Source organism: Rhinopithecus roxellana, chromosome 1, assembly GCF_007565055.1.
Source record: "Rhinopithecus roxellana isolate Shanxi Qingling chromosome 1, ASM756505v1, whole genome shotgun sequence".
Classification (NCBI taxonomy): Eukaryota; Metazoa; Chordata; class Mammalia; order Primates; family Cercopithecidae; genus Rhinopithecus; species Rhinopithecus roxellana.
In genome coordinates, this window is record NC_044549.1 from 151604422 (window position 1) to 151676510 (window position 72089).

Here is a 72089-nt window from a genome sequence, read left to right on the forward strand (position 1 = left end):
AGGGGTAAATGCTAGAGGAAAATATATAAACCCAAATAGTCAATCTAATTAGATCCATGTCGAAGAATTATCTATTAATTATCTAGTAATTTTGATAAATTATCTATTAATGCATTTATACAAATAATGAACCATTTCTCTTTGATAAATTATCTATTAATGTATTATACAAATACTAAACCATTTCTGCTTATGCAAGGAAAGATACTTTTTCTATTGCTACAGTTATAAAAGCAAAAAGAAATTATAAAATGGTTGGAGGGAGTTAACAGTAGCTGTTGAGTTCCTGAGTTTGTCACCACAAATGGGAGGCTTTCACAGACCTTAAAATTAACTTCCTTCATTGCCAGTTGACCGGCTGCACAAGACAGCCTACAGATCTTCATTAAGTGGATTAAACAAGCTTGCTATGTTTTTCTTTCTAGCAACACAAGCTATATGAAAATCTCCAAAGAGAATGCCCTTCTTGACAAGATTTATTCCTGACAAGCTGTCAAAGCAGCATAAAGCCAAGGCTCCAGTAAATTAATATAAATGAAGATCACCACCCTATGTACAATATCCAAGAAGGAGATGTCTCCAGGTCATAGATCCTGGAACTGTATGTTTAAGAAAGTTTTTAATCTGTTAGAATTCTAGGTATGAGAGGCATTGTGTGGCCACTCAAATCTTATTTTACAATTACAGAGGGAGCACCACACTTTAATTATGATGGTTCTAGAATATCATTTTCATGACCACTGCTTCAAATTTTAACATGTTATCATCAGAGAAATCAGCACAGAGCACAAAGCTTTCAGTTTAAAAATGTATGTTATTGTTTATTGTTTAAATTTTTATTAATTGCTACTATTTTCAGTGTTCTGTGTTAAATTTCACAGAAGACACAGAGAAAATTATTGATTTTCTGCCCTATCATGGTTATTGTCTAGAGGATGGATGAGATGTTTATGCAGATGACCAGGGGATGAAGAAGAAAGTAATCATTTCTATTAAAAAATACTAAGTTTGAGAGTTTGGGAAAATGCTTATTCTTATCATAGAGTCTGGGTTTCAGAGCTGGGTAGTTAGAGATTATTTAGTCTATTCTTCTCATTTTAGATATGAAGAAATCTAAGCCCTGGTTGGAAAACTTAGTTTTTTAGTTCATGTAGCTACTTAGTAACAGATTCAGGAGCAAAATAAGCTATCTGAGTTCCCAGTCTTCTAATATTTATAGGAATGGATGCACACAATGGTTAAGAATAATAGTTAGCCTTGGAACTCAGGAGAATTGAACACCTGGATGTATTTTATACCAGGCAGCCAACTGGTGGCCACATTCACCATTTAGAATCCTGGCTAGCTTCTCACGCCATATCCAACTATGACTTTTCCAGTGAGAGCTCTTCAGGAAAATGGGCCAGGGCTTTAAGAAAAGAAACAAACAACAACAACAACAACAAACAATTCTAGCCTTCAACAATCTGTACAACATCTAACTCTTAAATTGCTCAAGATTCTGCCTCATCACAACTCTCTCTACAACCTTTAACACCAGTGCCTTCAACTACTGTCATTGACACAATATCCTGACCGGTCTTCATCCAGAACCCAGGTTCATACTGCCTATTGGACAGTTACACCTTAACATCTAAATAACATATCTAAATGGAAATATAATTGTAATAAAATGGGAAATCTCTAAAGCTGAGGTCCTTACCTCTGTTGCTGTGGTATATTTCTCCTGTTCCATGCTCCCTCTCTCCGTGCAATTAAACCTGCAAAATTTTAAAATCATTTGTCAATTGTGTTTCCACATTCATAAGTCATTTTCTTTCATACCTCCTGCTCTCTAAAAGCTTCCCTGGCTTTTCTTTTCTCTGTGCTCTACCACTTACTAGAGTTGACAAATTTCTTAAAATCCCTGGGTGTCAGAATTTGTAATTGTAAAAGAAGGATGGTCATTTCAGTTACCTTAAAAAAGATGATTACGCTGGGATCATGGGGGTTATTGGATGACTTTTTCTGCTTATTTTTCTTTTGTGTTACTTTCTACATTTTCTGGAAAGAGCATTATTTACTTTAACAATAGCCAAATAAATGCACAAAATTAAAGCAAAAAAAAAGAATTGTTTGTGCCACTTTTGTATTTTTATTTGAAAGTGATATTTTCCTCTTTTAAATTCAAGCAGTAATAACTAATTATACAATGAAAAATCCCTTCATCTGTGGCAAAAACTGGTAACTATCGAGCAAACTTTTTTGCCTCTTACCCTGGCACGCAACCAAATTGACGCATTGTCAGACTCACTGGCACTTAGGTGTGACCATGTGATAGTTTCCTAGCCAACAAGTAAAAGTAGTAATGTGCAACCTCCAAGCCTTCCCATAAAAATCTCCATCTGCAATTCTCCATGCTCCTTCTCCTTCCTCCAAATGAATTTTGCTCTCTATGAGAACTTTAGAAGTCAGTGGGAAAAAATGTTACGAAGTCGGTCATCCTGGGTTGCTGAACAACTGTGCGACATAAGACACCCCCACCCTCATCATTACAATTAATGTAGAATCTCAATGAAGCGATATGTGGGCAAAAAAAGACTTCTATTGCATTTGAGCCATTATGTAATTTGGACTGTACATGTTACAGCAGTAAGCCAATTTTAAATATATCTGACTTCCCAAATTAACCACTTATAACAATCAGAATAGACTAGGTTTATTTGGTGGCAAACAAAACCCAAAATTCACAACAATTTAAAACACTAAAAGTTTATTTCTTGTTTCTGCAAACTTCTTGATAGTCCTGGTGACTGTCAGGCAGTTGTCCTTGTATATGAGTCAGCCATTCAAGCTGCTTTTACCCTGTGGCTCTACATTTTCAACACAAGACCCTGTGCATGCATACTGGCAGAATTTAAAAAGCGCTTTTCATTTTTGTCAGCTCAAAAGTCAGTCGCACTCATTGTATTTGCCAGATCTAGTTTCCTGGCTTCAGTTAACTGCCAGAAAACTATAATCTTCTGTATGTCCAAGGAGAGAACAACTAGCTGTTAGCGAACACAGTCATGTCTACTACACAACTGTCACCTATTTCTAGAGAAATGAGGGTCTACCATATAGACAGTGTTTAAACTTTTGCTTTTTCATTTAACATATTTTGCAGATTTATATATAAATTATTCCTTTCTAATGGCAGAATTTATTCAATATGTCACTCATTGTCGGAAATTTGACTTATTTCCAGACATTTTCTATTGCAAAGAGTATTGCTGTGAACATTATTTGAGTATATACTAGAATATCTATGAGATAAATTCCTAAAAATAAAATTTCTAGGTCATATTTGCATTTTTAATTTTGATATATAGTTTTATGATACAGATATGTAATTTTATCCAATGAGTTTGCATGAATTTACATCATTGGCAACAATTTAAAAAGGAAGTTGTTTCCTTTCAAGTTTGCAATGACAGTATATTATCAAAATCATGTGAGAGTATTAGGTGTAATCTGCATAGTAGCCTATCACATTGAGTCATGCATTATTTAACAATAGGGGTGCCTTCTGCAAAATGTGTCATTAGGTGATTTCCTCATTATGTGAACATCACAGAGTATACTTACACAAATGTAGATGGTATAGTCTACTATGCAATTAGGCTAGATGGCATAGCCTAGAGGCTACAAAACTCTATAGCACATTACTGTGCTGAATAGTGTAGGCAACTGTTGCACAATGTAAGCATCTGTGTATCTGGTCGTAGAAAATGAACAGTAAAAATACAGTATTATACTCTTATTGGCCTGTATATGGCACCTGTCTTGACTGAAACATCCTTATGTGGTACATGATTATATTTATATTTAACAGAGTAAACGTTACTGAATATTGATTTTGTTTCTAATATTCAAATTACATAAAACATTACACATAAATATGTACCCACATTTTAATTATTTTATTAGATTTTCCTTTTAGAAGTGGAATTACCATATCTACAAGTGTGAACTATTTTAATTTTCTTGATATTTTATCCAATTGCTTTACAAAAAGGTTTTACCAATTTACACTTCCTCCAGAGTTATGTGAAGGCCTCTCTCACTTCACTTCCACCAATATTAGGTTTTATCATTTTTTAATCTTTGTAAACTAGTAAGCTGCATAAGGGCAATACCGGAAATTGACAATGCCACCTCTGTAACAACTAACTTATGAGACATTAGCATGACAAATTCCATTATCACGAATATTCTAAGGGGTTTTCTTAGCGTTGCATCTTTTTACAATGTAGCATCTTTTGGGAGGTAGAATCACTATTCCCCAGTGGCATGTGGTTTTTGTGAACATTTCAGTCATGTTATCTTGTTACAGGAATTCCCTATTTCCCTGTTCCAACAAATACCCTAAGCTGTGCCAATTCAAGACCTTCCTTAATATTAAGCTGCAGAACCTGCAATAAATAAGCTGTTGCCCTTTAAGGGAAAGGGCAGTGTTGCTAAACTGAGAGGAAATACTACTGGAATGGCCAGGGGCTGTATCTTATTTAAAATATGAAGAATGAAGCTAAGCACAGATAACAAAAGAGAGATAATATTTTAGCAATTCTGAGTGCATAATTCCTGCCCTAGGTGCTTTGTTTTTCTGTATCTCTTGCTTTCAACTTTAAGCTATTCTTTTCTTCCCAGCCAGTGAGTTTCTTTTGTATAAACTAATTTGAGCTGAATTCTTACCTTTTGCAACTGAAATAATTCCTACTAATACACACACTAAAGCAGTACCTTTACATACTTCTCTGCTACTTTGCATTCTGATAACCAGAATGTTAGTCATCATAGACAATGTAAATCTTATTAAATTTCATAAAGAAAGCAGTATTAGATCCACAAGTGCCTCCCAAATATTCAAAGATATTTTTCAGAACTTGCTATAATTTTAATATTACTGTATTGATTTGATTACAATATATTATTATAAACTGGAGATCCTTTTCTTGATATGTAATAGATGAGTCCAAAACCTATTAGCGTCCAACCCTGCTGAGTACCTGTTACAGAATTTTACTCTTTGGTGTCCCTTGAAGTAGGAGTCAAAGGCTATATTTTGGAGTAAGAGGCAGGTGCTTACATCTGGACAGCTAACCAAACTTTAAAGCTGAACTAATCTAGGGTAGCTAGTTTTACAAAATTGAATAGATTGTTTTAGTTCAGTTTCCTCACCTATAATAACCTCATTTGAATGACTAGTAGAATCCCTCCTTGTTCTCACATTCTAATGAATTTTATAGTAAAGATGAATCAATGTTATAGTAAATTTAACTTCAAAGTAGCAAGTCTGACCTTAATCCAGTCCAGTTTATGTTGAATAAATAAAATATTGCTTTCATTTATTCTCCTGTTGACATAAAAATGAACTGACACTTTAAAAATCTTCTGCTTTTATTTCATTTATACAGTCACAATGACTTAGGTGTTTCTGAATAGCCTAGATCAATTAAAGCATTATATATCAATTGACATTTCAAAATCATTAGTTAAAAAAAGTTACATTTCTGGTGGATAGATTATTCTGTGATTATAAAAGGTCTATAAAATTTGTCCCTAGTTATATTAATAAATAATTATATTTGTAGGTTTATCATAAGAACTGTAGTTCTAAACACCTTTTATTTAAATAAACTCATGATTTTTCTGAATGGCAGTTCAATAGATATGGACATCTTTTTAGAAAACAATTAAATCAAGGTTTCCTTTGGGCATGCAATTGCTTGGCCTTGATATGGATTTTTAAGTTAGCATGCTAAAACTGTGGGATTCTCTTTCTTTTCTTTATTTTTTATCAAATCAAGAACCCACGAAATGAAATGATGCTACAGTAGAAACTACATTTGGCAAATAGAATGAGAGTAACAGCTCCAATTTTCTACTGTTTTTTTTTTCTTCCACATTAACATAATTCCATTAAGAATATCTACAGAGAGTTTCTGGTGTGCAAGACCATACATCAGATATTGCAGAAGATAAAAGAAATGAAACAGAAGTAACTCTATTCTAAGGTGAATGCCTTCTCCAGCAAAATGAGTAAAATGCACACATACAAAAAATTATCATTGTTACATATTTATTGGGCATCTTTTGTCTCCAGGAAACTTACATTTTAATGAGAGAGACATACATAAAATAACTTTAAATACTGCTATGAAGAAAGTAAAACATCACAATAAAATAGACAGTAACTGGGAAGTTACTTTACATTAGATGCTTTCTGCAGCAGTAGAATATAAACTAAGACCTGGATAACAAGAAAAAGCCAGTCAGAAAGATCTGAAGAAAGTATTTCAGGATGAGTGAATAGTTCAAGGCCTTAAGGCATTAATATAACATATTACTAACAAAGGAGGCTTACGCTGAGGACAAGAGGCCAAGAGAATTCAGAGGTGTAAGAACATAAGTAAAAGCAGATATAGGAGATTTGTGAGAAACAAATTAAACCTACCTCAAATTTGAGCGGGTTTCATTAAATGGACATGTCAAGGTCAAGGAAGAGAACCCAAGATACAAGGAAAAGCATAAACTAGGAATTTCTAACACACAGTTACAGTCTTAGATTATGTAGTGAGGTGTAATATTTACCAAAATGAAAGAGTAGCATCAGGAGGTCTTTAGCGGACTTTTCCAAAAATGTCATGAAAAAACAGATATTGACTTCTTCTAGAATCTCAGAGCAAATACTTCCCCATAATCCAAGGTATTAATACTTTAGGAAATAAATCTGCTTTTAATTATTAAAACTTGAAATTACATATCTTATTCTCCTGTCCTGTGTGATTTTTTAAATATTCATTTACAAAAATCCTTCTCTCAGAATTTTCCAGGGAATAATTATAATTATTTGAGAAATGATTTGTATAATTAAGAGCTAAAAGAAACTTTAAAGCTCACCTAACCCAAAACTCTAAATTTACAGATGAAGAGATCCAGAGAAGTAAATCTTGCCCATTGTCACAAAAATAATTGAAGAGATAATCAAGATTTGAACCTAATTCTGCATTGATTCCCAATCCAATACCTTTCATTGTTTCCTTTTTTTTAATTATGACCATAATTACTTGTATACACCTATAACAGTAAAATTGTATATATAATGTAAACCATAAGATGTGTGTACAGTGTGTGGGGGGGATAATTAAATCAAGCTATTTAACATATATTTTTATGGTGTGAAGGTTGTTGGTCAAAGGACATAAAATTAGTCAAAGGGTACAAAGTTTCAGTGATGCAAGGTAAATAAGTTCTGGAGATTTACTATACCGTATAGTGCCTGTAGTTTATTTTACATTGTATACTTTCCAGTTTGCTAAAGGGTGTATCCTCTGTTATCCCTTCTTATGACAGAAAAGTAACAATAAATAAAGAGGGCAGGAGGAAATTTTTGGAGGTAATGGATGTGTTTATGGCATATATTGTGATGATTTCCTGGGTGTACACTTATCTCCAAAATCTTCAAGTCATATAGATTAAATAGGTATAGCTTTTTTGTATGGCCAATCATATCTCAATAAAGTAACTTTTAAAATATCTGAGAAAACTCAGGCAACTAAAACAGAGTAAGATATGAAGTATATCAGATATAATTTGCTTAAATGAAAATTTTAAATATCATATCTTTGGATGCCTTTAATATTTTACAACTAGAGATGATCCAAGTTTTTTTCTTTAATGTCACAATCCTTCACTTGCATTCAGGTATGATTTCTTTTTCTTTTTTTTTTTGAGACGGAGTCTCACTCTGTCGCCCAGGCTGGAGTGCAGTGGCCGGATCTCAGTTCACTGCAAGCTCCGCCTCCCGGGTTTACGCCATTCTCCTGCCTCAGCCTCCCGAGTAGCTGGGAATACCGGGCATCCGCCACCACGCCCGGCTACTTTTTCGTATTTTTAGTAGAGACGGAGTTTCACCGTGTTAGCCAGGATGGTCTCGATCTCCTGACCTCATGATCCACCCGCGTTGGCCTCCCAAAGTGCTGGGATTACAGGTGTGAGCCACCGTGCCCGGCCAAATTTGTAAGATTTATTGACAGAAAGATTTCAATCTATCTGAAATATCACACTCTTCTATCACTCACTCAGCATTTTTGAAATTTAGCCTCCTTTTTATCTAAAACCACAATGTAAAAATTTGTTGATGCAGCTTCTGAATATTTTATACCAAATCCCTAAGTATTGTTCAAGAATTAGAGAAGAAACTTTAAGACCCTTGTATTTATCTTTACTAGATTAAGGATGATTACAGGCCAGGAGCAGTGGCTCATACCTGTAATCCCAGCACTTTGGGAGGCTGAGGCGGGCGAATCACCTGAGGTCAGAAGTTCGAGACCAGCCTGCCCAACATGACGAAACCCCATCTCTACTAAAAATACAAAAAATTAGCCAGGCATGGTGGTGCATGCCTGTAGTTCCAACTACTCAGTAGTCTGAAGCAGGAGAATTTCTTGAACTCGGGAGGCGAAAGTTTTAGTCAGCCTAGATCGTGCCACTGCACTCCAGCCTGGACAATAGGAGTGAAACTCCATCTCAAAACAAAAAAACAAAAAACAAAAAAACCAATGGTTTTTAATTAACTTTTAAATATAAAAATGTTTACATGAAAGCACAGCGGGTGTATTCTCAAAAAAGGTTAAACTCTGTCTTTTTAAAAAAATCTCTCTCTTAATGCTATTTGCATATGAAACTTGTATTCAGCTGCCTAATTTTTATCTTATTAAATGCAAAATAGATCTCTAAAATCCTACTAAAATAAAACTCAAAATGGACACACTGCATATACATACTTTTTTAAAACTCAATGTATTAGTTACCTTACAAACTGCAGTTTGTGTGTGAATCATCACATTCATCACTTAACAATCAGTTATTTTTGGATAGAATGCCTAAGCCCAATAGTGACAACAACATCACAATTCAGTTTAATGAGAATGGCTATTTCTGAGTGAAACAGAGAAAAGTGAGAACAAGAACAACATGACTAGTTCCTAAGAATGCATATAACTTCCAATTATGCCAGCTAATGGGTTTTTAAAGATTGTCCTAGATCTTTCCTTTAATTCCATTGATTTGATTTTCCATTTCTTTCTCTGTTCTCTGTCAGATTCATTTTTGTTGTGAGCACAGTCATAGCAGCACTCAAAGCCAAAAATGTTTTCTAGCAAGTTGGGCTAGGGTTCGGTTGGCACTGGTTGCTCAAATATAAAAAACAAATGAGAAGATGAGAGGTATATTAGTGAAGTGCAATAGCCCCAAATGGGAGAAGGATAGACTTGTTGAATATGAAAGAGACACCTTAATTCTCTAACGTTCATTTGGCACAACTGTAAAAGTAGAATATTAGATTTACCCTTTATCCTCTAATATGGTTTTGATCTTATTACTACTGTATAAACTTTTAGAATTAGATGATCTCTAAGTTAACTTTAGCAATCACCCAAAGTAGTCCATACATCATTTGAGTTAGATGAAAAACTTCGTGCATTTATTTCTATGGAGTGGCTCCTTAGAAGTTTCTGGCAAATCAAAGAATTGTCCTGAATCACTCCTTATCTTTCAATGGTTGGGAAATTCAGGATCTCATAAGAAACCTGACTTCTCTACTTCACATGCTCAGCATCAGTAATTGAGGGAAACCTCACAACCTCAATCATAGGCTAGTATTTTTTATTTGACATCAGATGATATTTAGTCTTTGAACTAAAATTGTTTGTTGATAATACTCAGACTCTTCAATTCAATGTGGTTCAATGTCCTGGCACAGGATTTCTGGAAGATTTTGGGACAAAAAAATAAAAAACAAACAAACAAAAAACCTTCTTATGATTAACTCAGCCTGTTTTCTCTCAGCACAGGGAATTGACTGGAGCTCAGAATAACAGTATTCTGAAATAGCGCTTATAGATGATATATGACTGCTTGAGCTTCTATCAGTAGCATTCCTTCCATACTTTCCCTGTACCCAGATATCTGCCTAATTATTTAACCAACAATAAACCCCAATATGTACAGTGAAGGTGAATTTTGAATGGTCTTGTGATTCTGAATTCAGTTTAAGTGAGGTTCTCGCCAGCATGGAAGCTTGTCCTTAACATAATTTCCACGAAAATGTACAATATTAAACACCTTTCTCTGTCTCTCCTTTACCTACTCACTAAGCTCTCTTGTGGATCAGACACAGTCACAAATTACCCCTTCTGATTCATAAACATCTAACAGTTTTGCTTTATCAATCTTAATTAACTTGCTTTAGAAGTACTAACCAGAAAGGAGAAGCAAAGGGAAAGAGATTAGGAAAGAAGCTTATGTTGAATTTTAAAGAATGCATTGCTGGGAGGTCAAACTGAATACTGTATTCCTTTCAAATATGCTATTCCTCATGGGCATGAAAACACATTAGTAGTTAACACACACTCTCCTCAAGATAAAATAAAAGTTTCAAAAATCAAAATATTGATGACATTGTCCCAATAGTTTGTTTTTAAAGACAGGAAAGAGTTTTCTAGTGACTTGGGCTAAGCTTGGGTTAGCACTGGTTGCTCAAATACAAAGAACAAATGAGAAGATGAGAGGTATATTAGTGAAGTGCAATAGCCCCAAATGGGAAAAGGATAGGCTTGTTGAATATGAAGGAGACACCTTAATTCTCTAACGTTCAGTTGGCACAACTGAAAAATTAGAATATTAGATTTACCCTTTATCCTCTAACATTGTTTTGATCTTATTACTGCTGTATAAACTTTTAGAATTAGATGATCTCTAACTTAACTTAGGACAACTAAGTTATCATCTGGGATCCATGGACCCGAAGTAGTCCATACATCATGTGAGTTGGATGAAAACCTTTGTGCATTTATTTATTTGGAGTAGCTCCTTAGATGTTTCTACCAAATACAAAGAAATTTCCAGAATCACTCCTAATCTTTCTATGGTTGGGAAATTCAGGACCACACAAGAAACATGACTTCTCTACTTCACATATTCAGCATCAGCCGTTGGAAACCTCATACCCTTAATCACAGGCTAATATTCTTTATTTGATATCAGATGTTATTTAGTCTGTCAACTAAAACTGTTTCTTGATAATACTCAGACTCTTCAACTTCAATTCCGTGTGGTTCAATGTCCCAGCACAAGATTTCTGGCAGATTTTGGATAAAACAAAAACAAAAACAAAACACCCTTCTTATTATTAACCCAGCCCAGATGGTGATATCTCACACATTGTCCTTGCTGGGTTCAATAAATCTGACACTTGTCCTGCTGAGCTGATGTAATCCACATCTCGTCTCTCTTCAATTCGTTTGTATTCCTTTGATCACAATTGCCATGTATTCTGATGCTTTTATTTATAACTAAGAAAAACATTTTGGATACTGCCTTTGGCTTTCTTCCAAAAAGCCAACAAGATGACACCTTTTAATTCAACAGCCAACCCCTCTGTAGCTTAACCATTTCGAGTACATTCTAATATTGATTTTTATATATTTTTCCATTGATAATGATTTTCTATCTTTAAAAATAGGTACTTTCTTATTTCTTGCAATCAACTTGCCTGTCTTTTACTGTGGTAGAAGTTGTTATTCATCTTGTAATAAAGCAAGGTGGTCTAAAGCCAAAGTAGCACTTCAGTCACACCACATTGACCTACGAGATGCATTACCCTAAAATATGACTTTGAAAGATCCGGATAGCTCAGTTGAGGTCTTGGGGGAATCTCCTACAACTCTTCTGTTCAGGCCACAAGTTTTCTCTTAACTTTGTTCTTAATCTTTTAGATAGATCTGTAAGATTTTATAGATATTATAGATTCTGTAAGTTTCCCAGCTCTTGTTATTGAGAGAAAGATGTCTTCATAAATCTCTCACAGATAAATATGGAAGATTAAGCTGTCAGAACTAGAAATTGTGTGCTGCAAGTGATTTCTTGTATGACATTAGGTAAACTTCTTCACTTTTCTTGTTCTCATCTTTTTTTGTTTGTTTGTTTTGTTTATGTAGTGAATGTCAATTACACTTATGTTTTCTGTTCTTTCATAGAACATATGACTGGGACAACATGAGAGAAACAGCTTTGTGGGTTTTTGCATACTGCAATACTGTGATTATTAAAAACAAAAATGCAATAGGAACATTAGAAATAACAAGTAGAACCTAAATGGTCTTCAACAGAGGTGCTAAACGATTTGACTGCAGTAATCGTACAGGCTTTAGCTAAGCGTAATGTGACTGATTATCAGCTTTAACACAAAACATTTTCAGGCTTTTTCTTAGTTGATGTGACTACATCAAAGTGAGCACCTCCAATGTTAGCTCACAAAAGTTTTCACTGGCCGGGTGCAGTCACTTACACCTGTAATCTCAGCACTTTGGGAGGCCGAGGCGGGCAGATCACCTGAGGTCAGGAGTTCGAAACAAGCCTATGGCGAAAACCCGTCTCTACTAAAAAAAATATAAAAATTAGTTGGGGGAGGTGACAGGCACCTGTAATCCCAGCTACTAAAGAGGCTAAGGCAGGAGAATTGCTTGAACCCGGGATGCAGAGGTTGCAGTGAGCTGAGATCGCACCATTGCACTCTAGCCTAGGTAACCAGAGTGAGATTCTGCATCAAAACAAACAAACAAAAAATATAGTTTTCATTTAGCATACATAGTTATTGTTTCTGCCTCAGGAATCATCATGTTCCAGGAAAATAAATAAGCCAGGTCTAAATATATCCTAAGAAATTTTGATAAGAAATAAGTAGCATCCTTAGTTCTGCTATGAAGATATTATTAATCTTATACTATATTTAATGAATAAATAAAGTTATATATGAAGTTTTTGTGCCCTAGCATTTGTGGCATTGGTTGTGTTAATAATCAGAATAATTATTAGTGATAATTATCAAGATAATATGCCAGGAACATTTCTGAATTTTTTTAGTTTACTTTGAAAATAAAGTTGAATAAAGGACAAAATGGCCATTGTCATTGTGAAGAAACTTAGTAATGGTTTTCTCCATCTGTAAAATGCACTAACCTGCATTTTATTGTACTAATTTCTTTAATAATTATATAAAAATTATATAATTTACATTTATATGATAGCACATAATATCTGACTTTGGTTGGTTAAAACCACCTATCCAAAGTCAGATGTTACGTGCCATTGTATAAATGTTTTTATCTAACTGTTACTGTTTGTGTTGGTTATCCTTAAATACCACATATAGAGTATGTTCAACAATTTAAAAACTAAACATAGAAAAATACAAAGACTTCCATTATTTTGCAATATGGCAAACTAAACATTAATGGAATCACTTCCCATAACCATACAACTAATTTTGATGAATAAAATGTGAAAACAACAAAAATCCTATGTGCAGAATAGGAGAAAATTCTGTGAGTGCTGGAGCTTACATTAACCTGGAGTCAAGTGTCCATCACTGATAGCCTAAAGCCTCTATTATAATCAGTCAACTGCACTGGAGAGAGGAGGACAGTGACTAGGGTGCTGGCAGAATGGCAGCTCAGTTAAGAGAAATTCGGAGAAAAACAAGGCTTCTGAACAATCATAAGTGAAAGTCAGTTAAAACCTGACTGGAGAGAGTTAGCAGAGATATGTTTACCAGTCTCTGATTCCAAGTGAAGCTGAACAAAAAAGAAAATGTTTACTACGAAAATTCTTTAAGTATTATTTTGTTTATAATTGACACACGATAATTGCACATATTTATGTGGTGCAATTGATGTTTCATTGCATGTATACATTGTATAATAAACAAATAAAAGATAATTAGCATATGTGTCATTTTAATTTATCATTTCTTTATGGTGATAGTATTGAAAATCCTCTCTTCTAGTTACCTTGAAATATACAATACACTATTAGCTATAGTCACTCTACTGTGTAATAGAACACCATAACTTATTCTTCCTGTCTAACTGCAACTCTACACACCGAGCAACTGCTCCCCCTTCCTGCCAACCCGCCATCTCTGATAGTGTCTATTCTACTGCCTATACTTTGTTTTGTTTTGTTTTGTTTTTTGAGACAGAGTCTTGCTCAGTCACCCAGGCTGGAGTGCAATGGTGTGATCTCAGCTCACTTCAACCTCCCTGTCCCGGATTCAAGCGATTCTCCTGCCTCAGCCTCCCAAGTAGCTGGGATTTCAGGCATGCGCCACCAGGCCCACCTAATTTTTGTATTCTTATTAGAGACGGGGTGTCACCATGTTAGCCAGGCTGCTCTCAAACTGCAGACCTCAGGTGATCCACCTGCCTCGGCCTCCCAAAGTGCTGGAATTGCAGGAATGAGCCACCGCGCCCGGCCTCTACTGTCTGCACTTCTATGACAGTAACATTTTTAGGTTCCATATGTGAGTAATTTCATGCAGTGTTTTTGTCTATCCGGGCCTGGGTTATTTCGTTTAACATAATGTTCTCCAGTTTCATTCATGTTGCTGCAAATTTATTTGAGAATTCTTAACAGCAAGTTTGCATTTATATGAGTCTGGGGACAGATTTACCACCACCTTTGGGACAAAAGTCTCCAAGCTGAAAATTTCTTTTAGAGTGGTTCCAGGTTGGTATTACCCTCAGACTCCTAGAAAAGGTTAAAAAAAAATCCAGAAGAATGTGTATTTTCAAAACAAGTCTCAAAGAATTCACATAAAATTCTAAGTTATATGATAAGCCTAAAATTAATATATATATATAAAAGAGGAAATATTTAAACATTTCTCTCCATATGAATTAGCAGAAAATAATGAAATGTTAAACCCACAAAGTCTGCAAGTATTAGAATTATCAGACAAGAATATAATGTCGATAATGTTGAATATGATTTTTTTAAATGCTTTGAAAAGTAAGGCCAAGTAAATCTGAAAAATAATAAAATGTAAAATGCAGACATTAATGTAATAACAGGATTTAGAAACTCAATGCACAAAACATACAGTACAGTAGAAACATCAGATGTATCCTCTATGAATAAAATGGTGAATAGTAGTAAAGTAATTAAACCAACTGCAGAACAGAAACTACATGAAAAATAGGAGAGATTGGAAGATATATTGACTAAGGTAAGAAGATTTAACATAATCTATTTTTAGAGTACCTTATGCTTTAGGAGGCTTAGGAGGGAGAATCCCTTGAGGCCAGGAGTGTGGAACCAGCCTGAGAAATATAGCGAGACCCTGGGTCTGCAAAAAGAAAAATAAAACATTTAGCAAGACATGGCACACACCTACATTTCCAGCTACTCAGGAAGCCGAGGCTGGAGGATCACTTGAGCCCAGAAATTTGAGGTTGTGTTGAGCTATGATTGCACCACTGCACCATTCCAGCCTGGGTGACAGAGCAAGGCCCTGTCTTTGGAAAAGAAAAAAAAGGTTGCGGGGAGTGGAGAGAAGCAGCAATAATTTAAAAACATAGCAGAGAGTTTGAATACTGATGGAAAAAAATTATTCCTCAAATTGGTAACATAAATAATTCAAAAAGTAAATATTTTTTAAAACTCCAAATGAGAACATAGTAAAATACCAAAAACAAAATTAAAAGCAGTCAGTGACAAAATATAGACTAACTGTAAAAGGTCTATGATTAGATATTGGCAACAATAAAATTTAGAATATAATGTAATTACATCATTACAGTGATTAGCTAAAAATATTTAAAAAGTAATCTTGGAAAATCTATGCCCAGTGAAATTATCTTTCAGTAATGAGGATAAAATAAAAGTATTTTTAGGCACACTCAAAGTAAAAACATATTCTACCAGTAAACTGTAAAAGAACTTCTAGAGAAATTGTTTATTTAAAAAAATCAATTCCAAAGGAAGGTCTGAGGTTCAAGAAAAAATACTGAACGAAGAAAGTGATATTATATCAGTAAAACTAAAGGCAGAAATTAATTATATTAAACAATAGTAATAGTATGCAGTTTAAAAATTAATCAATTAACATATATATAAATCATGACCAAAAAGTAAAATAGTGGCAAGTGAGAGGAATTCTTATAGGGATAGATTCAATATAATTCTTCGTGTTAGCTTTAGAATTTATTAAAATGTATATATTAATTTTAAAAATTATAGAAAAACTACTAAAATATAGATTTGATATAAATTCTAAACCAGTAGGTGGAAAAATTACAATGACTGAAAAAAAGGAGAAAGAAAAAATACCCTCAAATGGACCGACAGAATTTATAAACGAATCATAATCAACGTAGGGCTAAAGTAAATATTGTATTAAAATAAAAATAAAAATTGTCACACTGTATTTTAAGAATATATATATATATATATATATATATTTTTTTTTTTTTTTTTGAGACGGAGTCTCGCTCTGTCGCCCGGGCTGGAGTGCAGTGGCCGGATCTCAGCTCACTGCAAGCTCCGCCTCCCGGGTTCCCGCCATTCTCCTGCCTCAGCCTCCCGAGTAGCTGGGACTACAGGCGCCGCCACCTCGCCCAGCTAGATTTTTGTATTTTTTAGTAGAGACGGGGTTTCACCGTGTTAGCCAGGATGGTCTCGATCTCCTGACCTCGTGATCCGCCCGTCTCGGCCTCCCAAAGTGCTGGGATTACAGGCTTGAGCCACCGCGCCCGGCCTTTAAGAATGTATTTTTAAAAACATTTCTATAAAGAAGAGAAAAAACACATGAGGCAAATTCAAGCAAAATAAATATATTGGATGTGTCTATATTAATATCAGATAAAAGGTACTTTAAATCAAAATACAAATAAACAGAGTAATCAGATATTGAGAAAAGATTCAATTCACCAGAAAGATTATAAAGTTGAATGCAATTAACAGCAAAGTTTCAAAACTTATAAAAAAGAAAAATTATGGAATCCCAAGAAAATGAAAAATTTATCATCATGAGAGGTTTTAACATATCTCTATCAGATATTAATGAAAAAATAAGAGATTAAATTAATAAGTGGAGGATTTGAAAAATTCAGTAGACTTTTCTGTGTCTTTTTCCCCCCACTCCCTCTAGAAATCCAGTTACAATGATTCTAACGGAATAAATGGAATTAACCTATCACCTGAAAATAATGGGAGACATTACCTATAGTGGATGAGTTAATTTAACAAATTTATGGAAGACAGAATGTGAAAGTGATAGGAGAGAGAGAATCACAGAAGTAACAGACTAGACTATACATAAGGGAAAATGTAATGGGAGAAAGGAGATCATTTTCCAGACAGAAACCCAAAGATGCCCTAGCATAAAAGTTCACAGGTACAGAGAAAGTCCAACAGAAAACAGGAAGTTAAAGACTCTCTAAAAACCTGCCTCTGACTTAAAAATATATTAAAAGTCTTTCATTATACTTTTGTAACTATAAATTTTCTCCATTTTTAGAAACAATTAACCTAAAAAAGATACGCAGGAAAAGCATGCTGTGAACAACATAATGATAATTTTTTAAAAACATTTCATGAAAATAGAAAAAAAGATACTGCTCACAAAACTGTAGCTCATACAACTGTCCTTTACCCTTTTGCTAGCTAGATATGCTGAGGCATAACATTACAAATCCACATTTCCTTGCAATTAGTTATGTGAATATAAAGTGGAATCTGTAAATTCTTTTTTCTGTGTGTCTTTAAAGTAACACTGCAGCCAGTGGCATCTTCTTGATCAGTTGTGGTTTTAGAAATAGTACTCCTATGTACCATCTTTTCAAAACTCAGAACAGTTTTGCCTTGTTCTGAGTGGCAGCCCTGAAGGCCTAATCTACAACCTAGACTGGCAGTACTTTTAGTGATTTTCTGACTTGCCATATCCTTTCATCAAATTCCTTCCTTCTTAAAGTACTTGTAGAATTTTCTGTTCACTGTAGTTATTCCTGACTGATAAAGGTATCCACTATCATTGCTTCTCACTTTTTTTATTTGAATATCTTAGCCAATATAATAAGATCAGAAAAAAGAAAAAATATGAGTAACAGAAAGGAAGTAAACTATTATTAGGTGCAAATAATATGATTGTGTATATCTACGTCCATTAAATCAAGCTTGTTCATTGGGTGGTGTAAAATCCTCATTCTCACTCAATTTTGTCAGTAAGATCAATTACTATAAAAGGAGGGCATATTAATGACCCCATTTTAGTTGTATACTTGCCTACCTGTCCTTGTAGTAGGATCACTGCAACTCAGCAGAAATATGATTTAGAGTGGTCAGAGTATTTTCATAAAAATACTTTGTTGCCAACATGGTGAAACCCCATCTCTACTGAAAAATACAAAAATTAGCTGGGCACAGTGGCAGGCGCCTGTAATCCCAGCTCCCTCGGGAGGCTGAGGCAGGAGAATCACTTGAACCCAGAAGGCGGAGGTTGTAGTGAGACGAGATGGCACCGCTGCACTGCAGCCTGGGCAACAGAGTGAGACTCCATCTCAAAAACAAAACTGAATAGGCAACAACAAAACAACACTTTGTTTTTAATTGTCTGAACGTTTTTTTTTTTTTTTTTTTTTTTTTTTTTTTTTTTTTTTTTTTTTTTGAGATGGGGTCTTGCTCAGTCTTGAAGGCTGGAGTGCATTGGTGCCATCTCTGCACACTGCAACCTCTGCCTCCTGGGTGCAAGCGATTCTCCTGCCCCAGCCTCCCGAGTAGCTGGGATTACAGGAACCCGCCACAACATCTGGCTAATTTTTGTATTTTTGGTAGAGACGGAGTTTCACCATGTTGGCCAGGCTGGTCAGGAACTCCTAATCTCAAGTGATCCACCCGCCTCAGCCTCCCAAAGTACTGGAATTATGGATCTGAGACACTGCTACTGGACTATCTGAATATTTTTTTAAAAATTGGTCTTGGCACACCATTTTGGATTATTTTTTTCTCACAACATTTTGAAAATGTTATTCTATGTTTGGGTTTCCATTGTTTCTATTAAGAAGTCAGCTAGCAATCTATTCTTTGTTAATAGCAATCTTTTTTTTCTCTCATAAGTCTTTTATGAACATTGCCTTTTTAATTATTTAGTTTTATTACTGTGTGACAATAGGAATTATATTTTATGTATCTTACTATGATTCATTTGGTTTCCTGAGTCTAATGATTGGTGTTTTATAAAAATTTATGGCAAATTTTTTAGGCATCATTTGTTCCAATATAGCTCTCTCTATTTCTTCAATTTTTAAAATTCAGGTGATTCAATTACGTTAGATTTTCTGATTCTCTTCTTTATGTTTCCTAATGTTTCATGCTTTCTATTTCTTTGTTTTTCTGTTATATAGTCTGATTAAGTTCCTGAACATATTTTCCAGTGCATTCTTTCCTCAGTTGAATTAAAACTACTGATAATGCCACTTATTTATTTAAATGTTTTTAATGATTATTTAAATGATTTTATTTTTCACTTTCAGAAATCTTATTTAGTATTTTTTCAAAGACATTTTGTCATTTTCATTGTCACATATTACTTTATGTTTTTAAACTGCATTAACAAATTTGATTTTATGTCTATCAATGATTGAAAATGTTTTCTCTTTCTATCCAATGTCAAGTTGAGACAGAAATTCCTCATACTTATTCTGGATATGAGATTTGTCCATTGTCCTCTGTACTTCTTGAGGTCATTAAAATCTAAGCTCAGATGTCTTTGGTTTGGCAAATACCCTCAAGTAACCACCTGTTTCAGTTCTCTGCTTATAACTCTGAGTTTCTACTTTCAAATATTTTTTGGCATCTAAAAATTTCCATCTTTCTTGAAAGATTGTCTGTGTTTTGAGAGGAATGGGTTTGTAAGAATATTTTATCTAGCAATTGCAATTGATTTCAACAAGAGTTTGTTCAGTTATCGAACTGTTTGTTCATATCAGTTTGTTCACACCATCTGAAACAAGAATTGATTTTTTCTTGTTTATTACTTCTTTCCTCAAATGGAATGAGGTAAAAGGAAAGTCTGGTACTTGGCCTGTCTTAATCAGCACTATATCTTGTCCATATGAAACAGTTTCTGATATGTATTAATATTTATTGAGTAAATACAAATTATGAGTCCCTCTAGTTCATTTATTTTAATATTTATTTGCATTTTATGATTTCAATACAGAAAATTATTAACAATTACTATAACCTCTAAGTGTATTTACAACACTTTTATGTATTTCCTCATTTTTCAACTGTGAGTATGCATTAGTTTTTAGTAAGAACATATTGTTTAAGAATTAAAGATGTCATATGATAAATACATTTTAAAATTGCTAACTACCCAAAGAAAAAAGTTACAGGTAATAAAACTACAAGTTAACAGTAGCTATCTATGGGTGGTAAAGTATAGGTTGTTTGTTTTTTAAAATTTATTCCATCTTTAAAATGTTCTATAATTATATTGTTTTCAATAAACAAAATGTTTATTTTAATTCAATAGACACTCTAGATGGTCTAGAGGCAATTATTTTCTTTAAAATCCTATGTAAAATGTAAACATCTATTTTTAAACTGAAATATATTAATTGATTAATATATGTCTGACTAATGCTAAGTACCTTATGTATATTGTATCCATTTTTACAAGCCAATAAAATCTTTTATGCATAATGAAATTAAATACAGTTAAGGAACTTTCCATGACCATACATGTATGTAAAAGATTGTAATACCAGATAAATGACAACTGCCAGGGAAGACATAGAGCTGAAACCCTTAGTCTGTGACTTTTATGGAATGTCAAAGCCATGTCTTTAAATATTGGCCTAAACTTCCTCACCCCCTGCGAAGAAGCAGTGTTCCCATCTATGAAACATCAATGGAATTTCATTAGAGAAGCAGTTCTCTGGCTGTATTAGTTTGCTAGGGCTGCTATAACACACACAGATGGGGTAACATAAGCAACAGAAATTTATGTCCTCACAGTTCTGGAGATTAGAAGTCTGAGCCCAAGGTGTACGCAGGATTGGTTTCTTCTGAGGCCTGTCTCCTTGGCTTGTAGATGGCCACCTTCTTGCTGTATCCTCACATGGTATTTCTTTTGCGATTATCATGCACCACGGCTGTCTCCCCATTTATCACTCTCCTCTAATAAGGACATCAGTCATAGTGAATTAGGACCTACCGGAATCACCTCATTTTAACTTAGTTACATGTGTAAAGCTCGTGTCTCCAAATATAGTCATATTTTGAGATACTGGGGGCTAGGACTTCAACATATAAATATTTAGAGTAAGATAATTCAGCCTATAACACAGCCATACTGAAAGAAGTGGGCAAAAATGTAGTTCTATGTTAATAATAGTGCTCTATAATAACTTGAAGCTAAAAAAGACAAAATCCTTGCAACTCTGTAGAATACAGTCTTTGATTAATACATACGGATATTTCTGGCTTGATTATGTTGGCATTTTCCCAATAAATGGTTATAATTTGTTGTAATGAACATTTGTTATAATTTAGTAGTTAAATTCAACAAGGAGCTATTGTGTTCCAAGTACCATGGGACATTTCTAGTAAGAATCCTTGATGCAACACCAAAGAGGCTTACGATATTACTAGTGTGGGAAGAGGAATCAAAAAAGATGTATATTAACTCTTGTAATAGCAGAGAAAGCACTCAATAAATGACAGCTGTTAAGTAAATTATATAGGAGAGATACACAGTACACTGGATTTTAAAAGAATAGATTTCATTTTAGGGGCCCTATAATATCAGTGTGCTTATTATTTTAATTGTGCGGTGGTTTGTGTGGACCCTTTTCCTCTTTGATTTAAGCATATGAGGTAAACATCAGCACAGCTTTTGGGAAGACCATGGTTTTGTTCAGACATTATTAAAATCTATTTGAAAACATTTAATGTTTTTGTGGTATCTGATCATATGACAAAGAAGGAGATGCTTTATAAATTAATCTTATAGAATAGAGTAAGATTTCTTTTAGTATCTCTTGAAAAAAACAAATAAGAAGGAAAATTATTTCAGTCACATAAATAATATATCAATGCAAAAAATTCAATGGTAAGATGTTATGGTTTTTAGAGATATAAAAAAGCAACAAAAGCTAGATAACTAAAGTAAGTGCAAGACACGATATAAAAATAGAAGGGAAGGATTACAAATTAGTATTTTAAACAAGGGTAATATTGTCTCTGAAAATTTGTCTCAAATGGTGTGCTTGACACTGTCTTAATCGCATAAATATCACACTAGTGCAACGCTAAAGCAATCGAAGATGCCAATAAATTCTAAATCTCAGGGAAATTTCTGAGACGCTGCCAGTGGAACTCTCATAATATGCATAATCTATTTGAGATTTAGTCGGTTGACAGAAATCAACTGATGTAGAGAGGTCTATTTTATTATACCTATATGTCTGCTTTCCTACCTTATGTCCTCCTTTGATTAATGCTATTGTGGTTCTTATGATTTAGAACAAAACAGAAGAAATCTATGTGTTTTTTGTACTTTAAAAGCAGTGGCTCTTAAATCGAGTAAAAGTCCCCTTTAAGAATTTAACAAAAGCTTAGACTTTTAGAAATATTTATTCATTGACTTAGTCCTTCAATACACATGTTGAATTCCTATTACATGTTAGGCATTATTTGAAGTATTATGAATACAGCAATGAATTGAAAAGATAAGATATCTCATATTATAGTAATAGGAACAAGGCCAGTCAAAAATAAAATAAAAAGATTATTGCAGGTTATAATAATGTAATGAAAGAAATAAGCAAATTAATCAGAGATGAGACTAACTGTAGGATAACTGTTGTAGCTAGTGCTTCAAGGAAGCTGGTGCATCTCTGAGAATTTTATCTTTGAGCTGAAACCTGAAAGGTGAGGAGAACTCCAGGCAGAGGGAAGAACAACTTCAAGCACCTGGGGGTGAGAAGGACTGGATATATTCAAGAAACAGAAAAGACAGCTGCAGTCATACCATAACGGGTAGAAGAAAAAGTACAAGTATGGAGCTTAAGTAGGGATCATAGTGTTTCAAGTCTTAAAGACAGCAGTAAGTAACCTGGGTTTCAACTAAAGCTTAATGAGGTGCTTCTGACAGTGTACAGGCATAATCCTATTAACATTTCAAAAAGATAGCTCTCTTTGTTGTGTTGAGGGTCAATAGAAGCAGCAAGAAGATCATAAGTAAATGATTTTAACCCATCAGACACGGGAGGATTGTAGCTGGGGGGTAAGGTGATGGCTGTAAAAAATGAATATAACTATAAATAGAACTGGAAAGATTTAGAATGGCAGAGATAACCAGGTGATTTTCTGGATTTATTTGGAAGGTGAGACAAAGGAGTGATCAAGATAATGTCCAGTTCTTAGTCTGTAGCAAATATGTGATAGTGATGGTAGTTCCATATGTAAAGATAAAACAATCTGGTAGAAAAGAGAATCAGGGATTTCTGTTTTGCATTTATTGAGACATATAGATACATAATAATATGTATGTACAAAAAAACCTCAATAGGTCTACAAAACAACTGCTAGAACTAATGAGTGAGTCTAACAAGGTTACAGGATAAAGGGTTAATATTAAAAATGTTTTGTACTTGTATATGTTGGCAGTAAATAACTAGAAAATAATAATTGTTCAAAATCCATTCACAATAGCACTAAAATTCATAAAATACTTAGCTAAATACAATAGAAAAAACAAAAATCTCACACTAAATATTATAAATATTCTTGTGAGAAATTGAAGGTCTAAATAAATGGGATGATAAATTACATTCAAGAATTGAAAGTCTCAATATTGTTAAATGTCAATTACTCAAAAATTATGCTTTCAATGTAGTTCCAATCAAAATCCCACAGGTTTATTTTGGCAAACTCTATAAGCTGATTCTACAATTTATATGGAAGTTCAAAGAACTTAGCATTACCTTGCTAAGCACTTTCTTTAACAGAAAAACAAATTTAGAATAATTACCATACTTGATTTCAACACAAAATAAAGCTTACAGAAATCAAGACACGTTAGGAGTGGCAAAAGTTTAAAGATACAGAGGGATGAGACAAAGTCACAAGTTCAGAAATAGACCCACACATATTTAATTGATTTTTTCACAAAGGCGCTAAGACAATTCAATAATCAAAGAAAATACTTTTCAATAAATATGACTGGAACAATTAAATTTCTAAATGGAAGTAAGATAAGAGATTCGTATCTCATGCCATAAAATGGAAATTGATTACAGACTTAGATGTAAATCCTAAAATTATAAAATTTCTAGAGAGGTTAAGAAACGTTTCCTTAGAACACAAATATTATTAACCATTACAAAAACATTAATCAATTGTTTAATCCAAATTTTTGCTCCTTGGAAGCACAGGTAACAGAATCAAAAGGCAACCCACAGACTAGGAGATAATATTCACAACACATATACCAGATGATCTAGAGAACCCTTAAAATTCAAAAATGAAAAATGGAAACACTGTATAAGAGGTTCTGTCAATTGAAATATGGAAAGTAAAAGCAATAAAACATACAAAGTTAGGAAATAGGAAGTAAAACTCTCCCTTAGGGAGATAAAACTTTGCATATGCAAAACATACGCCCAATAAGTTTACATATTCACCAACGCTTGATTTTTTTCAGTCTTTAATCCTAGCCATTCTGAAAATGCATAGCGCCATTCATTATGGCTTTAATTTGCATTTCACTGATGACTAATGATGTTCAGAATCCTTTCAAGTGCTTAGTGGCCATTTGTATATCTTCTTGTCTGAAGTGTCTGTTCAAATCTTTTGCCCTCTAATACACTGCTAATGAGAATCACAGGCAATTGTAAAGGTGGGGTCACTGTAGAAAGAGAAAGTGTTGGAAGCATCCAGGGTTATTTTTCACAAAACAAAACCAAAACCAAAATTAAAACAGGTTAAAAAAAGAAATTCCTTTATATCCCAGCTCAAATATAATCTTTGTTTTCATTTCTTTGCCACTCATCTTTTCCACAAAATTACAAAGTGCATTCCCTGTTCTATCTTTTAAATACCTACTATGTGTCATCATCTTGCTAATCAACATAGTTAAAAGCAGTAGCCAAGACAGTAGGTCCTGGCTGATTTGGGACTTAGAATCTGTATGTTTTCAAAATACATAGTTGATATTTCTATTAGCGCATATGTATGGTATTTTATACTTAGCATTTGTCTGTCTTCCCCATGAGGTTGCTCGTTGACTACTGAAAGGTTATATGTTAACTTGTTTTATTCTACAACACCCAGCATAGTTGTTTGCACACACTAGGTACAGGGAAAGAAGAAGGAGCAAGGGAGGGAGGGAAGAGGAAAGAGGAAAATGATAATCCATTTGGTTTACTCTTTTATTTATTTGAATACTTCTCAGAATCTGAGATAAACAATGTTTCTATAAGATTACGAAGCCAGCACTGTTTAAAGAAAAATAAATCTCCCCAAAATCTACTGTTGGACATTGAGTTCATATTGAGGTATAATTATCCAGTTAATTTGACATTTATCTGGAAGACTGGCTACCCAGCTGAAAGCCAGTTTAGACAATATTCGCAGCTATTTCATGGAGATTTGCACAAGTGCTCATTTGTGCCTGCATGTGTGAAATTCCTGCTGTGAAGCTGACTTCAGGACCAGATTTCAAGATCAATCTGTTCCATGAGCAACATCCCAGCTAGAGTACTGTCTTCTGAAGTCAGTCTTTCAGCCAAGTGCTTAAGTGAAGGAGGCTGATTGCTTTAGGTTGAATACCTGACTTTGGCCCCTCTCAGCCTACAAAACCGGAGCTAGCAACATGGACTGCCTGTGGATTCCATACCATGGTTACACACAAAACCCAACGCCTGAGTCTGCCTTGTGAACCCTTCTTAATATTCCCAGAAATATTCTCTTTCGAGGTGATATAGTTTGGGTATTTTTCCTGTCAAAATCTCATGTTGAAATTTGATCTCAGTATTAGAGGTGGGGCCTAGTGACAGGTGTTTGGGCCATGGGGCACATCCCTTATGAATGGCTTGGTGCCCAGATCATGAGGTCTTGTTTTATTGGTTCCCCTGAGACCTGATTGTTAAAACAGTTTGGCAACTTTCTCCTCTTGCCTCTTTCTCATGCTCCATCTCTTAATATGTGACATGCAGTCTCCTCATTTCTTGGGCCATGATTGGAAGTTTCCTGCAGTCCTCAGCAGAAGCAGACGCTGGCACCATATTTCTTGTACAGGCTGTGTAAGCGTAAGCCAAATACACCTCTTTTATTTATAAATTTTATCTTATAAAATTTTATTTTATAAGACATTTGGTGTTCTGGATTTAGTAAGAGAGAGAGGACCTGCTGCAGCACATTCCTGACCACTGGTATTTGAGAGCTTTACAGTGTTGCCTCAAAATGAGAGTCATAACTGAAGCAGAAAGAACCAGGTAGTCACAACTTCAGAAATCAAAAAATACAGAGAAAATACTACTACTAATAAAAATAACAACAACAATTTTCTTTACTTTATAATGTTCTAATCAAATATATAAATATAAATTCATAAGATCAAAACATTCTATTTTTTATGCAAAGGAGGTGCTGCTAGGAGAGTAGAAAAGCATTTAAGTCACAGTAGTGCAGCAGTTCAGAGCTAGAACAATCGTTTTGTCCCGAGTTTAACTTCATTTTAAAGATGAAGAAGGAAGCTTGAAAGAGATTAGAAATTTTAGTGTATTATATAAATCATTAAAAACACGATCTTTACTACAGAAACATTAATAGTGATTTCACCAGTAAAAGCGACAGGCTAAACTAGTTCTGCAAGAGAGGTTAAACTGGATTATACTTTTTTTTCTCTAAAACCTTTTCCATTGCTGCTTGCTCTGCCTGGAAATATTTTTTTAGATACGTACATAGCTCAATACCTCACCTCTTTTATGTTCCTGTTCAACAAATGTCACTTCGCTGGTAGGACTTCTCTAATCATCTATTGTAAAATTGTAACCCCTATCACTTTCTATTCCTTTTCTCCATTTTACTCACTTTATAACGCATATCACATTCTAATATCATACTTTGCATGTATTTCCTTACCTGTTTATTTCCTACTTCCTCCTCTAGTATGTAAATGTCGATGGCAGGAACTTTGTCTTCCTGGTGCCTTCTAACAGCGCCTGGCATGGATTAAACACTCAGTAATTGCATGGGGGATTGATGGATAGATGAGTTTTCTCAGAAGCTCATCAAAGTCAAGCTTCTCCTTGTACTCTATCACTATCTCCATATTGCCTCTTGCAAACACACAGACACACACACACACACACACAGCACCTACATTAACACACATGCACATGCAATCACCACACATACACAAGAATTTTCATCTTTACCAAATTCAGCAAGCTCTAAGCTGCAAGATCTCCACTAGGTTCTGCTAATTTGGGTGCAGTATGTTAAGGAAGGAAAATGGGCTCACGATTTGGTCATAACCTTCTAAGAACCTATTGTCTGGTTACAATGAATTGGAGAAAAGTTCATCTGACACATTGACTGTTTACGATGTTTGAGGACACAGAAATATAAACTATTATATTTTGCTTTATGGCACCTTGAAAGTCTGGAAAGCTTTCAGGAAAAGGGCAATGAGCAGCATTCCAACCAGTAAACAAAGATGTATAAAGGCATTCCAGATAAAAGAATCTATGCAAAAAACGACGTAAAGGAATGAGAAGGCAAGGCATGTACAGAAACAATGTCCAGCTTCCTAAGGACTGAACACAGCCGGGGCAAGTTCACTGAAAGAACATGTTGGTTCCAGTTTGTGGCATGATGTGAATGCCATTGGTAAACATTTGGAATTTATTCCCTTGGTGATGGGAAGCTATCTATGGTTTTGCTTGGGGCAGAAACGTTAAACAGCGATCTTAAAATCTTTAATATCAGGCATCATGCTAAAATGTAATACGCGTAATGTTGCTTAAACCTTGCAATAAGTCGGAGAATAAGATTATAAAATTGAGGAAACAGATTTTTAAAAAAGATAAATAAAATGAAAAGGTAAAACAGCTTGAAAGTACAAGAAATCGTTTAAAAACAGGTATCCTAATTTTGGGTTCCTGGTTTATTCCAGTTCACCTACCTGATTAGATCTGCTATTTAAAATATTTCTTTGGAACCATTATTTATGAGATATGCTATTGAAACAAAAAATTCAGTTGTAGAGTTCATATAGGAGTTTTCTGCAAAAAAAGAAAAAGAAAAAACATGAAACAACAAGGGCCTGAGCTAGAACACGGGATGGAAATAAAAGCACAGATGGGATAGGTTGTGTGAAGTGATTACACAGACCACTGGACAACTGGGTATTTTTCCTCTGGGCTAGTTTAATTTTGAAGAAGAAAATAAAAACTAAATTGCATTTTATTATTATTTATTTATATGATCAACTAGCTTAAGGGAAGAAAAATTAAAATAGCAGTAGAATATAAAACCAAGTGCCAATAAAGGCTTTTAAAAGAATGGATACTATAATATAATTTCTTCTTTCTTTTCTGAAAACAAACGAGAAATAAAAGCTTTCAATGTTTTTAGGTTTTCAAATCCACCCACTTACACCTGTTCAGAAACATCTGTTTTCCTATAAAAGGGAGACCAGAAAAAATGAAAAGGCCAGCTAGTAATAATACATGGTGAAGAGAAAAAACTTCTTTGTTAGTTTATTTAGTTTTTGTTTGTTTGTTTTTGATTTTTAGAATATATCTTTAAAACTGAACTGCACATGATTGATTAGGTATGAATATGGGAGTATCCCCCATTATGCTTTGGATTCCTGGCACTCCCTTATTTGTTAATGTCATTAGTGCATCACTTATTTTCATATGCTTTTAGAGATATGTGGTTATTCTGGGTATTTCATGGTGTTAATTTACTAAGATTTGGATATATAGAGAATACATTCCATTATCTTAGAATACAGCTAAAACTCCTGACATCTTTTATTTTGGAACTGCAATGACCTTAAGCACGTCTGAATTAATTATAATCTAGCACAACAATGAATCTTAGCAAGGTACTGTCTGGTGAAGAAGATGATACATTTGACTTGAGAAATAAATAAAGGAGACAAGCCGTACTTAAAATAGGGAAGAGACTATCCCAGACAAAGTCAACAATAAGGGAGAAGATTCTGAAACCAGAACAAGCCTGGAATTTTCAGTGAATAGAAAAAAGTCCAGTGTGTCTGAAGCCAGAGAAGATGAAAGAACCAGTGAAAGAGGAGCTTGAAAAGAAGGCAGAAACAAGATCAGGCTTGCTTTGGAGGCCATGAAGAAAATATTCTTTCTATTTACAATGGGAATTCATTGGAGTGTTTTAATTAAGAGAGTAACAGATCCAATTTACATTTTAAAAAGTTTACACTGATGTCTCTAGATAATGAAAGTGGGAGTGCAGGGATTGAAGCAAGGACACCAGTTAAACAACTTTAACAAATCCAGATAAGAAATAATTGAAGTCTTGGGCTGGAGCCTTGGAGATGATAGGAAGTGTTCATAGTTGGGATACAGAGTAGAAGAATAACAGATTTGGGTATAAATGAGCACAGAGTTTATGTCACTGAATTTATATTCAATTAGCTCTATGTTGTGTAGAATTTATTTTTAAAATCACAAAGAATAATCGATGATATTTTTAACAATGATTAAATGAATAAAGCAAAAAATTGGAATTTCTCTATTTGGTACACAATGGTTTTTAGAATCAGGCTATTAAGTCATTTAATTTAATTTAATTTAATTAATTTAATTTAATTTTTTGAGACAGGGTCTTACTCTGTCACCCAGGCTAGAGTGCAGTGGCACAATCATGGCTCACTGCAGCCTTGACTTTCCAGGCTCAGGTGATTCTCCCACCTCAGCCCCAAGTAGCTGGGACTACAGGCATGTGCCACCATGTCCAGCTAATTTTTATATTATTTGTAGGGTTAGGGTTTTGCCATGTTGCTCAGGCTGCAATAAAGCCATTTTAATTCATAAAAGGACACTGACAATATACCATTTATACCAAACACAATTGTTTATTCACACGATTTATTTTTTATAAAACTTCTGAATATCTTCCTGTGTCATTTATCTGCTCTTAAACTTGTTGAATTTTGTTATTATAGCAGAGGTTTTACTTAAGGAATGTGTCATATACAAAAATTTCAAGAAAAATAGGTAACTCTGCAAAGAAATGTATGAGTTAATTTTCAGTGTACATGAGACTTTGGTTTGTCTGTACACTAGTAAAATATAACTGAATCGTTTAATAGTAAACATGGCCAATACTTCCAAGCCTCATTTCAACTAGAGAAGCGCCTATTTGGTTGGAATTGTGTGAACAGTTTACATTTTCTGCTAAAATATGTTCAAAATCAAGTAGTGTTTGTATAATGAGATAGTCTACCTTAAGCACTAATAATGGTTTGCTGCATGATCATCATACTAACAATGTGTTGTAATTTATCACACCTGCCATTGACTGAACTCTAAGAATTTCACAAACAGCCCCTCATTAATCTATTCGCTTAGCTCCTTTCTCCTTCAAAGCTTCTAAGCTATTTAAGAAATTATGTAGCAACTATGGGAAAGAGATTTTGGAACATTCAATGAAAAAGAAAGGACTGAAACAGGGTTTCAGGGTTGCAAAGATGTAAATTCCATGTGAAACAATCGGGAGAACTGACACAATTATATATAATTATAATTATATATAAGATATATATAGAAGATATATAATATAGATAAGATATATATAAGATATATTATGGATAAGATACATATGATATATAATATGTATAAGATATATATAAGATATATACATATATATGTATATATTAATATATATAAGATTATATATTATATATATAAATTCAGTGACATAAACTTTGTGCTCATTTATACCCATATATATATATATATAATCAATTTCTGTTTTTTTAATGGGAAACACTCTAAAATATTTAGATCAAGTTCTTCATTTTAAAAATTGAGCATCTCTGTCTAGTTTCTTACTCATCTGTTTTCCCTGGCAGTTTGGAGCTTACTGAAGACCTGGGGGTCTGTCACACTAAAACAAATTATGTATTGCACTAGTACTATATAATTATAGCTAAAGATTGTTTCCCATGAAACTAAATTTGATGCTATGTTCATATACAATATACTCGGTATTCTAAAATATTCTGAAATATTATTTATACTGTTGAATAATAAAGCATAAAGTATACTCTGAATATCTTAAATAGGTATATGTTCTGATTGTTTGGCATAAAATGTTAGACTAGTTAGAATGTTAGTAATTGGTCTTTAATTTTATAATCTCTTTATAGATCTATTTATATTATTAGATTATTTATTTTATAAGCACTTACAGAAGACCCTCATTTGATAGCTGTTATATAATTTCCCCAAAATACTAAACCTTAAGCAAATATTTTTTATAGATAATAAATAACTCTGAAAATTATTCTGCTGATAAAATAAGTTAACAGTCACCTGAATTTAAGGAATTGAAAAGTTTTAGAAAGATAATAGAGAGATAATTTATATTCACAAAGATTAATTCCCACAACAAAAAGATACTTCACTTTACAAAAACATTCACATTAGGATTTGTATAGACATCCCTTTAGATATCTCTGTGTAAACTGTATATTTTATGTTAAAATATTATTTAAAGTTCATACGATGGAAAACTATTTATACTGGGAAAATATTTAGGTTCTTAAAAGGTAATAGGTTTGGATATAGTTGAGAAGCTGCAAAGGTTCATGAGAATGTAGTAGCAAGCAGACCCACCCAATTAATTGTGTAAATGTTAAATCAAGCATTCATCTATAGGTGAAATAGGCAAGTCAAGATAAAACATCTTCTTAATTAGAAAATGGCAGTCATATTTGCAAGTAGCATATATAGATGTAAATCTCCTTCTGAATAAATGGAATCAGGGCACCTAATTGGATTGAAAAATAATGTCTTCCTTATTTTTAATGAAAATCAGAATTACCTGCAGAAGAAAGACTAAAAAATGACTCAAAACTTAGTAATTATTGGTACTGGCTAGAAACCTGGGGATGTTTGATCCCAATTAACCTTAATTGTAGAAGGAATATTACAACAAACACCTATGTAGACACCGTCTCTGTTAAAATTCAGCCACTTTATCATTATGTTATCAAAAACTAATTTGTAAGTGTCACAAAATATCTAGGTGGGGTTGAAGCCTCTCATGCTCATCTTGCATTCCATGACCCGTCTGAAAAGGTACTAAATATGCTTAATTTTGCATTTTTTCAAAACCATTCATGGTTGCATATATTTACCTCCTATATTTGTCTTTATGGAGTAGGAACATTATTATTTTGTATGCTTTAGGCTTTATATAAGTGCTATGTCCTATACATATTTTTCTGCAACTTGCTTTTTGCCATGATCTTACATTCTTTAATATTTGTCTTTGTTGATATGTATAAATATAGTCGATTCATTTAAAGTACCCTGTAGTATATCACATTATGGATATAATTTATTCATCTATTCACCTGTTAATGAACATTCAGATTTTCTTCTATCATAATATAGCAATATTCTCTTCTGTTTATGTCTTTTTTTTTTTTTTTTTTTTTGAGACTGAGTCTTATTCTGTAGCCCAGCCTGGAGTGCAGTGGCACGATCTCTGCTCACTGTAACCTCCACCTCCCAGGTTCCCGTGATTCTCCTGCCTCAGCCCCCCAAGTAGCTGGGATTACAGGTGTACACCACCACGCCTGGCTAATTTGTTTGTATTTTTAGTAGAGACGGGGGTTTCACTATGTTGGCCAGACTGGTCTCGAACTCCTGACCTCGTGATCCGCACACCTCAGCCTCCCAAAGTGCTGGGATTACAAGCATGAGCCACTGCACCCAGCCTGTATCTTTTTAATCACATGCATGTTTCTCTGAAAATTATTTTCACATCTTTAATTTTACTAGATATTATCAAATTGATCTAATTGTATTTACTATTATCTGCTCCATCAAAGAGCAATCATTAGTGGTTTCATTCATAACTATACATATTATTGCCAGGGGTTTAATTTTTGTATCATATTGGTGATGTATTATTTTATAAAATATAAATGATCCTATTTCCTAGGAGGCATGAGCATCTTTCAGTGTCACCTGACCATTTATCTCCATTTTGTGCTGCTATGACAGATCACCACAGACTGGGTAATTTACAACAAACAAACAGAAATTTCCTGGCTCATGTTTTTGGAGGCTGAAAAGTCAAAGATCAAGGGGCTGGAATCTGGTGAGGGTCTTCTTGCTGCATCATCCCATGGCAAAAGAGCAAAGAAAGGGCAAGAGTGAAAGAGAGAGAGAGACAAAAGGGTGCCGAATCTGTCTTTTTATGAAAAACCCAATACCAAGATAACTAGCCCATTCTCATGATAATGACAATCCATTCATAAGGGCAGAGCTGACAGGGTTTGGCTGTGTCCCCACCCAAATCTCATCTTGAATTGTAATCCCCATAATCCCCTTGTGTGAAGGGAGAGACCCAGTGGGAGGTGATTGGATCATGGGGGCAGTTTCCCTCATGCTGTTCTCATGATAGTGAGTGAGTTCTCATAAGATTTGATGGTTTTATAAGTGTTTGACAGTTCCTCTTATACACACTCTTCTCTCTTTCCTAACAATGTTCCTGCTTCCCCTTGCACCATGATTGTAAGTTTCCTGAGGCCTCCCCACCCAGCCATGCGGAGCTGTGAGTCAATTAAGCCTCTTTTCTTTATAAATTACCCAGTTTTGGGTATTTCTTTATAACAGTGTGAAAACAGACTAATACATAAGAGCCTTCATAGCCTTATCACTGCTTAAATGTCCCATCGCCCAACAGTGCTACATTGGGGTTCAAACTTCTAGCACATAAACTTTGGGGGACACATTCAAACCATAGCACCATTTATTTATCCTCTGATATGAACCTTACCCATTTTATTTGAGAGTGTTTTTAAATCTTAAAGATGTTTTACTTAAGGATATGAATAATCACATCACAGAGAAAGATAATTAAATAGTCAAGTAACATGTCAAAAAATGTTCATTCTAAAGAATGTTCCAGGATATAAAACCCATCTTTTTGGTATTTGGTATGAGTGTGTTTGGGTTTATTCCTGATTACATATATTATTATTAAATTTTTATATTTTACTTAATCTAAAGGAAATTATATCCTGTTTAGTGAGCAGAAGCATCATTCAATTTTCATAAAACCCTAAAAGTTAAGAATAATAATATGACATTTCATTGACTTAGACCTGGAAAAGTCCATCAACTGGCTCAATTCACCCAGTCAGAAATGAAAAATGTCAGGTGTGAAACTGAGGGGTATGGTTCTATGCTGTTATTTGTTTAACCATTCCACTAATCCTAGTACCTCTTATTTCTTTATCTTTTACTTCCAGACTCATTAAGAAGATGATATAATGTTAATAGAAGCTCTGGTATTAAGAATATTAAGAAATTTTTATCTATTCCTACCTTTAAGTGAAACACAATGAACATATCAGTTTTAGTAATAACATTTGTTTTTAAATTGATAGAGTAGCTCTATAGCATAGTGATTAAAGAGAGTAGGACTAGAGCCAAGCCACCTAAAATGCAAATCCAAGGGATATGGTTTGGCTGTGTCCCCACCCAAATCTCACCTTGAATTGTAATAATCCCCACAGGTCAAGGGCAGGGCCAGGTGGAGATAATTGAATCATGGGGGCAGTTTTCCCCATAATGTTCTCCTGATAGTGAATAAGTCTCACAAGATCTGATGGTTTTATCAGTGGGAGTTCCCCTGCACAAGCTCTCTTGCCTGCCACAATAGGAGCAGATAGGAAGAAACAGGCTGTTACCCAGGCACTTACCCACCCTCCATCCATTGACAAGAATAAAGTTTTCATTTCCACATTGTGTGCTCTGGCCTGGGTTTTATTAGCTCCCCCTGTAAAATAAAGGGGATGAAGTAGATAATTTATGGATCTTTCTAAAACAACATGTAGATAGCAATTGATAAATGAAAGAGGCAGAAAAACTAGTCAGAAAGAAAAGAGTTTTCTAATCAAATACTGATTCCGAATCAACTGACTCCCCCTAAGAAAAAACAAATAATATTTGCTATTTTACACTGTATACAACATAAATTTCAAAGTAAAATCTTGAAAAATAAAGCCTTAAAATTTTAAAGGAAAATATTTTGTATTACCTTAGTATAGAAAAATAAATTTAAAAACAGGAATTAGAAAGTATAAAACTTAAAGAAAAATAGAATTAGAATTGACTGTCTTAAAATTACATCTATGAAATACTACAATATCAATATATAAACATTAAAGTACAATTAAAATATATAAATTGTTAATACATAAATTTACTAATAGTTATCCATAATATATACAAATTATATAGATACATACACAACAAAGTGAAAACAATGTCTGTGATGAGCAGAATATAAACATACTAGTATCAGTAAGTTAAAGACAAAAAAAAGAATGCAGAATGGGAGATTTTTGGTAGACTTTAAAAGACAACTAGAATTTTCCACATGAAAATTATTTTAGGTCAGGCACATTGGCTCATGCCTACAAATCCTAGCACTTTGGGAGGCTGAGGCAGGAGGATCGCTTGAGCACAGGAGTTTGAGACCAGCCTGGGCAACATGGTGAAACTCCATCTCTACAAGAAAAAAAAAAATAGCCAGGCATGGTAGTACACGCCCATAGTCCCGGCTGCTTGGGAAGCAGAGGTGAGAGGATCACCTGAGCCCAGAAGGTTGAGGCTGCAGTAAGCTATGATCATGCCACTGCACTCCAGCCTGGGCAATGGAGTGAGACCTTGTCTCAAAATTATACATATATTCTTTAAAATTCAAAGATGATAAGCAGTTACTCTGTTTAATTTCCTTCTGGGGTAAGAAAAACATGTTAGAACTAGATAGAGGTGGTTGTTGGACAATATTGTCAGTGTACTAAATGCCACTGAACTGTTAACTTTAAAATGATTAATTTTTGTTATATAACTTTTACTTTAATAAAATCAAAGACATTAGGTAAAAAGAATCTTGTTAATTTGATCACAGAACTTAAAATTAAGTTATTATGGTTCTCTTAAATTAAATTATATCATAAAAACAGAGAACAATTTGATATATTTAAATATAGAATGTGATTATTTTAATGTACTAAATATGGAACAAAAAGTTATGATTCTAAATTCCTGACAATATGAAGGACAAAAAAAAGTTAGAACACATCCTCTTTGCCAGATGTCTAGCACAGTAAGCCAAGGTGTTGCTTGAAACAATATTTTGCACACTGCAAAAAATGTTTTTGACTTTCACTGAGACTTACCAAACTGCCTCATTCATTCTCTGATGGCTGTATGTTCAAGGGGCAAAAATTATTCCCATTTTCTCTTCTTTTAATTCTTTCCCTTTCCTTTTAACATCAATTTACCAGTTTACAATTCCTAAGCCACAGATAACTACACGGATATTCCCATTATCTCATTTCCACTTCCTCCAGAGGACTAGCTGACACGGGAGTAAATCTGAGATCAGATTGTTCAGGATGAACTTCATTTAGAGAGTTGATCTGGGAGTGGAAAAACACGATGGTTAGAATATGCTCTCAAGGTGGCAGACTCCCTGGCTTTAAATCACAGCTGGTAATTGATGCGGACTCCCCACATCAACTATGTGACCTTGGAGAGGTGACTTAAATCCCATGCATATTAGTTGCCTGACTTGTAAAATAAAAATGACGATAGTAATAGTACCTACCTCCAAGGGTATTTGTTTTAAGAGTTAATATAGAACATTTAGAACAGTTTCTGTCACATGGTAAGAGCACAGTAAATTTTAGCTATTGTTTTTTTTTTTTTTTTGACAGATCAACAGTTTCTTTATTCATCCTCCTCCTCCTCCTCCTCCTCTTCTTCCTCCTCCTCTTCTTCATCTTCCTCTTCCACCTTTTTCCGGGCAACTTTAGCAGGACCCTTTGCACCATCAAACTTTCCTTTTGATTTATAGTCGGCAACATCCTTCTCATACTTCTCCTTCAGCTTTGCTGCCTTAGTGATGTAAGGCTGCTTTTCACTGTCATTTAAATTATTCCACATCTCACCCAGCTTTTTTGCCACGTCTCCAATAGAGATGCCGGGGTTTGTGGATTTGATCTTGGGACGGAATTCTGAACAGAACAGGAAGAATCCAGACGGTGGCCTTTTGGGAGCATTAGGATCCTTCTTCTTCTTGCCTCCCTTAGCTGGTCCATAATCCTTCATTTCCCGGTCATAGCGCACTTTATCTGCCTTTGCCATTTCATCAAATTTAGATTTCTCTTTCCCGGACATCGTCTTCCACCTCTCAGAGCACTTCTTGGAAAATTCTGCAAAGTTCACAGGGACCTCCAGGTTTTTCTTCTTATGTTCTTCTCTGCACGTCTGCACAAAGAAGGCATAAGCAGACATCTTGCCCTTTGGTTTCTTCGGGTCACCTTTAGCCATCCTGACTGTATTGTTCGCTAGTCTCAATTTTAGCTATTGTTATGATCATCATTAGTAGTACAGCTTGAAAGCAAAGTTTGTTTCTCATTAGGGCATCACATTCTGTTCATAAGGGGTCTAATGGTTTTTGAATTATGAATCAATGAGTATTAAGAGAAGAAACTGCAGCACTAGGAGTCACACACCAACACTCACTCTTTGACTATAAGTATTTGACAGTATACAACTGTGGGAGCTGATTAAAAATACATGCAAGGCTGCTGTCCTTGTGTCTGGTACTGAGGCTGAGCTCAGAAAGGGAAATGAAGCAACAATAATATGCTTGTTACATGCAGGGTGCGGGGGGTTAGACGGGGTCCTATGCACTGTTGCAACTTGCTCACATTGTCACTGGTAGCTGACTTACCTTGTTAGTGTGAGGCAGTAGACAGGCCAGTTGTTACTGAGGTTCCAACCAGATTCTTTTTTAGTTACTTTGATTTTTGTCACAAGTGCCATTTACAGCTCTGATGAAGGACTGCAGCATTTCCTGCAGGACAACCAAATCATTCAAGTTGGAGACTTGAACATATTGAAAGATCAATGTGAGTCTCAGTTCATCAGGGATCCAGACATTGATTATGGGTTTGTCCTCACTCTCACCACTGTTTACCCGTCTTACATATCTGACTGCCTTTTGACTCAGTAGACCTTTCAGAATTCATGCCAAACTCCTTTTGTTCCAAGTTTCTTCCAGTAACTTGGAACTCCTCAGTGAAGGGGTTTCTTAGAAATGTAGCCCCAGATTTGCTATTGAGAGAATACAAACCCATCACAGTCCACCCCTTTTTTAGCTGGCTTCCCATTACACCTCTTTGAGCCATACTGAATTTCTAAATAAAGACAGTAGCAAACCCATACTTTCACCTAACATAAGGCAATTATCCCTCACAAAACCAAAAACTTGCTAGCCCTCTCTCCAAAAGACTATATGAATTTTTTTCATCTATTTTGAACTGATGTTCATTTATCTTCTAGCTAAGTCACATTCCCCTTTTGATATTCTGAAATGTAAGTACTAAAATATGAAATTGACTGCTATTAATACACTGTATTATAGACAGTAAGGAATTGGGAGAAGTAACGATAAAAAAAAAATGCTACTATATACACAAATCTATTCATATCAAAGTAAGGAAGGTTTTGCATGACCAATGCAGTGTTCATTTCTACAACTGGTTGTGTCAACTTAATTAGGATTTATTACTACCTTTTTCTACCACCCATTCTATAACCCCTTTACCCTCAGCAAATACCTCAGCTGGTTATGGTTTCTTGTTGTATAGAATGTCCCACATTATCATTCTTGAAGGATCTGGACCATTATCAGGTCTGCTTACTTCAGGCCATTGTAATTTTTTTAATTGATTTTAACATTGGGATATGTGAGTAGTGGGAGGCATTCCACGGGATCTCCCTAGATTATTACAGAAACATTTTCCTCATGATTTTGTATTGTATTTTCTATATGTATTATATTAAATACATACATATGTATTTATATTTACATATATATCAAACAGGGTATTTAGTATAGATGTTTGACCTAATGCCATTGTGTGAGCTGTTTGTTTAGTCTCTGTGAAGCTGTTATATACAGCCTGAATTCCACAGACCAGTAAGTATAAAAGGGAAGATGGGTATGAAGTTGGTAAGAGCTAAGACAAACTGAAACTCACAACCACACCGTGGAACCCCTGAGGACAGAGAGGAACTCCCATCAGTCTTTACCACCTCTAAGCCTCCAACTTTGATGCTGGAAGTGTTCTGCAAGACATGCTGATGTCTTTCAACAAAGAGCTAAAAATGTGCCTCCCTGGAAGTCAGATAAGTCAAATGAGGTTTCAGATGAGCTACATTAACTAGGAATTATGCATAGAAGGCATTCTGAAAAACATACTTTTAGCCTACCTAAATTGGTGCAATAGGGTACCACAATATATTCCAAGTCAGGCAAACAAACAAACAAACACTCTGTATTAGAACGCAAGAGGTTTCTAATCTTCTAGAACTCATCCCCAGTGGTACTTTTGCTGTTTTGTTTTGTTTTTTTTCAAAATCAGAGATTAAGTTCTTACGTTAAAAATGAGAAACACTCTCCTAGAAGTTAATGTTCTACATTCTAGACTTGGTTTTGTAACTCAGTAAGTTTGTGACATTCAGGAATTTACTTTTCTAAACTAAGGCTTTGCCTCCCCACCTATAACTGGAACAAATAACCCAGCCTCTTCTTATTCACCTATTTGTTGATATAAACAAAGGAAATAATGGATGTTGAAATGTTCTGTAGCTTACAAAAAGTAATATACAGACTACTAACAGAATTATTGAATTTGTTTTTGCTTTTGTGAACAACAAAGACAAATGATGTCATCAACTACGGAGAATATAATTGATCTCGATGGCTTATGTGGCCTCAGCCCAGGTCCTTATGATAGTTTTTTCAACATTTCAACAAGCTGCCTGCTTTATGTGTGAGGCATTTTCCTTCCATGTGGCCAGCAGCAGGAAATGAAATCCATTACAGCACCATGTAGGTGGTTAATTTGTTTGAATTGTCATTTAGCTAGATCTTCAGTATCTTCCTAATGATCTCCCTGGTGCAATGCAGTGCGAATCTTCCATGTTACTTGTCATCAAAGCAGCTGTTTTCAAAGATGCTATTTGCTTTTATTTTATGGATTAGTATCCTTTTTTACTTTAATGACAAACACATTATTATATACAGGGTACTTGGCCAAGCACTGGAGATGAAGTTTGGGGAGGGGGTGATTTTTTTTTTTTTCTTCTTGAGATGGAGTCTCACTCTGTCACCCAGGCTGGAGTGCAATGGCATGATCTCAGCTCACTCTAACCTCCATCTCCCGGGTTCAAGCAATTCTCCTGCCTCAGCCTCCCAAGTAGCTGGGATTACAGGTGTATGTCACCATGTTCGGCTAATTTTTGTATTTTTTTTTTTTTTTTTTTTAGTGGAGATGGGGTTTCTCCATGTTGGCCACACTGATCTTGAACTCCTGACCTCAGGTAATCCACCTGCCTCGGCCTCCCAAAGTGCTGGGATTACAGGCGTGAGCCACTGCACCTGGCCACAAATCATTTTTCTACCTATAAAAATCTCCACCTACTCTAAAAGAAAGACCACAAATAAGATGAGAGAGAGAAATTTCTATTGGAGTCAAAAGAATGAGAGTTTGTTTCAACTGAGGACAATTAGAATAATATCTTGAAGATTCATTCAGACCAGGCCTCAAACAATACTCCAGATTTCCTTACTTAGAGAGGGGTGTGTGCTTTTCGGAGGTATGGCAGAGGGAAAACTAGAGAGAAATGATTACGTCTGTAAGAAAATGTTGTCATGAGCTTGGTGAGTATAAAGTTGAATAACATAAGAAAACGATTTGTCCATGTCCCAGATAGCAAAGGCCACCTCATCAGTTAGAACTTACCCCAGGAGCAAAAGTAAGCCATGTGAATGGGCTCGTGATATAATCAGAGAAGTGCTTAGAGGGTTGCTCTGTTTTTCCACCTATGAAAAAATAAATCTGGACTCAGAGTCGAAGTCTTGGAAAATACTTGGCTTGTTTTTGTATTAGTGTCTGTATGGGGAAAAGATTCAATGAGGATAGAGATTTGGTTGAAAAAAAGAAAGGATATGAAATGCAGACAAAAAAATAAATAAATAAATAAAGACATTGTATTGTATCAAATCTCTGTCACTTAAAATTATTACCTTCTCTCCTTTGAAGTAAGACATTCTTTCTTCACACACAAAAAGTTATGGTGACAGGATTATCTAACACAACAACATATTTTGAAATAACACTACTGGAAAAAATCTTATAGGCAATCATGAGAGAATAAGAATTCTTCAAATTCCCCTATGACTGTTCTCCCCATCATTTCAGCTCTAAAAGATTTGGAGGATCACTTTGGGATACAGAGGTAATAATTGAATGCAGCTGTGCTCAGGGAATGGCTTCAGATTCTCCATGGGTGAGATGGGCCGTCAGCTCACCTCTACAGTCAACAGTAAATCTGGTGGCTTAATTGAAAGTGGTATAATTCACATTCCTTTCCCAAAACACAACATACAAAGATGTACTCACTGATGCACATCATCAACTTTTCTAACATCAGGTGAACGCAGCACAGCTGGCCAAAGGCCAGCTCCCATTTTACCCCCATCACTTGCTTCTTCCATCACGTTTATCTTTTTAATTTTGCAAACATCCATGCTATATTAATTATGCATGCTTCCATAATTTTACACATGCCACATGCTTTTCTCTTTGCCTCGAGTACTGTAATCCTTCATTCACTCTGTCTGAACAGGGTGAATATTTTCTTACTCAGAAATTCAAGAAAAAATATCACTTTAATTTATCTCTCTAACACTAAAAGTTTTGAGAAATATTTAGTTATTCACTCTCTTATCTGTTAAAATTGTACCATGTGCATACCTCTAGTGTTACATTTAATCACACACTGAATTGTATCAGTTTATATATAGTATATCCCTCAGCATGTATATACTGTTACGTAGCCTGCATTTTATGCAATAACCTATATCTAGCCATATTTTATTGCCCTGTTCTTGATTATCCTTCCCCATAACTTTCTTACCTACTTCTAGCTTATATTATTGTAGAGTATATGGGGTTTTATAGATTACCTAAGTCATATTTGGTGCAAGATGAGGTATATACAAACGCATAAATGTGTGAATAAACAAAACAATAATCTCTCCTCGCTTACTGGCCTGTTCAATCCTTGAGGCATCCGTTGCCTTTGGGGTGACTTTTGATGTTTCTGAAGGTGGCAGAATAAATGGCATACAACAAGTGCTCACTGGAGTTTGGTTAAAGAGGCAAACGGTAACTTGTTGAGAGCTACTTCTTCATACTTTTAAACAAGGGAATTAGCATTTCCATCATAACTGATACTTTTGCTGAAAGAAAATGTGCATGCTTTAAAATGTGAATAAAAGGTTATTCTTGTTACGTGCATTAGTAAGATTTTTTTTTCAAGTGTCTTTCTCAGTGGCATCTACAGACCAACTTTAGGCCTTCTATATAACAAGTCTATTATAGATCTACATGCTAAAGACAAAGGGTAAAAAAAACTGTCAGAGTCATTTTGTGTTAATCTAAACTGACTGCCTCCTGCTTTAATCACTTACTCGCATCCTGCTAATCTCATGACTTCACCTTTTTGACACTAAAAGAGAAGGGAAAAAAACTAAATTTCTTGCATTGAAATACATAGAACACTGAAGTTAGATAAAGTGTAATTTTTTTTAACTGACTACTTGGCTTAACTAGGTTTTATTAGTTTTTTATAACTGGCTCCTTGTGCAAATGTATTTGATGGACTAAACAGTATATACCTGTACAAATGTGCATGGGAACTTTAAGAATGTTGGTAGATTAGATATTCATAATGGTTTAGTCACATTGTACATAGCTTTAAAATAAAATAACTTTAGTAATAACAGTTAAAATAAAGTAATTGTTTAATAGTCTAGTGAAGTTGGTAATCTACAAATGAACATGTAATAGATATGTAACAATGATATGATAAAGAATAAATTAATGCAAGGGAATGGAGTGAGCTGTTGTGCTGCTGTAGATTTGTTGGCCAAGAAAAAGAGATCTCCCTGAAGAGGTAACACAGGAGTAGGGGAACATCTGGGAGGCAGGCTTTCCTGGCAATGGAAAGGGCACTTTAACAATGCTGGACCAAAGATTCTCTGCAATCTATCTCAACTCAGTTGAATGGCAAAAATTGTCAAGAGTTGGTTGACAATACAGATAGCCTCCTCAACTTGTGAGAACCTCAATGCTCCTGAAAGAAATTCCTGCTTTTTACTAGTTTGTTGTAGCTGTTATTGTTTCTGTTAAATAAAAAGTCCCCAATGAGATGTGTGTTGAGATCAGTAACTTTATATTGTATGAGATTTGAAGATAGTAAATGCTTCTTTTTCGACATCTTGTTTACTTAGTCAGTTGGCATCATTTTCAATGAGAAAACAGACTAAAGTAAAAGTGTAAATAGAATGATATAACAAAGTATGAAAGAATCAAATGCAATATGATGAAAAATTTAGTGTTGGCCCCAAGCACTGATTACTGAAAGTTTTGAATGAGCAAGTGTTTAAATGAGAAGTGAAACCAGTGAGTGGAAGTCAGACTATGAGTTATATATATCAGAATCAAGCCCCTCTGCCTGCCTCCAGAGTCTGGCAAGCCTCATCTGTAACAACTGATTCTAAAGGGGTCAGTGCTGAAAAAGGATTTATTGTTTGTGATGATGACTGTGAGGTTAAAGTAAAAAAGAAATTCAAAGTTGCTTGCTTCATGGAAAAATATGCAGAATTGCAACTTAAAAAAAATACAACTGCCACCATATTAGGACAAACTGGAACCAAAATCATTTCAGAGATTGATGACATGTCATTACAAGCTTGAAATATCCATCTTATTCCTTTAAATTCATATTTGTATCAACCACTTAGGTCAGTGACATAATAAAATCTATTAACCTCAGTTATTTTGTCCTCTAAGTAACATTGGATAGTGCAAGAACAATTTTAAAATTGAATGGATTTCTTTCTGCACTATAAGATATGCTGTTTGACCTTTATGTTTTTCACAGAAATGCTTAGTTATTCTAAAAGTGGTTTGATACACTATTATATTGGCCATAAAATATTTCTTCCTGTAATCTCTCTTTTGTCCTTTATTTCATATTAGCATCTATTTTATTCTTTTAGTCCAATGCCTGAGATCATTTCAATGGAGAAAGACTTCTAGACCATTTGTAAATTGAAATATTACACCCAGGACAAATGCATTGATAAGAAAAACATTTAAAAGCTTGAAACATCTTTTTATTGATCTTTCCTAGGCTCCAGATACAGATATAAATAATAAGAGAGATAGGAAAGGAAAAAGATTTCGAGCCAGAGGGAAAACCTTGCTGAATGCCCGGTGAGTACAGAGGACAGTGAGAACAGAGTCCTGGCAGGCACAGCTCAGCTTCAAGGGAAGAGGAAGTGAGTGAGGAGGCCAGAGTAGGCAAGAGGCAGGCAGCAGGGGCTGCTGTCCTTTTGAACGCTGTGAGCCTTCTGTGTATGTCTTACCAACTTAATAATGCCACGATCAAATAAATTGACATGGTTTGGCTGTGTCCCCGCCCAAATCACATCTTGAATCGTACCTCCCACAATTCCCATATGTTGCAGGAGAAACCTGGTGGGAGGTGATTGAATCACGGGGGTGAGTCTTTCCCATGCTATTCTTATGATAGTGAATGAGTCTCATGAGATCTGATGTTTTTAAAAATGAGAGTTTTCCCTGCACAAGCTCTCTCTTTGCCTACTGCCATCCACGTAAGACATGATTTGCTCCTCCTTGCCTTCCGCCATGATTGTGAGGCCTCCCCAGCCATGTGGAACTGTAAGCCCATTAAACCTCTTTTTTTTTTTTTTTTCCAGTCTCAGGTATGTCTTTATCAGCAGCATGAAACCAGACTAATACAGTAAATTGGTGCCAGCACAGTGGGGCACTGCTGAGAAGATGCCTGAAAATGTGGAAGCAACTTTAGAACTGGGTAACAGGCAGAGGGTGGAACATTTTGGAGGGTTCAGAAGAAGACAGGAAAATGTGGGACAGTTTGGAACTCCTTGGAGACTTGAATGAGGTTTGACCAATATGCTGATAATGATACGAACAATAAGGTCCAGGCTGAGGTGGTCTCAGATGGAGATGAGGAACTTGTGGGGAACTGGAGCAAATGTGACTCTTGCTGTTTTAGCAAAGTGACTGGTGGCATTTTGCCCCTGCACTAGAGATTTGTGGAACTTTGAACTTGAGAGAGATGATTTAGGGTATGTGGTGGGAGAAATGTCTAATCTGCAAAGCATTCAAGACATGACTTGGGTGCTGTTAAAAGCATTCAGTTTTAAAAGGGAAACAGCATAAAAGTTTGGAAAATTTGCAGCCTGACAACGTGGTAGAAAAGAAAATCCTATTTTCTGAGGAGAAATTCAAGCCATTTTTCTGGCTGCAGAAATTCGCATAAGTAACGAGGAGCTAAATGTTAAACTCCAAAACAATGGGGAAAATGTCTCCAGGGCATGGCACCCCCTCCCATCATAGGCCTGGAGCCTTAGGAAGAAAAAATGGTTCTGTGGGCTAGGCCCAGGGTCCCTGTGCTGTGTGCAGTCTAGGGACTTGGTGCCTGCATCCCAGCTACTCTGTGCCTGCATCCCAGCTACTCCAGCTATGAGAAAAGTAGACCAAAGTGCAGCTCAGGCTATGGCTTCAAAGAGTGCAAGCCCCAAGCCTTGGCAGCTTCCACATGGTGTCAAGCCTGCCGGTGCACAGAAGTGAAGAATTGAGGTTTGGGAACCTTCTCCTAGATTTCAAAGGATCTATAGAAACCCTTGGATGTCCAGGAAGGAGTTTCCTGCAGGGGTGGGGCTCTCATGGAGAATCTCTGCTAGGCAGTGTGCAATGAAAATGTGGGATTGGAGCCCCCCATGCAGAATCCCTACTAGGGTACCGTCTAGTGGAGCTGTGAGAAGAGGGCCACCGTCCTCCAGACTCCAGAATGGTGGATCCACCAACAGCTTGCACCGTGCACCTGGAAAAGCCGCAGACACTCAATGCCATCCCATCAAAGCAGCTGGGGGGGAGCCTGTACCCTGCAAAGCAACAGGGGTGGAGCTGCCCAGGACCATGGGATCCCACCTCTTGCATTAGTGTGACCTGGATGTGAGACATGAAGTCAAAGGAGATCATTTTAGAGCTTTACGATTTGACTGCCCTGCTGGATTTCAGACTTGCATGGGGCCTGTAGTCCCTTTTTGTGGCCAATATCTCCCATTTGGAATGGCTTTATTTACCCAATGCCTGTACTGCCATTGTATCTAGGAAGTAACTAACTTGCTTTTAATTTTATGGGCTCATAGGCAGAAGGGACTTGCCTTATCTCAGATGAGACACTGAACTGTAGACTTTTGAGTTAATGCTGACATGAGTTAAGATTTTGGGGGACTGTTGGGAAGGCATGAATGGTTTTGAAATTTGAGGACATGAGATTTGGGAGGGGCCAGGGCCAGAATGATATGATTTGGCTGTGTCCCCGCCCATATTTCATCTTGAATTGTACCTCCCACAGTTCCCATATGTTGTGGGAGAAACCTGGTGGGAGGTGACTGAATTACAGGGGCAGGTCTTTCCTATGCTATTCTTGTGATAGTGAATGAGTCTCATGAGATCTGAGGTTTTTAAAAGTGAGAGTTTTCCCTGCACAAACTCTCCCTTTGCCTGCTGCCATCCGTGTAAGACATGACTTGCTCCTCCTTGCCTTCCGCCATGATTGTGAGGCCTCCCCAGTCATGTGGAATTGTAAGTCTGTTAAACTTCTTTTTCTCCCCAATCTTGGGTATGTCTTTGTCAGTAGTGTGAAAACAGACAAATACATAAGTGGATAATGGAAAATATGGTATATGTAAGATGTAATGTTACTCAGCCTCACAAAAGAAGGAGATTCGGCCATGTGCAACAACATGGATAGACCCTGAGGACATTATGCTAAGAAAAATAAGCTAAACTTTTTAAAAGTACAGTAAAATACTGTATGATCTTACTTACATGAGGAATCTAAAATAGTCAAACTCATAGAAGCAGAGACTGGAATAGTGATTGCCAGGGGCTGGGGGAAAGAGAAATATGGGCAGGTGACAGTTAAAGGGTACAAAGTTTCACTTATGCAAGATAAGTTCTGAAAATCTATTCTACAGCATAATGCCTGTAGCTAATGTTATGTTAATAATACACTTACAAGTTTCTGAAAAGGTAGATCTTATGTTAAGTGTTCTTACACACACACACACACACACACACACAAATAATAATAGAAAGGGTGAGAAGGAACTTTGGGAGATTATGGGTATGTCTAAGGCCTTGAGGGTGATGATGGTTTTACGTATGTATACACATCCCCAACCTCATTGAGTTGTATACATTAAAGATGTACAGCTTTTTACCTGTCAATCATACCTCAACAAAGTGGGTAAATAAATTATTTTTATTAAAAAATAATAGTCATGGCATCATATTACATCGAAATATCATTTTAAGTGTTTATTTTATGGGAAAATGAAGAATTTTTCTCTATCACCTCTGTACCTACACTAAAAGTTACTTCTAAAAGCAGGAGATTAAGTTATGGGTCTTGAAAGCTATCAAATGTTATAAGAAGGAGGGAAATCAGTTTCCAACTAGTTCAAGAAACAAATGCCAAAGCCCTGAACAAAGGCAAAGATGAAGGAAAAGAAAAAAAGTAAGACTGAAAAACCTTGGGTACATGTAGATAAAAAGTTTTAGAAAAAGCATCAGAAACTGAAGGTACTACTAGGAGCAGGAAGGTCACATGTATCATGAGCGTGGCCTGGTGAGCACATATCTCATCAAAACCTTCAGCTGATGGTTCCATTCAGAGACAGGGCAAAAGAAGGCAGAAAACTAAGGTTTATTTAAAAACTCCCAATTTTTATAATGTTGACATTTAATTCAAATCAATTTAAAATATTAGGTAGCCAAACCGAAATGGACCTGATGGTCACATCTGACTATGTGTTTGACTTCTGAGTTAAAGTCATATGAAAACAACTGAATTGCAAAGCTCTGCATAACTGTGAACTGACAGCTAACATGAGCTGTGCAGGTTAACATAAAGATAACTCAGGAAAATTCTTGAAAAAATTCCAGCATTTGGACTGACTGGCAGATAAAATTGTGTCCAATTAATTGCGTGCATCAGATTAAGTCAATTCATAACACTTATTTTGAAGGACTTTTTTATACGTGGAAAGATGTTCATAGTGGTTTTATACATATGAACACAGAAATAAATTATATCATTATTTATGTGCAAATACAGCCAGCATTAAAGCTCATAATAGAACTAAATCATGTGTATATATGTGTGTGTATGTGTGTGTGTAGTGTATCTGTTATTAGGACCATTGAATCAAAAGTTAGAATGCCTGTAATGGAGTAACAATTACACATTTAACGACCATGGAATCCAAGTTATTTCACTTTTTAAATCATTACTGCAGTAAGGATCCAGTTGTACTACTGATTAAAGTGTTTCATCAAATATCATAATGTTCTAAATAAGCCTCAACATTTAGAAAAGTCACTCTTTTATTATTCAAATAATTTATTCTTGAAAAAAGTGGAAATATAAGACCTATAATAGCTGTCAAAACTAATCAGCCTTATAGCAACAAACCATAGCAGATAGGACATTGCTATACAACCTAACCTTACCAACTTGATGTGAAAGTTAACTGGCTGTGTTTACTCACAATATATATCAGTATCATTTGCTTACTGAAAGAAAGCAACTGAAAGAATTCACTGATGGGGCTTGGAACAGTTTTGTCTTACGTGATTCCGAAAGAACATCCTGCAAATCAGCTATCCTTTATGTGGGATTCTTAAATATAAAATACAGCCTGCAGTGATGCGATATTACATAATTATCCCAGTTGAATAACCTCCTTCTAAAAGCACAGCTTTAAGGGGAAACTCAGCATGAATTTATATGCTACTCATTATTCAGTGGTGTCAACTCTATTTTCTGCCATCTCCAGAATATAGTCACAACAGAGAGAAAGCTCCATTAGCCTTGGGCGTCATGGGAACTTGTCCCTCCACCTCTCACAATTCATTGGGTGGGACACCATAATAACACTTAAAATTTTATCCACAGCTGTATAACTCACCATTATTGATATAGGATCAGACCCCTGTATTTGCAAATTTCATGCTTTCACAACAACAAGGATTAAAACGGAATTACCAGTTGGGCAATGTCAAGAAAACTGGATATTTAATTCCATTAAGACTATCTTTAAACTGTCATGTGAGCTTGGACAATCTAACTCCTCACTTTAGTTTCCTTATCTATAAAATTAGAAAGTTAGACTAGCTGATCTCTAAGTCTCTATCAAATTATAACATCCTACTATTTATGTGGTTTATTAAATAATTCCATTTGGAATTGAAGAACAAAAGTTGATATCAAGTGTGTGTCAGAGTTAGGTACATGGCAAAGATCCTTGCAATGCCCACATAGAAGTGGATAAACTTTGACTGGCTTAACAATACCAAAAACTGCAGAGTCAGGTAATAACTTACGACAATCAACTGAAGTGATGTGATTTTTTATTTAATGTGGAACTTCTTCATACATAATGTCTTAGAGGAAGGCATTGTTTAAAAATAACAAACACCCAGCCAGGCACAATGGCTCATGCCTGTAATCCCAGCACTTTGGGCTAGGCGTGGTGACGGCCACCTGTAATCCCAGCTACTTTGGGAGACTGAGGCCAGAGAATCACTTGAACCCGGGAGGCAGAGGTCGCAGTGAGCCGACATCGTGCCACTGCACTCCAGCCTGGATGACAAGAGCGAAACTCTTGTCTCAAAAAAACAAAACAAAACAAGCAAACAAAAAACCATGTCATTTGTTTATGTATGTATTTCCATATGGAGAATAGACAGCTTGTCAAACAACTTCATAATACATTATTACTCTATAAAACTAAAATGTATAGCCACATTGTTCTATACCTTTCAAAAATAGTTAAGAAATTAAGTTTAAAATCTTTCCTATGAGATGGTTAAGATTGCTTATAAGCTACAATTATTGATTGAATATATTTTACCTTTTTTAAAGAGTCTGATAGTAGGAGGAGTATGAAATGTAAGACAAGTCCTGTCCCCTTCACGTACCTGGGAAGATACAGCATTGCACATGCAAGTGTACTCACACACATATACATTTACACACACACACTGAACTACAAAGTGCTCAGCTGTATGAAATTATCCATGTAGTAAGAAGTTAGAAGAGGAAATTATTGAAAGATAGTCACCAAGGAAATCTCCTTTGAAACTGGTAGGACTTGAACTAGAACATGAAAGATGGCTAGGATTTGGAAAGGCAGAAAAGAGAGTGGAAGGAAATTCTCAGGAAATACAAGGAGGCTATGCTTTGAACATCTGGGGACCACCCCTCACAAGGAGTTAGAAAGACAGGAACCATCAGGAAAATTGTTTCTAAAGTTTTAAAGATAAAATATAGTAGTGCCATGAAAGATGAACTAACCCCAAAAAACAGGTAGGGGCCAGGAGATCAGTTAGGAGGCTCTTAAAAAAATTGCAGCACAAAGTGAAGAGGGTCCAAAATGAGTCGAGAGAAAATTGGTAAAACATACCATTTAAATGCAGAATTGCTACACGGAGTAAAGGAGCAGTTTACATACAAAGGTACATACCTATGTTCCAAGGCATGTGCCTCATGACTGAGGGAAAAGAAGCATTATAAAGAGAAATAAAGTCTTTAGGAAAAAGAACCAAATTGGGATAGATGTTGAGATAGAAGAAAGTAAAGAATTATAAGCTAGAAGTTTGAATCTTAATGCAGCAAATATAGAAATGGGGTATAGAACTAAATTTGGATATGATGAATGTATTTGGAAACTATCAATGTGGAACCATGAAAGTAGATATATTCTGTCTGAAAATAAATATAATGGTGGTTTGTAATACTTTTAAAGTTGCAGACATTTGGAGAATACAACAAAAATTATAAATCTTCTCCCAAAGTAAAATAAATGTTTATACTGACATTTACATAATTTTGTACATATTTTCAGAAAGTATGTGGGCCCCATTTACCTTACCTAAATCCCAGGATGGCAAGACTTATTTTGAATAACCAAACGCATGAGGAAATGACAATTGAAAAAAAGATAATATCTACTATGTATTTGGTATTTATTATATGTCAGATTTGTTTTAATATCTTACACATTCCATTTTTATAAAGTTTATTTTGATGTCCAAAATAATCAATGAGGTAGGAATTTTTTTCTTCTTTTGCCGAAAAAATTCACAAATAGCAGAAAGAAAATAGTGAATTGATTGCTCCTATGTCTTGCCTTTAAACATGTTCAGCCTTGCTAGAAAGAAATTATTATGATATACCTTAAAATGGTAAGAAAGGTTTTATTCAAGACTATTGCGATAGAGAAGAGACTATTGAAACACAGCAAAGAGATTGAACTCAACTCCAAATACAGCAAACACCACTGGGATTTATAGCCCACAAGCATAATGAAAAGTCAAGGATAAAAAATTACTAAGAAAAACTTGATCAAATATCAAGGGCAGGGGGGATTCTTGTTAAGGCAGGACAACGTAATCAAATATCTAGAGTGGGAGGAGTCTTAATAACAAGACTCTTCGCTAAAACTGGGTACAGCAGGTCAACGGCAGGTCCCAAATATGAGGCATAGTCAAAAAGAGATGGCTCAGAGAAGCTTGACTAAAGTTTGGAGGAAGCCTTTGTTACCCTCTTTACTTTGCACTCATCTCTTAAAAATATTTATTGAGTTCTAATTATATGACAAGCACTGTGTTCAGTATCCTGAGATCAATTATATAGGTCTGTCCCTGTACTTTTGGAGCTTGGATAATTGCTACTCCTTCTTTATGTTTCAGCTCAGAGGTCTACTCCCTTGTGAAGACCTCCCTGAGTTCACCTCACCTTGATCTGTGTCTACCATCATAGGCTTACCTCTATAGGCTGTAACCTCCTATTTATATGTCTATGTAACCTTTTATACCACAAGTTCTATGAGATTATGGGCTATGACATCCTTGTTCACTCATCCCCAGTAAACTAGCACTAAAACTGCCCAAGTAGTAGCTCAGTAAATATTTGACAAAATTTGTAGAATAGAGATAATAAAGTCAGAAGCCAACAAGTGATGCCAAATGCTAGTCAAGAAAGAAGCCAAGGATGTATCGTTTCTTAGATAAAAGAAATTTAGAAAAACTCAAATGAGTAAGGAACTGAAAAGATGCTATCAAAAGGAGGACTCTAAGAACCTTTTGAGCTACCCAAGATCTGATGTTCTCAGCGGGCCAAACAGCTAAGAGCATGAGATTTCAGATACAATTCATTAGAGCACAGAATATGGACTCGGTCCCGCGGCAAATGACTCTTGACCCTGGAAGAAACTATAATACTTCTAGCTGATAGAAGCTCCCATAGGTCAGTTTAAGTCATGGTTTAGCACATTTCTTTCTGTGGACCCCATTTTCACCATTAGTGAAATCTGGGGGCCGGGGGACAAAGAGTGGGATGTCTGAATACACAGGGAAATACATATGAGTGATAATTCTAAGCGGCGGTGACTCCATGGCCTACAAGTGTGTTTTTGAGACAGTAGATGCTTATCAAAGAAGTTCATTAAAGAGACAATGACATACGGGTCATGGTAAACAGGCCATCTAATTAATGGTATATCATATTTCTCTTTGTTCAGTCAATTCCAGGCACAACTATTATTTCTTATTTGTAACTGAATATCAAATTATAAAAGAACTTTGAATCAGACAGTAAGAATAGTTTTTTTACTGAACAGCAGTGGACCCTGAAGATCAGACTGGACTCTGAAGATGAACTGCCTGGACTTGAGTCTGAGCTCTGTCATCTGTTAGTTAAGTGGCTATAGGCAAGTACTTAAACTTTCTATACTCTAATTTCCTCATGAGATAAATGGGAATGACAGTACCCTCCTCATGCAGTTTTTATAAATATCACACAAACACATTCCTGTGAAGGGCAAGTGTTACCTGGGACATAATAAAAGTTCCACAATTGCAGGCCAAGCGTAGTGGCTCAGCACTTTGGGAGTCCGAGGCAGGTGGATCACGAGGTCAAAAGTATGAGATCAGCCTGGCCAATATGGTGAAACCTCTTCTCTACTAAAAAAAAAAAAGCAAAAATTAGCCAGGTATGGTGGCATGTCCCTGTAGTCCCAGCTACTCTGGAGACTGAGGCAGGAGAATTGCTGGAACCTGTGGGGGTGATGCGGGGGAAGTTCCACAATTGCTTGACATTACTAAAGAGGAAGAAAACCCAAATGGTTGCCTAATAAGTGTCACACACAATGTCAGGCATTTTTACGTAAATTATATTGTTTGATTCCAGCTAGTACAAAAACTATAGATCAGAAGTCTTAACAGTCAAGCCTTTCTTCATATCTCTGTGTCCGAGTATATCAATGAATCCAGTCATCTGAATATGTGGGACTGTACTTGGTATCACCCCAATTCTGGGTTTCATATGAATCTTATGATTCATACTATGAGAAAAGGACCAGGTTAAAAACAAAAGATATTAAGAAGTCTGCTCATCACAAATCTGTATGGTTTTTGCCATGTTTTATCTCTAAATTCAATACCATGGGTGACTTTTTTATGCCTAATTAACCTAGTTGAAATGACAACTCTGTACGCAATCATATTATGAAGATCAAGAACATGCTTTTATTCCACTTAGTATCTCTGAGAGACCAGAATGATATCTCAATGTTAAACAGTTTTAATGTTTGCTATTAATAATTCTGATTCCCGATGGATTTCCTATTTAGTCTAAGTTCATAAACAACTTACGACATATTTCTAACCCATCTATTCAGCACAAATAACACAAATTTAATCTTGTTAACCCATGTCTGCATAATGACTTTAACTTTTTAAGAATAATGACACGATAATTTATACCCCTACAAATAAAACCATCTTGAGTGGTATAAAAAATAAAGTAGGCCGGGCGCGGTGGCTCAAGCCTGTAATCCCAGCACTTTGGGAGGCCGAGACGGGCGGATCACGAGGTCAGGAGATGGAGACCATCCTGGCTAACACGGTGAAACCCTGTCTCTATTAAAAATACAAAAAAAACTAGCCAGGCGTGGTGGCGGGCGCCTGTAGTCCCAGCTACTCGGGAGGCTGAGGCAGGAGAACGACGTGAACCCGGGAGGCTGCGCTTGCAGTGAGCCGAGATCTCACCACTGCACTCCAGCCTGGGCGACAGAGCGAGACTCCGTCTCAAAAAATAAAAATAAAAAAAATAAAGTAAGGCTGGATCAGGATGGAAATTTTTTTCGACTTTTCTCCCATGTCTGATTTCCTCCCAAATGATCATTTCATGTTAAGGATTGTTCATCAAATCTCAAACGAACAGTTTTAAGTACCAGTATCAAGCACCTGCACACTCGAGAGCAATGATCACAGGGGAAAAAATGATTGAACAACATCAGTGTTATTTATCATCACTCCTAGGGTACTGAATATAACGTTCCTTTATTTTATTTTATTTATTTTTTTATTTTTTTGAGACGGAGTCTCGCTCTGTTGCCCGGGCTGGAGTGCAGTGGCCGGATCTCAGCTCACTGCAAGCTCCGCCTCCTGGGTTCAGCCATTCTCCTGCCTCAGCCTCCCGAGTAGCTGGGACTACAGGCGCCCGCCACCTCGCCCGGCTAGTTTTTGTATTTTTAGTAGAGACGGGGTTTCACCGTGTTAGCCAGGATGGTCTCGATCTCCTGACCTCGTGATCCGCCCGTCTCGGCCTCCCAAAGTGCTGGGATTACAGGCTTGAGCCACCGCGCCCGGCCGTTCCTTTATTTTTTGACATTTGTATCGCACATTTAAGCTTACAACAAAGTGATGATATATATTATGTCCTCACACAACCCTATACACAGTTGCCATTTTCCCCCCATTTGATATGCCACGAAACTGAGATGCACAAAAGTGTGTCAATAACGGAACAAGGGCCAAAACTTCCGAGTTCCCTCCCATCTCACCACCATCCCCACTGCCGGATCATGTTCTCCTCATTCAAATACCACTTTCTTTACACGAGTCTACAGTGACTTTATACTTATTTTCTGGCTTTTCAGTGAGAATATCTGTAGCCGCGTATTCACAGTGCAGACCTGTAAGGGATCGCTGAACTCAAGTGCACTGACTTTCAACAAAATCATAGGATCCTCTCTTCACAGGTATTTATTTTTGAAAACCACTTATTTCAGAAAAAAAAAAATAAATCCATTTTATCGCTTCACTTTTAAACTAAAGAGGAAACAACTGCCCTTGTTTGCATTGATACTGCAGGATTTGTAGCCTGATGAGCTACATACAGGTTGTTAAATTTCAGTAATTTGACAATGGAATAGTATGTGCACCTGGCTCTTAAACAGCTTTAAAGGCTTAGACTTCCTCTGAAATTATCTCTTCAGCCAGGACAGAAGAAATTTTTTAAAAAATCTGAAATCTCTCCAGGTAAGGAATTCCAAACTTTACTGCACATTAGAATTGTCTGGGGAGGTTTTGAAACGTGCCTAACCCAGGTTCCTCCCCTAGGGAGTCTTCTTTAATTGATCTGCCATGCTGTCTGAGCAGGTGTATTTTTAAACCCCCCCCTGAGTGATTTGAATATGCATTCAGGGTTGGGAAACACCAACTTAAGACATAACCCAGAGCAGTGCTCTCAGCACTGGCCATGCATGGGAATTTTGGGCGGGGGGGGGGGGTGGGGGGAGGAGAACTTTTTAAAATACTGATACCAATACCCGATTAAATCCGAATCTAAACATCTGAATAGGCTCCAGTGTTGGTGACTTTTAAAGCTCTATAAGTGATTCTGACATGCAGTCAAGTTTGGAAATCATTTATCTAAAAACAAGTACAATTTCGTATGTCGTCTACAAGTGAGCAAAACCAAACAAGCAAACAACAACAAAAAACAACTAGAATCTGAAAACTTGCTAGAATTGAAGAGTTTCAGACTCCCCTCCAGAGGTACTGAGTCAGAATCTGCCTTTTACCAAGGATTCCAGGTACTGAGTATGCACAATAAAGTAGGAGAAGCTCTATTCTCGACTGCTTTTCTAAAGACCTGAGGATAGTGTTAACTTCCATTTCTTCTTCTCCCATTTCTTCTTCTCATTTGATGCTTCTTTCAAGTTTGGGTGAGTATGTTCTACTGATAGGGACCATTGGGATAAATTGCTACCATGTATTCCTAATGGCCACACAGCACAAACATGATTAATTATAGCTAATTATCACTAATTAGCTATCTACTAAGCTAACTGCTGAGCCTGGAATTCAAGACCCTTCAGAATCTAAACAGATTTATTTCTTGCCTTTTCCCATTTATTCCTGCCCTACACTCTACCCAAATATAGAGTGCTCTGTTCCACGTATGATCCACACCTTCTAGCCTCTTTACCTCTATATCCATCTCTTCCTAACATGCTTTCCTTCCATGTTCAAGTACATCGGCTAACATTCAGTTAATGCTATTGTACTGTGAAGATTTCTAATTCCACCCCATATCCAGCTGGTAATAATTTGTCCCAGCACAGAATACTCATGGCATCCTATCTGTATCTCTCTTCCAGCCCATTTAACAATCTTCTTCATGTTTTCTAAACTTATTTTATATCCTCTATCAGATGATATGTTAGAAAAGGATTCATGCTGATACAGTGAGATTTGGGAGGTGTGTCCCCACCCAAATCTCATATTGAAATCTAATCCCCAGTGTTGGAGGTGGGGCTTAGTGGGAGGTGATTGGATCATGGGGGTGGATTTCCCATAAATGGTTTAGCACCATCCACCTTACAACTGTCCTCATGTGAGTGAGTGAGTGAGTTCTCTTGAGAACTGGTCATTTAAAAGTGTGTAGCATCTCCCTTCTCTCTCTCTTGCTCCTGCTCTGGCCAAATGACATGCCAGCTCCCCACTTCACTTTCCATGATGATTGTAAGTTTCCTAAGGCCTTCACAGAAGTTGAGCAGATGCCCCACCATTATTCCTGTACAGCCTGCAGATTCATGAGCCAATTAAACCTCTTTACTTTGTAAATTACCCAGTCTCAGGTATTTCTTAATAGCAATGCAAGAATGGACTAATATACATGTGTAATTCACTTCTGTAATATTCACACAAGCCTTATCAGAGCTGTGTGTATAGTATGTAATTTTTTTGTCTTTCTTCTCACAATTTCTTATGCTTAACCAGTTCAAGTCAGTATTCTTAGTATAGTCAGTATGTTTATACTCTGTTTGCTTTCAATAGATTTAGATCAGATTTTCACAAACAGTAGTCTTCGCAGAATGTGAATTATGAATCTCTAAAGAAGATATTGTATGGAGAAGTTTGGAAACTTTACATGCCCAAGTAGCTTTTTAAAAGAGCTTCTTACAGGTGTCATTTGCTCTGCATGTCACACTTTGGGATATTTTTAATAATAGGGAGTGATAAGTCATTCAAGATAAATTTAGGACAATTCAGGCTTTCGGTGCCTACCTAGATAAATCATCAACATTTCTTCCTTTTCAATGGGAACACAAGAATCCTAGCCAAAAGAGACAGAACACCACAATGGTATTATTCTCTGGCTGGATAGGTGAAAATCTAGAACCAAACATCATCATAAAAAGAAAAAAAATAATAAAAAACACTGTTCTGTTATTGCTAAGGAAACTCCTGTTTTATAGGTTGACTAACTAGGGATCTTTAACATACTGTCAGTTATGTCTGAGAAATAAGGAAGCACCTATTAAGTTCAAACTAGTCTAGGAAAACTTGCTTTAGTGATGGTCTTGGATGTAGTGTATTCTATTCTACTTCCTTGAAAAATATGAAATAAAATGGGGTGAGCAAGTAGAAAAGTACTTTTATTATTTCCTAAAGTCTTAGAAGCATTTATAATTTTGAGAAACAACAAAGAAATCCACAGAATCCACTATAACAGATGGTTCTAATTAGCATGTTAGAATTCATTGAAAACTATGTCAAAGTTGATTGGCTATTTGTGAAAATATTTCTGACCGATTGTTCTTAAACTATTTCCATAAATATATTGGGACATCTTATATCACTTTATTAATGTTGAGAAATCCAAAAGAATAAGACATGGTCATGTAGACACTATTTTCTTATTATATTCCAGCAATGTTGGTTTTCTGTCAAAGTCAATGATAAAGCATCCCTCTATTTCCTACTGGATGACTTTAGAATGGAATGGAGGAGAAAAGTAATATTTATGGCCAAAGACTTAAAAGAAGATGGCAGGTGTATTTATTTCATGCATTTCTGACATGTATTTATCAACATTTATCTGACATGTTGACTCCATATTCCAATCTCTATGGCTACATCTTTCATTTTCTGCTTCCTACCAAAGGACAAAAATATATTTCTAGAGTATTTCTTATTAATGGTTCCAGAAATCTATGGACTAGAATTTTAGGATCCTTGGTACAGAAAAGTTTCATAATGACTTACTTTATGTTTTTTCAAATGTTGTTTAAATATTGGTTACAGTGATTGAACAATCTCACCTTCAACACAACTTTCCCCAGCCATAAGTTTTATATTTAAATTGTTTTAAATTTTCATAAATGTCTTTGCCAATTAAATTGTCAGATAATTTGACAACACTTTTGCTATCATTTAGACCTGTGATTTCTCAATGTAGCTATATGCTGAAATTACCTGGACACTTATAAAAATATTGATGTCTGGGACCCACTTTCAGAGATGCATATGTAATTCATCTTGTATGTGGCCTGGGGATCAGCATTTTTTAAATCTTTCTACATAATTCTAAGATGCAGACAAGGTTGAAAAACAAATATTTTGACCAAATTTTTCAACAATGGGTTTTAATAACCCTGGTAAACTTAGATGTACTAATGGCATGAATCCTAGTCTCCACTTTTCCATTTTATTTCAGATTTTTCTTGTTGGAAACTCTCCAAGTTCATGAAATCCTTCTGAAAATGAGACTTTAAATCTGGACACAGATGACCTATTTCATGAGGCATTGATAAATAATAGTAAATGACCTGCAAAAGCCCTTTCCAGGAAGAGAAGGAAACGGAAATGCCCAGTCACCACCATCCAGAGATACTAGTCCCGTTACCTCTCATAGCCATCTAAATGTTGACCATTTGTTCCCATCCACTATGAATATAGCTACACTTTTCCTTCATTATTTTTAGACACTCCAACTCTTCTTTTAATATACTAAGATTGAATACACATTTTCTACTTTCTTGCTTTTTATATTTCTATGGAAGTCATAACAAACGATTTTAGATAGCTAAGTGATAACTATCTAAAGGCATGAATTTGCAAATCAAATTATAAAACCTGTTTAGAAGTCTAATGCATAAAAACTAATGTATAAAAATGTAAATTAAGGCAAAAATCAATTAGCTCAATGTGACATTCATGTGGCTTCTCTTTCTGGACTCCATGTTCTCGCCAGTGAAACACTGACTACATTATATGCAACAAGGAAAATAGCCAAGGGGGATGGCCCTATAAGATATAGTTACAGCTGCCAGAAAATAACTCTCAATTGTTGAAAAACAGCTCAAAAGGTGAAAAAAAAAACATTTATCTTGGATAGGCTCAATACCAAAAAGGGGACATAATTATGAGCTATAGTATTTACTGGTACATAGATATATTCTCCACTCACATGCTTAATTATTCCCTCTTTCAAACTGTAGAGATGTTCTTTTGAACTGTCCTCAGCCTATTTGTTATGCCCAAGCCCAAAGTCTTTTGGTAGGGAACAGCAGTTGCTAAAGAAGTTAGAGTTTGGTTAGCTCTCATCAACAACCTTGTTACCAAGTCATAAAGAGAGCAAATCTCAGACAAATTTGCCTACACAGTGACATTTATTAATTAAACATTTATTAGCAAGTTAGCACATATAAATTATGCAATCTGTATTAGGGCTTTAAAAAATACAGACTTCTCATTCTTCCAGCGATTAAAATGCCATAGCATAAGAACAATTCACTGGATATAGCCATATCAAGATTCCAGAAGCAGGACTCTGTTGCCCTTAGAGTTGTTACCCCTACAGTTTTCATGGGGCTTGCAGAAATCAGAGTTTCCAGCTAACTAATAGATCTTTGGGGGTTTCTTTGATTAAGAATGGTGGCCTTGGGCTGGGCGCAGTGGCTCACATCTGTTATCTCAGTACTTTGGGAGGCCAAGGAGGGTTGATCGTCTGAGCTCAGGGGTTTGAGACCAGCCTGCCAACAGGCAGTGAAACACGGTCTCTACTAAAAATACAAAAATTAGCTGGGAGTGGTGGTGGGTGCCTGTAATCTCAGCTACTTGGGAGACTGAGAGAGGAGAATTGCTTGAACCCAGAAGGTGGAGGTTGCACTGAGCCAATATCATGCCATTGCACTCCAGTCTAGGCAAAAACCAGAGACTTAGTCTCAAAAAAAACAGTGGTCTTGCTATATTCTTAGACACGGTTCATGTGTGGATCTAAAGTGTCTCTTAAATATACTTGACAATCAATTTCGTTTAGAAAACTATAATTTTACCAATACAGGACTCCTTCTAATATTCATCTACTAATCATATTAACTAAGAGTGCACCAAATTCACCAGGAAAACCCATTTCTGGCATTCAGCATGAAAACCAGCAAAGCTTTGGTTGTAGCCCAAGTTCTACACAGCTGCCTATGGAGGAGAGGCTTACTGATGAGAATGATGGCTATCCCTTGCGTGTCCTTCATTAGGATTCGAGATGTAAGTGGGGGCTGCTTAATTACAAAAATATTTATTTGCTGTTTATATATATAAACAAGCTAATACATATGATCTCTATATACTCATATTGTCTTTAAATGGCTGCTCGTTATAACAAAGCTGCTCTGACTCTACTCTGGCAGTTGTTTCCTTTCTGTTTCTTCATTATTTTTTACGTCTGCTTCTCTTACAGAATGAAACATTCCTTGAATTCAGAAATATGTTGTATATTTGTCACCTCCACCTCCACATTTTTAGCATGAAACTTCACATAAAATATGTTTAATAAGTACTTTGAATAAACTATTTTCTAGAAATTTCTAATTCTTGTTTGATGTTTAACATTTTGCCTCTCAACACATCATAGTCTTTGAAATCATGTCTCGAGATTTGTATCTGAAACAAAGGGTATCTAGGGAGAATTGCTTATTTTATTTGAAAAAGAAAGGAATCTAGGCAAAAATAGCTTTGTGGCCATCAGACTTCAGAAATTAAATTGTCACTCGTTGTCATTTTTAGGGGGAAAAAAAAAAGAACCGCAAGTGGCCTCACATGACTCACTCACTCAGGAGAGAACACATTTTCCAAACCAAGCCCATACAGTTGTCATCACTAACAAACAGCCCCACGGGAATCTCAAATTCCCGCATTTATTTTGTGAGAGAGAAGATAAATTGGAAAGATGCAATCATCATTACTCATCTACCTTGCTGGGGTTTCCATCTTTTTTGCTCCAGTTTCTGCCTCACAGGCACGCTGGAAGATAGATGTTAGACAGTTTGCCAGATTCATTTTGAGAAATCACGGACTGGGAGATTCAAACTGACATTTATTTTTGCTTCTATAATGGCTGAGTTTTGAGATACCTAAGCATTAAAGTACTTTAAGAGTGAGTAACTCTTAAAAGCCCCTGACAATTTGTGAGGCTAATTGTATCTCCCATGGTTTTATCCATAATCTGAACTTGGCAGATTTTCCTCTCAGCAGAGAGCCTGTTCCTCAGAAACAATATAGATGGGTACAATGAGTAGATCATTAAATTCTTCTCCATGATCATCAGAGCTTATCTGTGGGCCAGGATTATTACACTAGAGAATGAAGACCCTTGTTCCTAATGCTGCAGCTACTGCAGTCTCCAGATGCACTCACCGCATCCAAGAAATTGGAGCCATTTTTTTCAGAGCTGAATTTCAAAGTCACCTTCTCTGGAGATGTACATTGTTTAGTTGTCCCCAAAGAAGCATGCACCAAAAACAGTAAGAAATATCATCTTCTGGCTCAGTTCTTGTATTGTTCTATCTTTCCAAGCACCTCGCAATTAGAGTTACCAGATGTGTCCTTGAAAGTAGAACGAGGCAGTTTCCACTGTGACTAAGTAAATATACATCATCAAGGCTAAAGAAGTTAACAAATTTTGCTAAAATTCTGAATCTTTCTGAAGTTTCTTTATTATTGCTCTGAACTAAATAGAAATACTACAGCTCAGTTTTATAGAGGGAACAATACATATGCCTGGATGTGAGTCTCTGGTGAATGATCGCACTGTCTGATTTAACTTCCATGACGCTCTTCCATCTGTTGACTTAAATACTGTAAATACAAAGGGTATTGTGTAAGAGACCATGAGAGACAAATGTATAAACTAAATAGGGTTTTCTTCTGGGAAAATGAACATGAACAAGAGTTGACTGATTTAAGCAATTATAATGACATGTAGAAAATACATAAAAATGAAAATAGATATTATAAAAATTTGGAATTACCTGAAGTGTGTTAACTATACAGAAAACAACCTCAGATATGATTATAAGAATAAAAATTATAAAAGGAAAGAAATGTTACTGGATAATCGAAACACTAAAAAGATAATAGAAATAAATTAAGGAACTGAAAATCCTCCTCACTTAGGTCAAATAAAGTTGATCTCTGAAAAATAGAAATTATTAAAACCTCTTTCAACTACTGAGTCATGGCAGATGTTCATGATTTGCATCAGTTGTGGAGTATATTACAAATAATTTGGGTACAGTAATAGCTAAAGCGTGAGAAGTTTTTTTTTTTTTTAATGCTGTGTCTTTCCTTTATAAATTGGAACAGATATAAAGCTTCCCTTTAATAACTTCAGTCACACTTTCTTGCCTTTCCGTTTACTATCTTATAAGGGAGACAAAGTTAGAGCAACTCCTTAGGTATTGCACAACCTCATCTATCAGATGTGCCAGAGCAAAACACAAGAAGCAAACAAACCAAGGAACCAACAGGAAAGGTCGAGAACTTCTCCATAATCGATATTCACTCAGACAGAGACTGGCCTTGGTAGAGGGTAATTAACAAGTGCTCTATCTATATAACATGTGCTTACAATTCAGGAATCTACTCTCTACGGAAACCATGTTGGTATTATTTCTTAACTTCTCTGGCTTTATAGTGCAGAAATAGATTAATATGGAGAAGTTCACTCTCCAGAGGCTGAAATTTAATAAAAGAGATGATGAAAGTTTACGCTGCTACAATTTACTGAGCATTTATTCTTTTTCAGATTTGTGCTAAACACTTTACATATATTATCTCACATAATCCTCATAAGAACATATGAGTTTGGTATGATTGTCTCTATTTTATTAATGACAAATATGAGGCTTTAAGAATTTAAGAAAACTAATCTGTTATGTAAATATTGGTCAGAGAATTGGAATTTCATACCAAATCAATCTAATATCAAAGTCAAAGATTATTATTTTATATTGCCTCAAATAACAATAATGGAAGTCAGAAGATGACAAGTGCCATGAGAAGATAGTAAATTAAGAACTGTTGGATTGGGAAAAGAGAGAGAGAGAGAGACTTCTCTGAGGTAGAAACCTAGAAAAAGCTTTAAAATTCAGGTAGTATATAAGAAAATTGTAAAGTCCCTCAGTATACTCAGGGAATTTGTTCCAGGACCACCTACATAGACTCAAATCTGCACACACTCAAAGCCCCACAGTCGGCCCTCCGGATCCTGTGTGAATGAAAAGTTGGCCTTCCATAGGCATGGATTTTGCATCCCTAGAATATAGTATTTTGGATCCATATTTGATTGGAAAAACCTCTGCCAATAAGTGGAACCATGCAGTTCAAACTTGTGATGGTTAATATTGAGTGTCAACTTGATTGAATTGAAGGATGCAAAGTATTGTTCCTGGGTGTGTCTGTGAGGGTGTCACCAAAGGAGATTAATATTTGAGTCAGTGGACTGGGAGATGCAAACCCACCCTCAAGCTGGGTGGGCACCATCTTATCAGCTGCCAGTGCAGCTAGGATAAAAGCAGGCGAAGAACGTGGAAGGACTAGACTGGATAAGCCTTCTGGCCTCCATCTTTCTCCTGTGCTCGATGCTTCCTGCCCTCAAACATCAGACTCCTAGTTCTTCAACTTTTGGACTCTTGGACCTACACCAGTGGTTTGATAGGGGCTCTCGGGCCTTTGGCCACAGACAAGGCGGCACTGTTGACTTCCCTACTTTTGAGGTTCTGGGACTCAGACTGGCTTCCTTGCTCCTCAGCTTGCAGATGGCCTATTGTGGGGCTTCACTTTGGATGGTGTGAGTCAATACTCCTTAAAAAACTCCCTTTTATATATACATCTGACCTATTAGTCCTGTTCCTCTAGAGAACCCTGAGTAATACAAAACTCATATTGTTCAAGGGTCAACTGTATTAGTCATGATTCTCTAGAGAAACAGAACAAATAGGAGATTATCTATCTATCATCTATCTATCTATCTATCTATCTATCTATCTATCTATCTACTTGTCTATACACACATACACACACACACAGAGAGAGAGAGAGAGAGAGACAGAGAGAGAGAGATTAACTGATTTCTTAGAAGGAACTGATTTATGTGATCATAGTGGCTGAAAAGTTCCACCATCTGCCATCTGCAAGTTGGATACCCAGGAAAGCCAGGCTGAATCCAGAGGCCTGAGGACCATGACTGCTGACGGTGTAAGCCTCAGACTGAGGGCAAGAGGAGATATCCCAGTTCAGTAGTTAGACTGAGAGAGGAAATTATTCCTTCCTTCATCTTTCTGTTCTATCTAGGCCTTCAAAGGATTGATGACACCACCCATGATGGTGAGGGGGAGCTGCTGTACATAGTCTTCTGATTCAGATGCTGATCTCATCTGAAACACCCTCAGAGACACACCCAGAAATAATATTTAACCAAATATTTGGGAACTCCATTGACCAGTCCAGTTAGCAAAATGAACCATCATAGAGGAGAATCAAAGTAGCCTAAAGGCATAATTCAATCCCTGTGTCTTAAGGAATTTTGTTCAATCCCTTTGGCCTCTCCCTTGAGCCAGACAAGTTACCAACTGAATTATGAATATGGCACTGCCTTTGGGACTTATTTGCAGAGAAGATACAAACTTAATGGAGGACTTGCTATCCCCTCATTTTCTCCAAGAACTGCAAAAATCCGCAAATTTTATATGAAACTCAGGAAATCATTTATAATGAGTTATTTTCCTACTCCAGGGCTTGAAGGAACACTATGTTTGCATTATTGATTGAACTGTAATTTAAATTGCCTCTGTTCTAAGGTAGCTTGTGAGTTGAATTTTTTTTTTAAAGAATGTCTTGGAAAACGGCCATAATGTCCATATCTCATTAGCATGATCAAATAACAAGACAGTTAATGTGGCCTCGTCCATCTTCAGACTATAATCTGGTTTGCTATGGGTTGATGGAATAGGGATAGATAGAGCTCCCAAACCTGCATTCTTTATTAGGGCACCTGGGTAGCCTCAGATCCACACCAAGAATCTTAGAGCTTCTCCAAGCCTGAAGCAATTCAAAAACTCTTATGTTTTTAACATTTTTATTTTAAACAGAGATTACCATTCATTTAATGATCAAAGTAAAACCCAATCCTGTTTTCCTTTCATTCTTAGTTCCCAGAGGGCAAAGCCATTTTAAAGTTTATTTATCACATAAACATAATAATTACATGAGGAAAAACCTACCATAATTTAATTACTTGGATTTTGTCAATCATAGCAGAAGCATTTTTCATGTCAATACATATTCTTCATAATTAACATTTTAATTACGAAGAAATAATTATTGAGTCACTTGTTGCACATGAATTTTTTTTAAGTGTTTGTCAAAGTGAAATAGAATATTCAATTTTATAACCATTGTATCCCAGGATTTTTGAGTAATTATTGTTGTGTTTTTTTCTCTGTATGATTTCTAAATCTGTATTGCTATCTATTTATGTTATTTATATGCCCTATTTTTAGTATTCTCAAATTATTCCTGAAAGTATGAGAAATGTACCTAATTAGATGAGATAAGCAAATGAACATATCCTAAAGATCACATGCTTGGATTTTGTTCTAGGTGAGGGATGAGGGAGGTAGCAGGCAAAAATGGAGAGGGGATCAGTATTTCCACTCGGAAGTCTTCATCTCATTGGTGTTAGGTCTCTCACTCTCATTTTATCCTGGTGACAAGTCTTGGCTTTCAGAATATATTGCAAAGGACAACAGCTTTTAAAAGGGTTATTTTCTAATCATGAAATTTCCATCAGGTTTACTTCACAGAGAAATACTTTTAAGGACTTTCTTCAACCACTGAAATGCGGTGAAAACTTTGTCCCAGTTACTTTCCTGGCATTTTGAAGTGGGTTGGGAAAGTTTTCATAGTTTGACATCTTCTGGGCATTTCTCAAACTACAGTTCTCGGGTCTATTCCGCTCTGGGTCCCATCACATTGAGGACCCATTCCCACCACAAAATGAAGTACATGTTTACCCTATTGAGTCCTAGAATTTTCATTGGTTCTATATCATAGCTTTTATTTCTCCACTGTTATGTCCTATCTTTCATTTATTATGAGCGCATTTTCCTATATCTCATTAAGCATAGTGTATTAACTGCCTCGAAGTATTTATCCGCTTCTTCTAACATTTGGGCCATCTCTGGTTTAGCCTCCATTGTTTGTTTATTCTCTTAAGAATAGGTCAGATTTATTCTTCAAAAGAATGATAATATTCTTCTATGGTAGGTGATTACTTGGTTGGTCATAAACTGCAAACTTGGTCTCCTAAACAGTAGCTCAACTTAACCTAGTTTTTGTTTTTTGTTTTGTTTTGTTTTGTCTTGTCTCAACAGGGCGTATAGTCTGCCCACACATGTGTGATTCAGAGGTTCACCAGAAATTGGAGCAAAGTTTCCACACTGAGTTAGAGGTCCTCCTCTCTGTCTTTATGTTTTCTGGGATTCTACCCTCACTCTCCAGATTTGTAAATACGCTAAACTCTATCCTCTGATTGTTCAGGTCAGAAAGTCTGAAGTTATTGGGGTTGTAGTCTTTACGTGTGGCACTGCCTTCAGGCTGAAATACTAGAACACTCACTCTGTGAACGTCCTTTTCTCCAACTTTCAGTTCCCCTCATGTTCACTCTCCGGATCTCTTACATAGTTACTTTTCATATTTTGCCCAGAGTTTATAGTTGTTATCTATGGGAAAGTAAGTCTGGTATGAGCTCATTTGGCCATTAGAAGAAGCAGAATCTTGACTTATAAATCTCTTTAAAACAGACAAAGGAAATAAATTTGAATACCCCGAAAGAATCAAAACTGAACCAATCACATGAAGATCTCTCAATTTATGCTCAACTTGGGCCTGAGGAATTTCTTTATGAATAAAGAGCAAACTCCTTCAAGTAAACCTTATGACCTTTCAGGAGGCACCTACCTGTAGCCTGACCATGCCAAGAGTTCTAGAACAATACGAATACAGACCTCATACACGCAAGCCTGGACTTTGCAGTTGCTTTCTAAATTCTCCTTACAGCTTATCTCTCCTTTCAATCTAGGCTGAACATTAGTTTTGAGCATCTCTCTGCTCAAACGTTTTAATTGGTTATTATTTACCTAATTAATTCTAAACTTCTGTATCTGATCCTTTTTTTCACTTTTCACTTTATAACTGGTAAGTTTTAAAAAATATACACAACATGCACTGAGAAAATCGGTGCATAACTCCACATTCTATAATATATATGAGCTCAGAGAAGTATTTCCTATAAGGAGGCAGTGCAGTCACCTAAGCTGGTTCGAGTCTAAGCTTTATGCTTGGTAATTGTGTAAGTATGGATACGTATTTCAACCTCGGTAGCTCAGTTCCCTACCAGTAAAGTGAGTTTAATATAATGCAACTTCATGGGGTTGTTTTACAGATTAACTAAGAGAACACTTGAAGGCATCTTAAGATAGTGCCTGGCACCTGATGCCCCAGTAACTGTTAGCTAGTATCCTTATCTGTGTCTTGGTTGCATTCTCCATAAAACATAGGACATAATTCTATTTGAAAGATTAATAGTTTGCATGCAATGAATGTTAAAAAATTGAAAACACTGTTCCAATGTGAAGGCATAGAACTCAGCTTTAGCTGTACAGACCTACTTGTCACTTCTTGCTCTGTATAATATGCAGTTTATACCTTCCCACATCAAGATGATTTTCATGTGTGAAAAGACCATCTTACATTTCTATCTGTTGAAATTCTTGCCTTTCTTTATGGCTAAGCAAACATAACACCAACCTACCCTAAAATCATGTATGATCTCATCCAACTAATGATTTCTTCCTCTAACCTTCCAAAGAGGCACATCTTACGTTTCTTATGTAGATTTTCAATTCATGCCATATTCTTTACTCTGGACTGTGGACTACTTGACAATAGTCACTTTATCTATCATTGCATCTGTAGCTATACCTATACATAATGTCAATAAATATCTGTTGAATTGAACTAAAACACAGTACTCAAAAATTACATGAGCACTGGGAGGCTGAGGCAGGAGAATTGTTTGAGTTTAGGAGTTCAAGACTAGCCTGGACAACAAAGTGAGACTCTGTCTCTAGCAAAAATTTAAAAATTAGTCAGGCATGGTGGTGTGCACCTGTTGTGCTAGCTACTCAGGAGGCTGAAGCTGTCTGGAGGATTACTTGAGCCCAGGAGGTCCCACTACAATGTGGGCCCATCCCCATCACAAGATGAAGTACACATTTACCCTATTTAGTCCTAGAATTTCCACTGGTTCTTTTTTTTTTTTTTTTTTTTTTTTTTTTTTTTTTTTTATGGAGTTTCACTCTTGTCACCCAGGCTGGAGTGCAGTGGCACAATCTCGGCTCATTGCAACCTTTGCCTCCCAGGTTCAAGCGATTCTCCTGCCTCAGCCTCCCAAGTAGCTGGGATGACAAGCTTCCACCACCATGCCCATCTAATTTTGTATTTTTGGTAGAGACGGGGTTTTGCCATGTTGGCCAGGCTTGTCTCAAAGTCCTGACCTCAGGTGATCCACCCGCCTTGGCCTCTCGAAGTGCTAAGATTACAGCTGTGAGCCACCATGCCTGCCCCACTGATTCTATTTCATAGCTTCTATTTATCAAGGCTGCAGTGAGCCATGTTGCACCACTGCACTCCAGCCTGGGTGACAGAACAAGACCCTGTCTCAGAAAAATAATAAATTATATTAGCAAATAAAAAAGTAAATTTTAAAAATGCCTATGTTTATACCAGGAAAAATAAATTGTCATATTTCTTAAGTGATAACCCAAATTAATAATATCTTTTAAAAAGAGAAAATTTCTCTTTGGCGGCATATTTTAGAACTTCAGCTAACAGGCAGTTGAATTTCATGGTATAAGTAATGACGTTATTTCAAGTTCCAAAGTCCAGCCACTTGGCCCCTTTGGCTCAATGCAATTCACAGCTAGCAAAAACTGCTTAGTGCTGGATTTCACACCTGGTCTCCTGGGACAGGATGGAAGTGCAGTAAATAATACTGGAAAAGATCATAAAGATGCCTAAGAACCATCTGTGCACAGTGGTATAAATGACAAACCAAAGCATTTCATCTGTCATCCCCAAAGTTAAACTACTACCTAGGGGACTAAGACAAACAGAAACAGAGTCTCTTTCTGCTGGTCTGACACAAGCTTCGCCTTTGCATCTAACCGAAAGCAAATGCAAAGTGTGCAGGCAAATAAACCCTGCCCCATTACCGAGTGCTTGTTCTTGCTGCAGTGGTATGATTCTATAAGGCTACCCTTTCAAGCTGTTTTTCTGAGATCCATCTGGAATTGTTTACACAAGGGCAAATCTTATTTGTTTACTTCAAAACATCACTACTTGTCCTCTACCTCGCCTACATACTGCTCAGTAGACACATAAAAGGATACTGATACATAAATGTTCCAGATATATGAAAGAACACTGCTTTAGTGGGTTGAGAAAAATAAAATACAGCTTGTATTTTTTTTAAAATCCTCAAACGTTAAACTAGAGGTATGCTGAGAGATTGTATATCTCTTTCCTTTTGTTTCATAACTATGAAAATCGGATTCTATGCCACAATAATGCCAAAAGTACAAAACAATGAGAGCCCCACAATGTGGAATGTGTTGCCTGGCTCTCCGTTCCCCCAGCTGATGTTCAGTGGCTTTACATGTCTCTGTTGGTTTTGTCCTCTGTTAAATAAGCAGATTGTGTTAAGTTTTCGAAGGCCATTCTAGCTCTAATTCCTTAAGTCAAATCACCTACAAGTTTTCTGAACACTATTTAGGTTGTTTACAGAATTCATTTCCTTGGAATTATAGGATTGAAGTTCTCATTTTCCTGTCAATTGTTGGCTAGAAACAGCTCTCAGTTCCTCAGAGGATAAAATGGATTAATTCATGGAGATCAACTTCAGTAACATCCAGCACCTAGCCAGTGCTAGGTAATTTCTTATGAACAATGATGATGCCTTTGTACCAACCACCTTATTGGTCTCCTTGACAAGTTTTTATAGTTTGAAAACTGCATAAATATGTTCTTAAAAAAGAAATAAACATTGTATTTAGTCCCTTCCAATTCTCAATCAGATTAATTATTATCTTCAATATTGTATGACCTGGTACTTCCATTATAATGTTGAGTTTAAGCAGCTATCATAGATACCTTGTCTTTTTCCTGACTTTAATAATAATCCTTCTAATACTTATCCTTCAATGTAATTTTTGTAAGGATTTCACAGATATATTTTATCAAGTTAAAAAAGTTTTCTTCTGTTTTTATTTTATATTATCTCAAGAAAATAAATCACCAGTTTTCCCTCTTTGCTCTCTGAAACTATGTCTATAAGATCTATTTCTTGAAATTTAAAAGAAAGTCATTTATAACATTATCTAGACTTGGTATCTTTTTTTCTGGGATGTTATAATAGTATAATTTTGATTACCAATGGAACTTTTAATATTTTCTTGACTTTTTCCCTTTTTCAACTTTTCTTGAGTCAATGTTTAAATTATTTTCTCTAGAAGTAATTTTACAGATAAGGTAAAAATAGCCCATGTAGTTTCTGCATATTTCTCTTGGGACCCTCACTCAGAAACTTTTGAGCTGCTATTCAAAAAGAAACAGTAAGTGTGAGGTCACCATGAAGAGATGACCTAAAAACTGATGCTTGAGGAGGTCCAGATCTTCCAGCACACAGATGTTGGAGTCCTCCCAGCTGTGGTAGGCAGAATTCTAGGACGGCCCCAAAGATTCTCACCCACTGGAGTAGATGCCCTCTGTAACTCCAGCACTACCAGCACGACCTGAGTATTAGCGGGACTATGAATATGATGACTTAATTCCTAGCACTGGATTCTGTTACATGACAAAGGTCAAGAGATTCTACACATGTCAGTAAGGTCCTAAATCAGTTAACTCTGAATTAGCTAAAGGGGAGATTATCCTGCCTAAGCTTGACCTAATCAGGTAAATCCTTAAAAGGAAGAGGACCCTTCTGTAAAAAAGTGGTTGTAAGGATGCCAGACTCTACTGCCGACTTGGCAGGAGCACACTGTCCTGTTGCAGAGCAGGCAGTGTGGCAAGGTAAAGTGTGCCCTGCAAGAGCTGAGAACAACCTGCAGCTGACAACCAGCACAAAAGAGAGGAGAGCCCCGGAATAGCTAGGCACTGAATTCTGACAATGACT

The 72089-nt window shown here is 35.9% G+C and overlaps 1 long non-coding RNA gene and 1 pseudogene across 3 annotated transcripts; both read right to left on the bottom strand.

Moving 5' to 3' along the window:
* Positions 1–24559: 24559 nt before the first annotated feature.
* On the bottom strand, positions 24560–53374 carry LOC115899918. Of its 2 annotated transcripts, XR_004059510.1 has the most exons (7): positions 53273–53374; positions 40991–41070; positions 37912–38034; positions 34865–34941; positions 28061–28160; positions 27016–27095; positions 24560–24778 (listed from the first exon to the last, which is right to left on the bottom strand). It is a non-coding gene; the product is annotated as an uncharacterized LOC115899918 (long non-coding RNA). The 2 variants fall into 2 exon arrangements; XR_004059509.1 differs by lacking the exons at positions 37912–38034; positions 40991–41070; positions 53273–53374 and adding an exon at positions 36350–36547.
* Positions 36872–37524, bottom strand: LOC104680041 (annotated as a pseudogene). Its single transcript, XR_750393.2, has one exon. The product of XR_750393.2 is annotated as a high mobility group protein B3 pseudogene (transcript).
* Positions 53375–72089: the final 18715 nt, after the last annotated feature.